General features: G+C 41.0%; 1 protein-coding gene across 1 annotated transcript; it reads right to left on the bottom strand.

Annotated features, from left to right (window-relative positions):
- Positions 1 to 31750: 31750 nt before the first annotated feature.
- Positions 31751 to 54336, bottom strand: TRIM42 (tripartite motif containing 42). The gene is made up of 5 exons (XM_008008914.3): positions 53830 to 54336; positions 49289 to 49986; positions 43894 to 44714; positions 41284 to 41508; positions 31751 to 32013 (listed from the first exon to the last, which is right to left on the bottom strand). The coding sequence occupies exons 1-5, from the start codon at positions 54168 to 54170 to the stop codon at positions 31927 to 31929; spliced, it is 2172 nt and encodes a 723-aa protein (XP_008007105.2). The 5' UTR covers positions 54171 to 54336; the 3' UTR covers positions 31751 to 31926.
- Between the last annotated feature and the right edge of the window lie 17753 nt (positions 54337 to 72089).

Raw genomic sequence — 72089 nt, forward strand, 5'->3', positions numbered from 1 at the left:
TCTTGGAATTCCCAGCCTCCAGAATCATGGGAAATTTTTATTGTTTATAAATTACCTGGTCTCAGGTATTTTGTTGTAGCAAGCAGAACAGACTAAGTCAATGAGCTAAGATGAAAATTTTCATCCATGGGATCCTACCTTTAAGGAGCTTTCAATTTAGGAGTGAGATAAGACCAACAGGAATCTTTGAATGCTAACTGTGTACAGTATTATTTCCTTCCACCGTTAGCTAGCAGTGGTGTGAAGCAGTGGGAAGTAAATGGGTTTATGCTCAGAGAGACCTGAGTCCAAGACCTATTGCTACCACTTATCAACTGATTGACCTTGAGAGTGTTGTTTGAACTCTTGAATTTCAGTGGCCACATCATAAAATGGAGCTTAAAATGCAGGCTACTGTGGACATAATGAAGTAAGGGCTGTAATAAAGTCACGGCTAGCTCAGTGCCTAGTACAGTAGTGTTAAATATCTCCTCTTTCTCCCCATAGATATACAAGGTATCAATGGTTCACAGTAACTGGGGACATAATTGTGAGTTAGTAAAAAATCTAAATTTGAGGCAGTTTTGGGGAAAATGTCTCCATCTTACAGATGGGGAAATAGACTCAGAGAAATTATATGATTTGCTTAGGGTCATACTACAAATCAGAGCCTGACTGTAGCTCTGGTCCTGCCAGTCAAGTGTTCCTTACTGTTAGTGAGATGTACTGTGATATGATCTAATACGCTTTTCCTGGATTGTCAGTGACTGCAACCCATGACTGGTTCCTTGGCAGTTGGTTTTCCTCCCTCTCATAGATGGGAAGGGACTGAACTGGGGATTAGGCACAGAGAGAGAAATGAAAAAAAGATTTTTTTCTAAATGGACCTGGCATGGACTTTATTGACATTATGTAAAGGGAGTCTGGATTTTTAGTGATGTTATCCACTGTGGCATAAGGGATGATGGTGTCTAGAAATAGCCCTAATGATGGTGAAAGGGCAAATGCTTCATTTTTCTTGACCATAGCTGAGTTCCTTTATGCAGACCAAAAAGAAGAAGAAAAAGGAGGAGGAGGAGAAGGAGAAGGAGAAGGAGGAAAATATAAAGAAAAACTCAAATCCTGTGGGATCTAAACTGGTGTGTGTAGTCTACATGTATGTACATACATGACTAAGGAGGTGAGTGTGTACATGCCTGTGCCTATGTGAGCGGGCATATGCACCATACCCTCCGTTAGCTCAGACTAGAAAGCCTCAGAAAGCAGAGCCCAACACAGGGTTTTTGTGCCAATTATTTGTTTTGGGAAGTGAATCCAGGGAACAGGAGTGGGGAACTGAGAGATGGGAAACAGAGGAGGTGGGACCGCCAATCCAAGGATGTGTCATTAAGCTGGTCACTGCCATGGGTGGCTGGGCTCAGCCCCTGTGGAACCCTCTGTGGCACTGTCCAGGATGTGCCTGGGAATGGCCCACTTGAGGATGGGAGAGGCGGTCGTTTTCTGGGGGCGTTCATAACTTTCGCACTTTTAGGCTTCCTCGTGATTCAGAGTGGCTGACCACATTGCCATGGGCATTTCATAGGCAAGGAGTAAAGAAGCCTGGGGACGGCAAGGAGAGGGAGAGTGGGAGAGCTCCAGCAGTCAGGGAGGCAGGGGGCAGCAAGGAGAGAGAGTGGGAGAGCTCCAGCAGGGATCTCTGGTTACTTTTGCTTATAGTTGGTGTCTTCAGTAAAGGATGTGGTAACAGGGCAGGCAAAAACGATGTGAGATGAGGCACAGGAGGTGTCTGATACATCCTCCTACCAGAAGTTTCCTCTTTTGTTGTTGAAACTCCAATCCTGTGGTATTATTAAAAGTATTTTCCACATGTTGAAGACCACAAGTAGAGACCTGATGGATTTTGTTTATGCTTAGGGAATTATTTAGAATTTTCCTAAACTGAGGGCAAATACAAGGAGTGACATTGGCCAGGGATCTATGATGCATCCTAGACTGTGCTAGAAGGAGGCATGAGGGGATGAATATAACATGAGTTGCTGTCCTTAAGAAAGTGTCATAACAGAGTAGGGGTGTTGCTGACTTGTGACAATCAAACGAAAGTTAAAATTTCAGCTCCTCATCTTATTAGCTGTGTGGACCTAGGATCACAACACCACTTCTCTGAGCCTCAGTTTCCTCATTGGTGAAATGAGAAAAATAATTACTTCTTTAGAGATATACTATAATAATTGAATGATACAATGAATGTAAACTGCTTAGCCCAGTCCCTGGCGCATTATATGTGTTTAAAATGGTGGTGATAAGAAGCAAGTGGGATGATATCAGCACATAGATGATTTCTGTGTATCCTTTTAAGGTCTATGTTAAAGGGAAGCAGAGTGAGGGGTGAATGAAGGCTTCCTGAAGAAGCTTACTTCAAGATAAATAGTTGAAATAATAATACAGTAAAAGATTAAATGAAATAGGCACTTTTGAGAAACGATTAGAACTAATAGCAAATTGAAAAGTCTGAATGCTTAGGAGTAAGCCTAACAAGAGAGGAACGTGATCCACATGGGAGAAAGTTTAAGATAACAGACATACCATGTTTCTAGATGGGAAGAGACAACATTTAAAAGATGATAATTCTCAAATTATTTTATAAATCCAGTAATATATATCCTTTTTTGGCATTAGATTCATTGCTACCTCATTTTTTTTTTTTTTGAGATAGAGTCTTACTCTGTTGCCCAGGCTGGAGTGCAGTGGCATGATCGCATCATCTCAGCTCACCACAACCTCCGCCTCCCAGGTTCAAATAATTCTCCTGCCTCAGCCTCCCGAGTAGCTGGGATTACAGGCACCTGCCACTGTGCCTGGCTAATTGCTACTTCATTATTGAGAAAGAAATTTGTCGGTATCTGCCACATCACACCATTTGACCTAGCAATTTCATTTCTAGGAATCTTTTCTTCAGCAATACTTTAATGAGCATAAACATGTCCAAGATTCATTGTAAGAGTCTGCATTAGTCGAATGTTGGAACCTGTCTGTTCTTTAAGGAACGATTGTATTGTATTACAGAATGAAATGTAATGTAATGGCAAGCAAGACTTTTGTCAGCCTATGTGTATTGACAGGGAGATTTTCTAAGGCATTGAGTCACAGAATAATAGGTAGAGTATGATTCCAATTATGTAGAAAATGTAGTGTGAGTGAATGTATGTGAATGAAGAAATAGGCCTGGATGGGCACCAATTTTCCTGGAAATTGAGCGAGATTAAATGGGGGCTTGATTTTGTTTTTCAAATGAAAGAAAATTGTGTTAGTTAATGTTTTAAAAAGGTGAAAAAGTAACAGATATATTAAACGACACTCCTAAATTCATGAAAATAGCATAGTCGTCAAGTAAAAACCTAAATGGGGTTATTCATTTCTATTTTTCTTGACTTATAGCTCAGTATTTAAAATATAGCTTTTACTCATGATCATTAAATATTGATTTTTCCATTTTTTAAAGTACTTTCAGGTTGATTTCCCTATTCATGTAAAAATCAGTGTTTGGGTGACTTACTAAAGTTTTATGTTCTTTTTTAATTCCTTGATCCTCCATAATTGTTTTTCCTTTTTCCATATATTTATTGAATACATACTTGATTTTTACATTTTACTTTATATCCTGCTGTGCTGTTTAGATGTGTTACATGACCTCTTAGTTCTACCTGTGACATCTGCGAGTCTTTTTCTTAGCTGATAGAGCCCACGCTCAAAATTTGGGGGTGTCAACTCCAGATGTTCCCCAACTGTTCTCACAGGGTCACCAGCTAGTCTCACAGACCCATGATGGTGGGAGTCAGGAGCCGCCTCCACACTTAGTCTTTTCCTGTCTTTTTGCCGTCTCCTCTAAGGTCCTGCTTAAGAACCTTGAGCCTTGTGTATCCCAGGGGAAGGTTAGAGTTGTCAGAGCTTGCTCCAAAAGACAAGCAAGCCTTTCTCCTCACGGCCTCGATGGCATTTCCTAACATCATTTGAAGGACCATCATGCTATTAGTTTCTCTTTGAGGAAGGGAGTGGATTGGAAGGAAAGCAAGCTGAGAGGATAAAAGCAAACCTCTTTCTTCTACAGCTTATGAGAATGCAAAATGAAAGATGAGCAGAAGTTTGCCGGATAAAACGTAGGAAGGAGTGGGCCCGGCAGAGGGGGCTGCTGGAGAGAAGAACAACCTGGGGAGGGTGTGAGGTATGAGCAGCTCCAAACGACAGAGAATGCCTGGCAGGGGCCACCTGGCCATAGTTTGTAAATACTGACTTCACAGGGTTTCTCTCCTTGCCTCAGTTTCTTCATTTATAAAATGGAAAGAATGCTAGCATACACCTCACACGATTATTGTGAGAATTAAATGAATGAACATTTCTAAAGTGCTTAAAACAGGGCCTGGTGAGTGGGATGGGCAATATAGTGTATGTATTATAATTGTGAACAAGCTGTGGCCTTTAATTTTTTTGACCATTTCTTTACATATGATTTATCTAATTTAAAAATTTTTTTCATATAATTTTTTTCTTCAGTTAGTGGAGAGAAAAGCTGTCAACTTTGTACGTTTAAAAAACACAGTGGTTAGATGTAGTCTCGCTCTGTCACCCAGGCTGGAGTGCAGTGGCGCGATCTCAGCTCACTGCAAGCTCCGCCTCCCGGATTCACGCCATTCTCCTGCCCCAGCCTCCTGGTAGCTGGGACTACAGGCGCCCGCCGCCATGCATGGCTAATTGTTTGTATTTTTGGTAGAGACAGGGTTTCACAGTGTTAGCTAGGGTGGTCTCGATCTTCTGACCTTGTGATCCGCCCACCTTGACCTCCCAAAGTGCTGGGATTACAGGCATGAGCCACCGCGCCCGGCCGGCAGTTATTTTACAATTGGGTTCATCTGAAAGTTGGCTGGCCTCCGAGCACATGCTCTTTTTGCTGTGTTTTCCTCATGGGAAAATCAATGGCAGTTGGCTGTCAGTGGGCCTTTGAGCGGCCCTGAAGAACTTGTTGAAAAAACTCTGTTTACTATAGAGGAAAGCTGTGCTTTGGGTCCAAAGTTCCCCACAGTGTGCATCCTCCTGCTTCTGTGGGCTCTGGGTGGGCCCCATGGGTGAGGACGGTGAAGTGTAGCCTGCCAGCAGGGGTGTGCTGGTAAGCTGGCTCTGCCGGATGGGAGTTTTGATTCTTAGCATTTGCTGATTACTGTAGTGTAAATCCTTCCACCATGAGGTCGCTGAGTGCAGAGTTGGGAAGAGATGAGTACAATCAGCTCTCATAAGTTGGCGTGAGCCAGCTCAGGAAGGACGTAGGCTGGATGGGAGAAACCTTATTCCCATAGCAAAGGAGCTGAGCAGGTGAGGCTTTGGGGGATGTTTTTCTGAGCAGGGAATGTCAGAGGAACCCAAAGGGAATTAACATTACCTGAGCATCTCCTGAGTACATTCTGAGCCAGGTGCTTTGCAGACATTATCTCATTTGATCTTTGTAATGACATTGTGAGTCAGCTAACTTCAGTTCCATTTTCATATGAGAAGAGAGGACCTCCGAGGAGTTAAGTAACTTGCCCAAGGTGACACAGTGGCAGACTGGGGATTGAAACCAATAGCAATGAAAGGATAGTGACTCCTGGGATTGAAAGTAGTAGAGATAACGCTAATAAAAAAGTTATAGGTAATTCTGTATGGGTGAATCCATTTTAACTTCACCCCAACTGCGCTGACATAAAATTCATGGATTTAAGGCCCGGGGGGAGCTTTTATTTAGCTCAAACAGATAAGGAAAGTGAGCTAGAACAGTTTAATTTTGACATAAAGTAAGGCTAATATGAGAATATGTGCTTGCTGCAATAGTTAGGAAGGTGCTCTGTGCTTGTGGAAGAAAGACACTGGGAAAGGGTGATTTCACCCTCCCAGACTCACGCCCTTCAGGGAAAGAAGCAAGGGCATCTGTCTGGGGAAAACAGTGATTCTTGGAACCAGGATGCAGATGAGCCCACAGGAAGATGTGCATCCTTTCTTCTCAATGGGGAAGGCCTCACGAGTTCTGGGGGCATGAAGCCCAAGGAGAGGGACACTGCTTGAGGATGCTGATGAATTAAAATCTTCAGGCAAACCCTTCAGCCAGGGGCACATGCTTTCTGGTCTCCATCAAGGAAGGCCACCTTCATAAACACAGTTCTCAGCATTGTGGGACCTACTGATTTGGCTGTCACTTCTGTGCAGAGGGGATGGGGGAAAGTTTCCGGCCCTCACCTCATATTTTAGCCTTTGTTTATTAGGGAGGAGTTGAGTGGGGACATTTCAAACACGGTGTCCACCCTGCTTTATTTTCCTCTGTGAATGATTAATTATCACCTGATTGGAGGAGGCCACATTTACTAAGGGCAGGGTTACTATGTCTTGGAGGACCTACAGGCATGCTTCTTGTCATGTCCTATGTCCACAGGCAGTGAGATTCCTCTCTGTGCAAGTTCACCTGGGCAGAGCCTGCTTCCTCAGCTTTGGGCCACTTCAGTCTTTTCTCCACCCCAGATATTTAAGTGGGTACGTGAACTTAGGGCTATTTGTTGGGACTCGATCATTTAAATGGTGAAGGCATAAAATAGGTGCTCAGTGGAGATGAATAGAGTTAGTGTTTTTCCTACCATACTGCCTTCTGGTGGTATTGCATATCCTCCTGTAGAATGTGCTCTTGTGCTGTTAATATAAGTTTCCCTCATGCATTCATTCTTTAATGCATTTATCAACAAATATTTATATGCCAAGACTCTGCTGAACCATTAAAGATCTCAGAGGCAGGGCCCCTCACTCTTCTCTTCCATCTCCCACAAGCCCTAACTCACAGCTGGTTACACAGGAGTATGCAGGAAAGAGTTATGGTACCTCCTGAGCTTCAGCTTCTGGAGTCCTATGGGGTTAATCCAGGCCCCTCAGGGTCCTCAGATGCCCAGTTAACAGGCTCTGAACCCGTGGTGTCAGATCACATGTACTTCAGCCCTCCACCACTTCAGGTGTTAGATTGGATTATGAATCTCTGGGATTTCAAAATATTCAGGCTTAATGACCTAGTTCTGACTCATGTCTATAAAATTCAGGGAACCTTAGCTAAGCCAGTTGAAATCCATGGAGAAATGGGGTCTCAGAGCTGCACAGGGGAGGAGAAAAGGACCCAGAACGCAGCTGCCTCTGCTCTGGCAGACCCAGAGGTCTGAGCTAATGCAGAAAGGAGGGAGCCAGGGAACCATACCTTAGTGATGGGTGAGCCACGCTGTCTCCATGGGCAGAGTAAGGAGCATTTACTGGATGGAGCAGGAAGTCATTTCTTTTCCAATGAAAGGGCAACCGTTCAAGTGGAAAGAAGAGAATTATTAGCATGTGAAGTCTTCAGCTTCTTGAGGCAGAACGGCAGGAAATGGTTGCCTGGGGAACCCCTGCAGCTCGGGCTCATCTGAGGTGGGTCAGAGAATTGAGTTCAAACTCTGGGCTGGCCATTTTGTGGCTTTATGACATTGAGCAGCCATGTAATCTCTCTGAATTCAGTTGTCTTTTCTCTAAAGTGGGGAGTAAGAACACCTCTTTGTGGGTTACTGTGAGGACTTTAGGGTGATATTTTTGAAGTACCCTGTACAAGATAGGCACTTGGTAAATGCTGATCTTCCTCTTTCCATCTGCAATGAACATCATTTCTGTGGTAGCTGGTCACCAAAGATGGGCTTCAGTGAGCCAGGCCTCCCAACATTCACATTCTGGAACCTGGGCTAGCTCTAACCAATAGAATGCAGTGCAAATGATACTGTGTAATTTCAAGGCTCTGTTGCTAGGAGCTGAAGCCTTGCAGCTTCTCCTGATCCTCTTGGAAGGCTGGCTCTTGGAATGCCACTTTCAGAAGCCAGCTGCCATCATCATATGAAGAGGACACGTATAGGCACTATGGTTGAGAGCCCCAGCTGAGTGCCTAGGCACATGCCAGCATCAACTGTCAGTCAGTCTGTGACTGTGATTATGAATGAGGGCACATCTCCACATCTCTGAGTCTCCATATCCAGTCCAGTCAAGCCTTCAGATGGCTCCAGCCACAGCCACTATCTGACTGTTGCCACATGAGAGACCCCAAGTGACCACCATTCAGTCAGCCCACAGAACCGAGGTGGTATATGTATGTTTCTGTTTTAAGCACTATGTTTTGAATTGGTTTGTTGAGCGGTAACAAGTGGAACCTTCAATAGCCAACAATTATTTTTGTGTGGAAATTCCACGATTACTGATTTGTTTCTATGGGTTAGACATTAACCTAGTTGGAATTCTCCTTTTAGAATGCAAGGTCCTTTTACCCTAGATTTTGCTGGGATTGGGTTTCAGTATTGCCTGAAGAAAGAAGACAGGTGGAGAAGACAGCTTGGGGATTCTGAAGCTGAGCTCTGTGATGGGTCCAGTACCTGGCCTGAGTGCCCCAGCTCAATTCTCAGGCTCACAGGAGGACACCACAGGTCCTGAGTTGCCTGTGGTGAACCCAGTGCTCTGAAGTTGTGTTCACTAATCTTACCCAGAACCCTGTGAAGCAGAGAGGATTACACCCATTTTATAGATGAGTAAATGGAGACTCAGAGATGTGGAGATGTGCCCTCATTCACAATCACAGAGCCAGTGAGAGCAGGGCCAGGCTATGTCCATTTCTGCCTGATTCTGAAGCTGGGGCTCTTTATGTTGAGACTTTTGGGGTATTTCTGGTAGTAGTTCTTTTCCCCATCCTGAGAGCCACGCTTTGGACCAGAGGCCTGCTACATGTTTAGATGGTGGGGGTGGGGCAGTTTTCCCCAGAGGGCCATAAGCAGTGTGTTGTCCATCCCCTCAGAGGCCTGTGGTTTCAGAGCAAGGTCAAGGGTCTTCCCTTTGCTAAACCTCCAATCTCTGAGTATGAGTTGCTATTCTCATTGAAGCCCTGATTTTTTGGGAGATAGGTCAGAAGCCCATGTGTAGCTGGGTCAGGTGACTGTTGGGTAGCCGCTGGGAGGGTCTGAGTACTTCTGTCTGACTGCTGTGCGGCTCCATCCACTCCCATCACACATAGCCTGTTGCTGTCTCCAGGATCCCATGCACGTTTCAGGCCTCTTCACCAACAGGGCAAATGAACTTGGAGAGATTAAAGTGGGAAAAGTCTGGGCATCTCTCCTCAAGACAGAAACTCACATTTTCCTGTTAGCAGCCTCTCAACATGCCAGCTTTATCTTAAAGAAACTAATAAGATGTGCTGTAGCCAAAACAGCTTTTTGACATAAACCTGCTATCAGATGGCCTGTCAGTCACTCTCTGACTACCTGCCTAGCTTTCTACACAGATGGCACCTGTCTTAAATTCAGGAACAACACCATTGTCCAAAGTCAGGTCTCAGGGCTGGGCTGGACTCAGGAAAGCCATAGGTCACTGTGGGAGAGGAAAGGGCCTGGTTCACCCAAGGGCAGAGTGGAGGACTGCCCATGCTGTGAGCTTTCAGGTGAGGAGGGGAATTGGAGAGCTGCTCTAGAACAACCCCTCGTGGGGCAGGCATGTCACCAGGCACTTGTCAAACACCACATCCTTTATTTCTCACGACATCTCTAGGATGAGCGTTATGACTCCTGTTTACAGATTAGAAAACCAAGGCTTAGAGATATTAGGTGACTAAGATTTTCTTCATTCATTCGCTCACTCACTCAATAACTCAATAACTATTTACTCTCTTAGTTTGGGTTCCCTCGAAGCAGAGTCTGATGCAAGTATTTGGGTGCATCCAATGTATTGAGGGGGTGTTTTCAGAAAATTCTAATAAGGAAGTGAAGGAAGCAGGATGGGCAGGGGAAGGAGATGAGCAAGGATGAGGTCTTGAGTGTAGTCTGGCCTTGCTGTGAATCACAGGGGCTCCAGAGCATAAATGGCACCACAGAGCTGCCCCACCTTGAGATAATGGGGCTGTGCTCTCATACCCCTGTATTAGTTGGCCAGTGGTTCCCTGAGGGTGGTGCTGTACCTCCCAGTGTCTCTGGGTGAAGCAACTCCTGTGAGTGAAAGATGATTCTCTGGAGAAGGCCACATGTGTAAACCTGTAGCACCAACTCTTACAGCAGGAGCTGGGGCCTGGGTGTAACCTGATACTATAAGCATGACCAGCCATCTTGATTTGCTCAGGACCAAGGGATTCCTGGGATGCGTGGGCACCAACAGTATCTACTACATTGACCAAAGGTCTTCATAAAAGTTTTCTCAAGAAAACTCTTCTTGGTCATGGAGATATAGAAGTTAGTGGTGGGAAGATATGGTCCCTGTTCTCAAGGGCCCACAGTCTAGTTGAGGAGACCCACAAAAATTACAATGGCTGCACTGTGTAGAAAGAGGCACTTGTGGCCCTAGGAATTCAGAGAAGGACCTTCACCAAGTGTGGCGGGGTGGAACATGGGGAGTGAGGCGAGCTTTTCCAGAGAAGGTAATGCCCAATAAGAATGCGAAAAAGAAGAGGACTTAGCTGGGTGAAGAAGTTGGGAGAGGAAGAGAAGGGAGACATTCGAATTATGGAAATTACAGATTTAAAAGATCAAAACTTAAACTACAGAAAAATGATGAGATGTACAAGGATGTACCTGACATGTGTTAGTTATCTAATGTTGAGGAACACTTTACCCTAATGCTTGGTGACTTAAAATAACAAACATTCTTTATCTCACAATTTCTGAGGGTTGGGATTTAAGGAGCAGCTTAGTGAGGTGATTCTGGCTCAAGGTCTCTCATGAGGTTGTAGACAAGGTGTTGGCTGAGGCATCTGAAGGCTTGGCTGCGGCTGGAGGATCCATTTCCAAGATGATTCACTCATGTAGCTATAGCCAAGGGGTCTCAGTTCCTCTATGACTATTGACAGGAGGCCTCAGTTCTTCCCCATGTATGCATTTCAATAGGGCTGCTTGAATGTCCTGTGACATGGCAGCTAGCTTCTCCCAGAGCAAGTGACCCCAGAGAGAGCAAGATGGAAGTCACAATGCCTTTAAGACCTACCCTCAAAAGTCATGCTCAGTCATTTCCACCACATTTTATTCATTAGAAGCAAGTCACTAGGTTCGGCCCACATGTAAGGGGAGGGAAGTCAGGCTTCATCTGCTGAAGAGTTGAAGAGTCGAGTGTCAAATACTTCATGGACATATGTTATGTTTACCAAACCTCAGACTTCACTGGATCCAAGGTCAAAAATGAGGCCCATCATTATCTCTCAATCTCTGTCTCTCTCTCGCTCACTCTTGCTTCTTTTTCTGCTTTAGCTCCTACAGATGGCAGATCTTTCCCCACTGGCAGCAAGAGAGGAGGATGGCATCTGGCAGACCCTGTTACATTATTCCAGCTCCCTGACCTAAAAGATAAAACCTACTCCTCCTCATTTAATAAAATCGGAAGGAAAATTCAACCAGAGAATAAAAAAAAATCACAAGGAAAGACTTTGGTTCACCTTATTTGGATCTTATGGCCAATTTTGTTTTCCAAGGGAAAGTGGCTCTCTGGTTGGCTGATCCTGGATCATATGCCCATTCTTATGCCTGGAAAGAATAAGAATTGTGATCATTCGTCCCTCAGGAGTCACATGCCAATGCTGAAGGAGGAAAAACTTTCCTCAGACCACTATTTCTATTGCATGTGATAGAGGCAGAAGACAACTCCTGTGAAGGTGACAGGCAAAGAATATGATGTTTCCTGGCTACATTGTGTGTGTGTGTGTGTGTGTGTGTGTGTGTGTTGGGGGTGGGTTAGAATGTTGGTTGATGATGAGGGAGCTGGAGAGAGAAGACAAGGCCAAGTATAAAGAGGGGCCAAGCGTGTGATCATGGAAGGTATCCCGTGCCACACAGAAGAACTAATACCCATCTTGAAGCAAATGGCATTAGAACAAGGGTATGCCATGATCATATCTATTTGCAGAAAGATTACCCTACAATAATTTAGAGGCTAAATTAGGGGAGATTGATTGAAGACAAGAATGCTGGTTCAGAAAACGTTTTGGTGATATCATTGAAAAAAGTCACTTTGGTAAGAATTTTAAATTTCATCACATGCGGTGAAATTTTAGTTACTCCTGTTGGGTGACTAGGAGAATATTATAGGCAGGACAACATTCTGGCCCTTTTTATTAAGCTGTATGTTAAAAATGCTTTAGTTGGGGCCGGGCATCGTGGCTCATGCCTGTAATCCCAGCACTTTGGGAGGCCAAGGGGGTGCAGATCATGAGGTGAGGAGTTCGAGACCAGCCTGGCCAACATAGTGAAACCCCGTCTTTACTAAAAATACAAAAATTAGCTGAGCATGGTGGCACACACCTGTAGTCCCAGATACTTAGGAGGCTGAGGCAGGAGAATCGCTTGAACCCAGGAGGCGGAGATTGTGGTGAGCTGAGATCGCGCCACTGCCCTCCAGCCTGGGCAACAGAGCGAGACACCACCTCAAAAAAAAAAAAAAAAAAAAAAAAAAAACCGCTTTAGCTGTTCCTGTTAAGCCTTTTTCCTGTGTTTCTCATTTACTCAATAAATATTTGTGAGGCACTTAGGCAGGGCAATGGCTAAGCCAAAGGAATGAATTTCTGATAATAAAATATCAAGGCTTCTTGGCAGGTTGGTAGGGGAGATATTTTTGAGCAGCAGGGATAACTACCTCCTGGTTCTATGCACAAAACTTTCTCATTCTGTGATAGTTAAATATAAAATACCTCTGCTTTTCACGTATTCTTAAATTTCATCCTCACAGCACTTACTGGGTATGCAGTCTAATGAGCTGTCTGAGTGCAACCATCAATCCTCCCATGGAGTTCAACACCAGTCATGGGCTTGCAGAGATGGGCCAAGTAACACCACTACCACCAGCAACAGCAATGGCAATTTAAAAAGTTCTAGGCACTGCTCTAAGTGTTCTATGCATATTATCTTATTTGATTTTCCTAACACCTCCAAAAAGTAAGTACTATTACTATTCTCATTTCACAGCTGAGAAAACTGAGGCTTAAAATAAGTTGTTGAAAGTCACGTGCTAGAATGTAGTGGTTTTGAATCCAGGCAGTGTGATTCCTACTGAACTGCTCTATGGACTCTCCTGTGCTGACTCTTGGTAACATGCCACAATGTAAGGCAGAACATGAACCTTGGGCGGAGACTCTTTAATGAGGGTCACATGGGCCATCTCCATGTGTTCTCTGGAGCTGGCAGATGGATGCTATTGTAAAACTCCCCCCCTGGGAACATTTTGTTCTCAGTGAATCTCCAGGCAGGGTCAGGATTTCAAACGCTGTCACTCCCCTGGGAAATATCTTACAAGAAACAGCTAAGAAAAGCTTGGCAAAAAATTACAGCATATTACAGCAGGAAAATACAGTATCACTGCATGCATTTTCTTTCTGAAACTTTATACAGGTGCTTCTTTTGCATTCAGAAAGGGCTCTGAAAACACCCTTGAGGAAAACTCTGAAAATGTCCAATCCAAGCATTGTTGTTTGGAATGCAATTCTCCAATATTTCCAGTTCTCCTCTTTCTGGTTATTAGCAAGTGGCATGCACCTGCTTCTTTGAGGTCAGATGTGGCCATGTGACTTGTGTTGGCCAGTGGAATGTGAGTGAAGGTGAGGTGTCACACTGCTGGGTGAGCATACAACTCTCTGTGCTCCCTCTCTTTGCTGGGGTCCCCAGCAAGTCATGCTGTGTGAGCTTGGCTCTTAAGGCTGCAGAGTCCCAGCCGACCTGTGATAGACACTGAGTAAGGGAGTGTTACACTTTTCTTATCTTAACCCATTGATTTTGGGGTTGTTAGTTACTTGATTGTTATCTAGTATGTTTGTTTAACCAAAAGAGCCCTATGTTCCCCTGTTGAAGGAATTACCCTGAGTCCCTGATTGGAGTTGATTTAAAGGATGGATAATGCTTTGGAGACCACTGTATCTGGATTTTGACCCACTGGTTACCTCAAAGTCACAATAACCAAAGTAGATAAAAAATCGAAATATTGAAATGAAGATCATAATGGCACTTGATTGATGTATGATTTGACTTTTCAGAGTTTCTGCATCTACCATAATTTTTGCCTCCAGTAATAACAAAAACAATATGTGACAGATTCTATTTTCCAAAGATGGCTTAATATCTGCCATCTAATACATGCTCTTCTGCAGTGTGACCTTGGCACTCCTCCATCAAGAGGTGGAGTTGAGTTCTTCATCCTTGAACCTGGGTGGGGATGGTGACTACTTTGGCCTATAGAATAAATACAGCAGAAGTTACACTGTACCAGCTCTAGGAGTTGCCCCTCATTGACTGGGAGCTTCTGATTCCTGCCTACCATTGGGAGGCAGCCTCCATATAAGAAGTCTGACTGCACTGAGATTTCCATGTTGAGAGAAAGCAAGAGTTGTGTTTAGAGCCTGGGATGAGACACACTGTGCAGAGGGAGAAGAAGAGAAGAGAAGATAAGGGAGGTAGAGGTACAGAGATAGCGATAGAGAGATATCGAGGGAGAGATTGAGAGAGGGAGAAGAGAGAGACGGAAATTGATCAAGAAATGCCATTGTGCTAGATATGAGAGTAAAGACACACCATAGAATGGAATCGTCCAGCTCCAGCGACCCCAGCTGATACCACATAGAGCTAAGATTAAACAACCAGCTGAGTCCTTCCTCAAATTCTTGAACCACATAATCATGAACAAAGTAAAGGATTATTTAGCACTATGTTTTGTGATAGTATGTTATGTAGTACTAGACAACAAAAATATAAAAAACAGCAAAACCTGGGAGGTAGAAAGTCATGGCTTATTTTCTTATTTTAAAGATAAGGAGGCTGGGTACAGTGGCTCATGCCTGTAATCCCAGCACTTTGGGAGGCCAAGGTGGGCGGATCACGAGGTCAAGATATCGAGACCGTCCTGGCCAACATGGTGAAACCCCATCTCTACTAAAAATGCAAAAATTAGCCTGGAGTGGTGGTGCACACCTGTAGTCCCAGCTACTCGGGAGGCTGAGGTAGGAGAATCACTTGAACCCGGGAGGCGGAGGTTGCAGTGAGCCGAGATTGCGCCATTGCACGCCGGCCTGGCAACAGAGCAACACCCCGTCTCAGGAAAAAAAAAAAAAAAAAAAGGAAGAAAGAAAGAAAAAAGATAAGGAAACTGATGCTCAAAGACATTAAATCACTTGTTTGAGGTCATAGTGCTCCTTGGTGGAATAGGAAGGACTGGAACACAGATTATCAACCTAACTGAGGGTCTTTCCACAACAAAAACTATCCTGGTACATAGGATGCTTGGGGTATAACTCACAGATGATCTATATGAGAAAGAAAATGAAGCCCAGAGAGGTTGAGGGCCTTGTTAAAGCCACACAGTGAGTCTGGGCCACTGGCCAGAGAAGAATTCCATCTTCTGACTCCTGGGTCTAGTTCTCTGGCCTCCAGGGTTTTGATTTCTCCATTATCTGAAAGAGGAAGAGCCAAATTGCTTGAACAATTACAATGTGTTTTTGTTGCCTCTGTTTCTTGGTAATACCTTGTAAAATCAAATGATAATTCTCAGGAGGATATTCAATAGAAAGCTATAAAAATATCTCATTGCCACAGGCTGAACATTTGAAGGAAAATTTGCTGAGGAATGAGCCCCATTGTTGGTGCCAAGAGACTCAAGGAAAGGAGAAGCCAAGGGGTCTGCCTCCACCACAGGAGCCCCTGCTGAACCCAGAGCCCTGGCTCAGACCTACCCCTGGCCATTCAATTTCTGCAAATAGAAATCAAAATACAAGTATCTCTATTGGTTTTATATATAAAAATTTTATATATATGTACATCTATAAAAATATATCAGTGTATATACATATATACACATATAATTTATATAATGGTGTAATAATTTTGTTGACCAGTTTAAATTTCCATCATTGTCTTCCAATATGTACTGTTAGATCTTTCTTTCCCCTTAATGTTACCTCCAGAAGATTCATAGCTTTCTGGTCACTTCTCGATTATAACAGTCCCATTTTCAGGTATTAAAAGGTCTAGTCAAATGTAAGTCAAAACTTTAATCTCACATCTGACTTCTCTTCTCCTCCCAGTTTAGATGACCCAAACTTTGGGCCTTTCGGTGAGAAAGAAGGTCTGTGACTTTTTGCTCTTTCTTCCTGTCCCCCCACCACCCTGCTACTGGCTCCTGTACCCTCTGCTTTTTCCCCCAAAGGAATACCTGTGTCCTCTTGCTGCCCTGGCAGATACTACTTTTGAGCCAGATTCCATTAGGATAACTCGAACCCACTAACTTCTGTGGTGTTCACTTGACACATGGGAATCCCATACATCCTTGCCCCACCAAATAGTAGCAGTGCAGCCTGCCCAACTTTGTCTCATCTCCTCTTGTACCAACATCATAGGTATCTTCTGCCAGCCTCTGTCCTTATAGTTTTCCAGGCAGGAATCAAACACAGTCTCTAGGCTCATTATATCACAAACTCTCAAAGGACATTATTAAGGTATATGAAGAACTCTCACCATTGTATGGGCTAGCTATTTCTGTAATATTATTTAAGAAACCACTCCCAACTTCAGTGATGTGTAACTAGAAACATTTATTCTCACAATCATGGGCTGCAGTTCAATTGATGCAAGTTGGCCTCGCCTGGGCAGTTTGGCTTCAAGTGGTGGTTCTTCCTGGTCTTGGGCCCTCGCTGCTGGTTGGGCTCAGGTTTGCTCCACGTATGTTCCTTCCTGCCAAAGCTAAAGGGGAAGCAGTTACCCAGAGGAAGCTATGCCCAGGAGACGATAGAAGTGCAGAACAAACCAAACCACATGTGTGCACTTCAAACCTCTGCTTACGTCAGGTCTGCTAGTTTTTCACTGGCCAGAGCAAGTCCCATGACCGAGTTCAAAATCCAGGGGTCAGGAGGTAGGTATGCTCTGCTCACAGTAGGGCGAAAACAAGTCACATGTCATGCCCAACATCAGTGGGGTGGGAAAGAATGTGGAGGCGGCTGATTGAAGGGAATATTAACTTTACAGAAATCTAGTTTACCACAATCACTGAGATGGGATCCCATTTCTGCAACTCAACTTCCAAACATTACCAATTTCTTCAAGCAATTCTCTTCTTCCTGTCTTAAGGGGGCCACCCCTTTCTCTCCATCATAAAGGAAGGGAGGAGACTGATTCTTTAATCCTACTTTACAGTCAATGAACTCTGTTTGAATGACTCATCTTTTCATTTATAACCAGAATGAAGAAGTGGTCACTGGGCTGGTTTTGCTGTCTTTTAGCAAGTCCTGCACGGATATGTCTAGGGATTCTCTTTAGAATGGATATATATATGTCACCTTTTGATCTCAGCTTTGGAGCTTCAGCCAATCAAAGGAAAAAGTCCCAATCAAAGGAAAAGTCTCTTTCCATAGTGAAGCAGCTACATTATCTGGGGTATATACCCTGGGGTTTGTCATCATGGGCCAGGGAAATTTAGGACATGGACACACACAAGGAGTTTAGGAGCAGAGGTTTAGTAGGCAGAGGAGAAGAGAAAGAGAAATAGCTCTCTCTATGGAGAAGGGGGTCTCCACGTGGAAAAGGCTGGTGGATGGCAGATGTGCTGGATTTTATAGTCAGGTTTGAGGAGGTGGTGTCTGATTTACATAGGGCTCACAGACTGGTTCGATCAGGTATGATGTTTCCATAGCTCAGAAGGCTGGTCACCCCACACTAATCTTATTATGCAGATGGGCTTCCCGGCTGATCTGTGGCCTCTTGTCTGCTCCTTATTGCACATGTGGCTGACAAAGAGAAGGGAAGATGGAGTCATCATCTTGAACATGATTGGCACAACTGCCAGTATCTATGTCTGCAGCTCGATTTTACAGGCTGCTTTTCATTTGAAAGGGAACAACTTGTTTGTAACAACTTGCTTTCATGACAACTAATCTGGTCCCATGCAAGTGATAATTTGGGCTGCTTTTCATTAAAAGGAGAACCTTACCGAGGACTTCCGTATCCTCACTATCTACCTAAATAATTTCTTCTTAACTCCTGTATCAATCGGGTATGCTATAATTCTTCTTATATAATCTGCTTCATTTTCCGCCCTTAATATCAATCAGTAGACATCTTTTCATGCCAAGACATAAACACTTCTCTCACACTTCTCTCATTCCTTTCTGCTTTTTCTTTTTTTTCCCAGACAAGGTCTCACTCTGTCACCCAGGTTGGAGTACAGTGGTGCAATTTTGACTCACTGCAACCTCTGCCTCCTGGCCTCAAGCGATCCTCCAACCTCATCCTCCTAAGTAGCTGGGACTGCAGGCGCATGCCACCACACCCGGCTAATTTTTGTATTTTTTTGTACAGACCGGGTTTTGCCATGCTGCCTAGGCTGGTCTTGAACTCCTGGACTCAAGCTATCTACCCACCTTGGCCTCCCTAAATGCTGAGATTACAGGAGTGAGCCACTGTTCCTGGCCTCAATCCTTTAAATGTATGAAGATGTCATTATTTAAATAACAAAGCTCTTAAATAGGAGAGATCTAGGCTGTTTTTATTTTATTTTTGTTACTTTGAACAACTTTGCAATAAGCATTCCTGATATGTATCTTTATACACTTTACTTCCATGGAATTTATTACTAAAAGTGGGATTGCTGAATTAGCAATAAACTCTAATAAATAAAGATCGTACCAATTTTTACTGTACCATTTTTGTGGAGAAATTCAAACCCAACATATTTTTATATAACATTTCTTTAAAACCACTATTGCAGGAGGCATTATTACTCTCTTTAATTTTTGTAGACTGGCAATTCTGATGTAAAAATGGAAGGCCTCAGTGGTAAATCTGATTTAGAGTTGAGAAGATAAAGGCCAAAAAAAAAAGAAAACCCATAAAAAACCGCAGTTGCCTTCTTTCCTCTTTTGTCATGCATACACTGACTGACAGTGAAGGATTGAAAGGGTGTCTTTTTTTTTAAAACTTTTATTTTAGGTTTGGGGTACATGTGAAGGTTAGTTACATAAGTAAACATGTGTCTTAAAGCCAAAGGAGAGATGAGACATCGGAATCCATGGGATTCAGATTCTTTGCAGCAGCAGCAGCAGCAGTTGGCACCTACCTCCTTGAGCCCAACTAACATGCAGACTATAGGGGAAGCAAAAATGACTAAGCAGTAAACAGCCTCTTTTTTTTTTTTTTGAGACAGAGTCTCACTCTGTTGCCCAGGCTGAAGGTCAGCGGCATGATCTTGGCTCACTGCAACCTCTGCCTCCCAGATTCAAGAGATTCTCCTGCTTCAGCTTCTGAGTAGCTAGGACTACAGGCATGTGCCACTATGCCCAGCTAATTTTTGTATTTTTAGTAGAGGCAGGGTTTTGCCACGTTGACCAGGCTAGTTTCAAACTCCTGACCTTAAGCAATCTGCCCACTTTGGCCTTCCAAAATTGTATCCACAGTTCATGGATTTATCATGCACACCATGGAACATATGCTCTTATATTTAATAGTAAAAAAAGGTTATATCCTGGCATCAATTTTGCTGTGTTTGTTATTTAAGAACTTTAAAATATTTTCAACTTGTTTATTTTCTGATTATCAAATAGATATGTTATCTTGAAAGTAGAAGAAAAATATAAAGATGCAGAAAAAGATTTGCTTATAATCCTGCTACCTAGAAACATATAGAACATGTTGGTGTTTGGTTCTGAAGTCATACAAATATTATTTCTGGGTCTGCAATAATGAAGTACCATCCCCGGTGGAAATTTCCTAAATTGCAGGTAATGAAGGTGATCAGTCATTTGCAAAGAAAGAAATGGAAAAAAGGAAGTGGCAAGCTTGTTCATCTTTATTTCAAGGCAAATGCCCCTAGAAGTTTATGTGGGGAGAAGGGAGAGTCTGGAAGGAGCACAGGCTTGGAACCAGAGGAGGAATGCATAGAAGTGAAGGGGAGTGCTTCAAAAAATGATTCGTTTATTCAGTTCTCTTGTTATAAGGTATCTCTGCTTATTACTATTGTTAAATTTCTTGCTGTACAGGATTTCCGCTTGTTACTATTGTTAAATTTCTTGATGTTTTGACAGTACATTTAAAACAGTTTAAGCCTAACATTTTGATTGAGTAATGGTTTGGGAGAAAACTAAACCATAGATTCCCCAAATCTGAAAATTAGACAAAACTGTTTTTGTTAAATTTAACTGTCTTAGCCCATTTTTTTGTGGCTACAACAGAATACCTGAATCTGAGTAATTTATAAAGAAAAGAGATTTACTTGACTGATGATCCTGGAGGCTGGAAAGTTCAAGATGGGCAGTTGCATTTGGTGAGGGTCTTGTGCTGTGTCACAACATGGCAGGGAGCAGAAGAAGTGGGCATATGCAAAAAAGACCAAACACGAGGAGCAGCCTAGCTTTGTAACAACTCGCTTTCATGGCAGCTAATCTGCTCCCATGAGAGCAAGAACTTATTCCCACCAGATAGGATTAATCTATTCATGAGGAATCTGCCCCTCTAACCCACACACCGCCCTCTTCCTGGTCCCTAGTCCAGTGTAGGCATTGGTGATGGAGGGTTGCCTAGGCAATAACCCAAACACCTCCCAATAGGAGCCACCTCCCTACGTTGTTACACTGGCAATTAAATTTCAACCTGAGTTTTGGTGAGGACAAACCACATCCAAACCGTAGCATTAACTTTAGTTTCTGTGATTTTAAGATAGCATGATTTTGGAAAAAGAAACAAAGAAATAAACTCCACCAAAACCTTTCTGTTGGTGTATGAGAATCTAGGTATGGAGAGCTGGCAAAGTGGCTATAAGCAGAGACTGCAACCCAGGGACTCTGAAAATGGGGTTTATTTGCAGAAGCTAAACAAAGGAGCCCTTGGATGCGGTATGATTCTCTTCTGTTTAAACCATGCTCTTAAATGTTTCCACTTTAATTATATTAGTTGTTCCTGGTGGCATATTGCTCAGGCATTGCCTAGGCAACCCTCCATCACCAATGCCTACACTGGATTAGTGGCCAGGGAGAGGGCAGTTGGACCACAGCAGGGATTTCTGATGCTGTCAAGTTTGAGGGTCTCCTTAAATGTCAAAATATTCCTGGTACCTCCAAAGGCTGATGCATGTGCTTTTAGCAGCCCTTTGTATTTTGTATTTGTTCATTGCCCCAGCAGCTTCCTGCATTTGAAAGATACAAGCTGATGTGTGGGATAAGTGCTGCTCTTTTCTTAGTCTGCACACAGTGCTTCGTGTGCATTGGTGATTCCTAGAGCTCATGGGTGGCTCTGTGCCCCAAATGTTGGGCCTCCCTGGTCCAGGAGATCCCTCTAAGCTGTTCATAGTGGAAGTGATGGCAGCCTTCCCAAGGCTGCCCTGGGACAAAGTGCAAAGAGGTCACTTCACTCTGATCTCGGTGCAAAATAACAAACTCAGAGATAGTCAAGTTTTCTCAAATGCAGGGCCTTTGAACCTGGCATCTCTGGAATCCTGTGGAGGCACAACACTGAGATTAGGGGCTTCTTGACTTCACTGAAATCCTTTGCAAAATCTGCTTTTCATGGGGGTCTGCCATTTTCCCAGAGTCTCGGAGTCCAGTATCCCTGGAAATTGTTCAGAACGCCTCTGCCTTGAAAGATGCAGACCACCTCAAGGCTTGTCTAGCTGGAATGATGGCAGTCACATGGCTTGTCACTGGAATTGTAGCAATGACTCTCAATATTGGGCACCTGCAACAACAGGCCAGGCACCGTGCTTGAGACTATGGGGATATATTCTCATTCCAAAGCCCTGTAGTCTTCACGACCATCCTTCCCAAGGGGTGTTACTATCCCCTTTTACAGAATAAAGCCCTGAGATCAAGAGAGTGTAAACACCTTGACAGGATCCTACAGAAAATGGCAGAAACAGGCATATAGACCCAGTCTGGGTACCTTGATGTTGGGGCTCTCCGAGCACCACCCCAGAAAGGCAAAAATTGTTCAAATAAGTCATTTACTCTGGAAATTGCTGCAGATGGGTTAGGGACTTCACTTCCCCATCTGCTGTTCCTGAGAGCTGAGAAGGAAGACTTTGTTTCTGTAGCTGGGAACCAACCCTTTGAGAAAATCTGCTGCTCACGGGAGAGGTCTCAGGTGGAGTTTCCTCCACCCCAGTAGGAAGATTCTCATCTTTAAACTCACAGAGCCAATGGGCTTGTTTCAAGAATTCATCTCTTCCATTTCTGTAAACCATAACTGTTCACATTTACTTGCAGAAGACCTGTGACTTTCTTTTAAACTGGGAAACAAACACTTTAGTTAGGGACAGTGAATGCCTGACTTTTGGACAATCGTGGTCATTACTGTTTTATTTCTTTTTCTTTTTCTTTTTTTTTTTTGGTGGGGAAAAGCCACCACTGAGGTGAGACCACAATGCAGGGGAAGGGGAAGGATCTGTCTGAGAAAGCCAGAAGTTGTGCAACAAGACCACAGCCTGCAGGGCAAGGCAGGATCATGGTGGGAGAATGACAGCTGTAGTTTCCTCCTGATGGTGGGTGGGGGTTGTGTCTCCCTCATCTCAGTGGCTCCAGCATTAGCAGAGTGCCTGGCGTTTAGTAAGCACTTGCTAAAGTGCTGCTGAGGAAGGCACAGTTTTCCAGCTGAGAAGTCCCAATCTGATAATAGTAAAGGGTGAAGGGAAAGCATTTTGTATATGGCAGAACCCCTACTCTAGCCAGCTTCAGTCATGAAGGAGGATTTGAGAGGCCAGGGTAGATACCGATACAGAACCAGGAACATAGCCAGGTCCCTTCTACCTCTCACCTGTTTCTCCTGCCTTTTCAGCATCATTCTTTAAGACCAGTTCTCTGTGAGACAGGGAATAATGTGGAAGCAGGATGGAACCCTCATCCATCACAGCCTCCAGAGCAAGAGCTGGGATCCATCTCAACCTCTCTGTGCCACTTACAACCTGTGTGACCTTGGGAAAGTTACTTAACATCTCTGTGCCTCAGTTTACAAGTCAGTAAAATGGAGATGATGATAATAGTGTTTTTAATAATAATAGTGTTGTTGTGAGAACTAAATGAGCCAATATATGTAAAATACTTGGTATAGTTACTAGAATATAATTACAAGTGTTTGCTATTACTTTTATACTTATTATTATTATTATTAATTTTCAACTCAACCACCTGTATATGCTTCTCATTAGCCACAGGATAAACTCGCATTCTGTTTTTTCAATGGCCTCTACAATCTGGCCACAGATCCCTCTTGTCATTCATCCATCTAACATACTAGTCCAGCCCCTCTACCTTTCTTCAGGGTGTTCCCCTACCTGGCATACCTACATCTCTTTCTCTGCTGCTCTAATTCCCTTACATTTTCATGATGTCTGGGATGTTCCACACCTTCCACAAAACTTGGCCTGGACACTGAGGCCACCATGGGGTGAGACTGGACTTTTTTCCTGCTGTTTCATGTGTGTAAGCCCATGGAACTTTATTTGCTCCTCATGCCTGGGGTCAGGCCGATGTAGCATTCAGTCAGTTTGTATTGAGTGAATTTGCTGTCTGCTTTGGTGCTCAGAGAGAAACTTCCCATGTCTGGCTTTAAGATGAAAGACTTTTTTCTTTAAATGGTTTTCTTGGAAGAAAAAAAATCAAAGAAATAATCCCTGAAACAGCCACTGTTTTATATAGAAAGCATTATTTCTGAAATAAATGATTTTTTCCTGAAAGAAAATTTAGAAATTAGATAGCTCCTGGTGGAATTGAAGGAATGGAAATGAAGTCATGCACAAATTCACAGCATCTGAAGAACTAGTTTTTGAACCCTATTTTGCTAACTTCTACAACTTGGTATAAACAATTTAGGCTTCTGGGCCCTGTTCACGTTTGCAATAACATGTGCCCCGTGGGCTTTTCTCCAAATTGCATGTTTTCCTAGATTTAGTCAATTATCTGCCTTGGAATGTATTAGCTTTTCTGGGAACTTCTACACAACCTGATTTTTCTGGTCATTTTCTGGCAGAGAGGCTCCTTGATTTCAAATGAAAATGGCCTCACAGATCATTTGAAAACCAGGGTAACAGGAAAGTGCCTCACTCCAGTCTCTTCATTATGCCAGCCCTTCCTTCCTCCTCATCCTCTCTCTTGCTACAGATATTAAAGTGTTGTCTTAGAACCACACCTCCTCCATCTTCTAGTCCTTTAAGTCTCAAGGTTGGTCTGCATTGTTTCATAAGTTCTCACTGACCTCAGAATGGATGCTGTGGTTCAGAAGCAGTGACTGCAGACGTGTGTGTGTTTGTGTGTATATGAGTGTGTGTCTGTGTATGTTCGTGCATGCATGCATATGTGCTTGTGTGAGCCTGAACATATGTGTTCACCACTGGGGAAGAGGGATTGTGTGCTGGTAATACTTTTCCCAGGAAGACATGGCTATGGACAGCAGTGGGGAGACTCAGAGGCAGCAGTGCTCCCACCACCTTGGGACTCAGGTTATCTTTTTGTTCCCTGTGTATATTCCCTGCCTTGTCACTGAAGCTCTTCGTGCTTTTTTCCTAATGCTCCCATATTAAATTCAGGCACTTATTATATTATTAATTAGACATACATTGAGTGGAATCTGGGATTTACTTATTTGTTTTAGAGTTGGGCAATGTGGAAATGATATCTACAGTTTAAATGACATCAACGTTTCCCCACAAGCCATGTTTCTCATTACCTTTCTGTCTTAATCCCTTTTGTGCTGCTTTAACAGAATGCCGCAGACTAAGTAATTTATAATGAACAGAAATTTATTGATTCACATTTCTAGAGGCTAGGAAGTCCAAGATTCAGGGGCTGGCGTCTGCTGAGGGCTTTCTTGCTACATCATAACATGACGGAAGACATCACATGGCAGAAGGGCAAAGAGAGGGTGAGAGAGTGAAAGAGAGAGAGCGAGCAAGGGGTAGGGGGCGGGGGACACCTAAACTTGTCCTTTTGTAAGGAACCCATTCCCATAATAACAACATCAGTTCACTCATGAGGGCAGAGTCCTCGTGGCATAATCACCTCCAAAAGATCCCACTTCTCAATACTGTTGCACTGAGGATTAAGTTTCCAACATATGCTGTTTGGGGGACACATTCAAACCATGGCATTCTCAAAACAAGAAAAGGGAGACGTGGCACATAGTAAACTCTGAGAGTTTAATATTGGAAATAAACGAGCATTTTCTGGGTGCTCATTTTCCCTTTCATTGCTTCCTCTCTGCTCTTTTGCATGATATCCTCTCTTCATTGCAGTCTTTCTTCTGGCTCTCACCTCATCCAATTTCTGCCCAGTCTTTAAAACCTAACTCTGGCCCTACAGCTAAAAACCATCTTCCAACAATTCAGGTCACCAGCTAGTGTTTCCCAATGCTTGTTGGGTTGGGAAAGGGCTGTTAACCAGAATTGCCCAGAGACTTTTGGAAAATACAGATGTCCTGTGCCCTACCCTGTAGAATTTGATCATGGGGTCTGGTGTGGGACCCGGGAATCCACATTTTTAAAAGCTCTGCAGGTGATTCTGATGCTCATCTGGGTTTGAGACACATTGCTCCAGAGGCAAAACCACATATGCAACTGCCTAATTGCTTTCTAGTTGTCCTTGGGGTTTTCTTGTGGTTAGAAAGTGATGTAGTTTGGATGTTGGTCCCCTCTAAATCGCATGTTGAAATGTAATCTCCAGTATTGGAGATGAGGCCTGGTGGGAGGTGTTTAGATCATGGGAACAGATTCCTCACGAATAGCTTGGTGCCTGCCACCCCCAACACCCACCCCTCCCCCCACCCCATCCCCAGTCCGCCACCATGGTAATTAGTTCACGTGAGATCTGGTTATTTAAAAAAGCCTGGAACCTCTGTCTTTCTTGCTCCTTCTCTTGCCATGTGACATGCTGGTTCCTCTTTACTTTCTGCCGTGATTGGAAGATTCCTGAAATCCTCACTAGTGCAGACACCAGCACTATGCTTCATGTACAACCTGCTGAACCATGAGCCAAATAAACTTCTTTTTTTAATCAATTACCCAGCTTCACATACTTCTTTATAGCAATGCAAAATAGACTAATATAGAACATTAGTACTGAGAAGTGGGGCATTGCTACAAAGATAACTGAGGATGTGAAAGTGGCTTTGGATCTGGGTAATGTACAGAGGTTGGAAGAGTTTAGAGGGCTCAGAAGAAGGCAAGAGGACAAGGGAAAGTTTGGAATTTCTTAGAGACTCGTTAAGTTGTTGTGACTAAAATGCTGATAGAAATATGCACAGTGAAGGCCAGTCTGATGAGGTTTCAGATGGAAATGAAGAATTTGTTGGGAAGTAAAGCAAAGGCCACTCTTGTTATGCGTTAGCAAAGAACTTGGTTGCATTGTGTCCATGCCCTAGGGATTTGTTGGAAGTTGGAATGTAAGAATGATGACCTAGGATACGTCATGGAAGAAATTTCTAAGCATTCAAGAGTTGGAGTTGACATGGCTGCCTCTGACAACCTATGATCAGATATGGGGGCAAAGGAATGGCTTAAAAATGAAACTTATAATAAAAACGAAGCTGAGTATAACAGTTTGGAAAATTTGCAGCCTGGACATGTAATAGAGAAGAAAATAGTGTTTTCAGGAGGGGAATACAAGCAGGCTGTGGAGTAACCACTTGCTAGCTCAATTAGCATGAATAAAAGGGAGCCAAGTGCTAATATCCAAGATAATGGAAAAAAGGCCTCAAAGGCATTTCAGAAATCTTCCAGGCCTCCCCTCCCATCAAAGGCCCAGGGGCGTAGGAGGAAAAAATGGTTGCAGGGGCCAGGCACAGGGCGCTGCTGGCCTACTCAGACTCAGGACACTGCTCCCCACATTCTGGCTGCTCCAGCTCCAGCTGTGGCTCAAAAGGCCCTAGGTACAGTTCATACTGCTGCTTTGGAAGGTGCAGGCTGTAAGCCTTGGGGGCTTCCACATGGTGCTAACCCTGCAGGCATGCAGAATGCAAGAGTGAAGGAAACTTGGCAGTTTCTACCTGGATTTCAGAGGTTGTATTGAAAACAAGGATGTGGCAGAAACCAGCCACAGGGGTGGAGCCCTCACAGAGAGACTCTACTAGGTCAGTGCAAAGGAGAAATGTGGGGTTGGAGTCCTCACACAGAATCGTTACTGGGGCGTTGCTTAGTGGAGCTGTGTAAATAGGGCCAACACCCCTGACACCTGAGAATGGTAGAGCCTCTGGCAGCTTGCACCCTCAGCTGGAAAAAAATCACAGGCACTCAACTATAACTTATGAGAGCAGCCAGGGGTTTTGCAACCTGCAAAGCCACAAGGGCAGGGATGCCCCAGGCCTTGGAGACCCACTCCTTGCACCACTGTGCCCTGGATGTGAAACATGGTGTCAAAGGGGATTATTTTGAAGCTTCAAGGTATATTGTCTGCCTTGCTGGGTTTTGGACTTGTATAGAGCCTGTGGCCCCTTTCTTTTGGCTTATTTCTCTTTTTTGGAACAGGAATATTTACCAAATGCCTATACCACTATTATATCTTGGAAGTAAATAAACTTATTTTTGATTTTACAGTCTCATTGGTAGAAGGAGCTTACCTAGAGTCTCAAATGAGACTGGACTTTTGAATTAATGCTGGAATGAGTTAAGACTTCAAGGGACTATTATGAAGGGATGGTTGTATTTTGCAATGTGAGAAGGAAATGAGATTTGCAGCAGGGGGAGGGGGCAAAAGGCAGAATGATATATAGTTTGGATGTTTGTCCCCTCCAAATCTCATGTTGAAATGTAATCACCACTGTTGAAAGTGGGGCCTGGTGGAAGATGTTTGAGTTATGGGGGTGGATCCTACATTAATGGCTTGGCGCCCCCACTGCAGTTCATGTGAGTTCCAGCTGTTTAAAAGAGCCTGGCACCTTTGCCTCTCTCTGTCTCTCTCTTGCTCCCTCTCTTGCTGTGGCCTTCTGCCATGACTGGAAAATTCCTGAGGCCCTCTCCTGTGCAGATGCCAGCACTCTACTTCATGTTCAACCTACAGAACTGTAAGCCAAATAGACTTCTTTTCTTTATAAATTATCCAGCCTCAGGTACTTCTTTACAGCAAGGCAAACTGGACTAATATGGAAAGCCACCTGAAGACAAGAACTAGTTTTATGCCTTTTTGGTTTACCCTGCAGACCCTAGCTGAGGTCAGGACACTCAATGTCATGAGAACTCTAGAAAATCAGAGTACATCCACTGATATTTTCTGAGTTTGTATCCCCATCCCAGGCTTATCCTTTGGGCTCTAGCCTTGCATAATTGTGCTAATTATGAAGCTGTTTCCTCTTAACCCTGAAACTTTTTTTTGGACTTAGTCTGCAATGCTGGAGCTGGGGCTCTTGCAGATGACATTTTTTCTTTGGCCAACTAGCTCCACTAGGCTCTGCAATGAGGGGACACAAGAAGAATACAGGAAGACTGCAAGCCTGGAACGGGGGAGAAGGAAAGAGCTTCTTTCTGTTTGTTCACTATTCTGGACACCATCACTGCAATTGTCTCTCCTGGGCATTGGCAGTATGGCAGTTGCTGTCAGTTTCCAACTTTTTCCCACACTCCTAGAACCAGCCTCATGAAAGCCTCTCAGATACACTTGCAACAGCCAGGCAGTGACCCCTCCTCAGAGATGTGGATCCCATCTAAGAGGCCGTTTCTTTCATTCCACCAGCCCAAGGGGTGATAGCAGCTCCCTGCAGCTGCCATCTCTGTGTTATCCCAGTGTCCCTTTTCTATTCAAAGTCCTATAATACCTGTTTAACCAAGTCCCCATCTTCAGTTCTCTCTGTTTAAAATAACTGGTGTGGTCTCTGTTTTCCTGACTCAGTTGAACTGTTACAATATCCAGCTGCTGCTATTTGATTCTGCTTGACTGTTCCAGCTCACACTTCACTCACCCAAGGCAGAACTCTGATATTTTCCAGAAACTTGTCATCCTATCCTGTCTGGATCTACCATCACCCAGTGCTTAATCCAGAATCACAGGCCTCATCCTTCATAAGCATTGCTCTCTCCCACTCACTCACATGTACCCCATTGGTCAGAGAGGGCTGCTGACTCCTTCTGGAGCCCACCTCCCAGCCCAGGTGACTGTTGATTTATTAACAGTCTTCCTGCCTTTTCCTTTGGCCCTCCACAACTCATTTTCACATGGAACTGAAAGTAATGCTACTAAGCTGGAAATACAAGTGTGATGTTATTTTGCTTCACATCCTTCACCAGCTTCCTGAGACACTTACTCTCTGTGATGGCCCACAAGTTCTGCCAGGGCCATTTACCTGCTTTTCTCCCCTCCTTGTTCCCTGAACTCCAGCCTCTAGCTGTATTCGTTACCTGAACATGCCAAGCCTTTTCCTGCCCCAGGGCTGTGGTACCTACTGCCCCTCTGTCCAGAAATGCTTTTCTCCTCTGCTCGTACATGGCTGGCTCCTGCTCATTCTTGAGGAAGCAGCTTGTAATTCATCTCTTTGAGAAGACTTTCACTGGCATCCTCTTTAGAGTTGGTACCTCTTAGCTCCATGCCTCTTTCCTTGCTAGTACTTCTCATTTCCAGTCATCTACATGCTTATATCTTCATTTATTTTATCTTACTCATTAGACTATAACATCTATGGCGTGTGGACTGTTTCTCTCTAATTCACCACTGTGTCCCCACAGTCCCCTGGTCTCATTACAGATGTGCTAACAGAAAGAATGAATCTAGAATGATTATCAAAAAAAAGGGGGGGCAAGAAAAACTTCTACAAATTTAGCTAGCAACTGTTCTAACAGGCTGCAAGATGTTCTCAAGTAGACACTGCCACTAATTATCTCTAATTAGGGCCATAGACACTTCTCTAAAGAAAGGCTGTTAGGGATGTTAAAATGTGTAGCTGTATACAGAGAGAATATGCTCAACTAGTGAAATTTTTAATAAACATATACTTACAAATCTCTTGATTATATTTGAGACACATACACACACACACACACACACACACACACACACACGTATATATGTTTGCACCTCAGACATGGGCCTGGGAGGAGGGAAGCAATGTAAACCATAACCTCAGGGACCAAACAATGTGCAGTTTCTGTGCCATTAAGAAATCCACATTGCATTTGGTAGAATGGGTCAGCTACTGGTTAAGTGGGCTTCTTAAAGACTCTAGCTAGCTGTCTCGGTCACTGAACGCAAGTTTCGGTGTTTTCTAGAGACACAAGATCAGGGTGCTGTGGTTTATTTATTCTAGCCTAGTTCTTGTTGGCACCATGAGTAGGTGTGATCACTGCAATGTAATATTCATAGAGTTCTATTTTTTTTTAGTTTAATTTCATTTTAGTTCGTTAGTAGTAAAATCCCTGCTGGCGTGTCATTTAATTCGTTCTCTGTGCTAATAATGATTTTGAAGCCTTTTATAGAAATGATTATATGGTAATATCAAATCTGATGGTGGATTCCAGCCATCATTTACAGTAATAGGATCATAATGAAGCTCCCTGGGGTATGCCTTGTGGTAATACTGCTGGGGGGTAGAGCAGGAATCTGCTTGGCTTCATTTTCTCACATTATCAGAAGATCCTCACTATGGATCTCTTTGTGGAATAGCCCTTTTCTGGTAGTGATGAAAAATAAAGGGTTGCAGAGCTGAAGTCTTACTGGTGAAGCTAGATGGGCTGACCACATTTGCCCGTTGCACAGCTCCTGAAAAGGATGGCGTTAGAGGAAATGGAGACCAGTTACTGCCTGGTCCTTTTCATGGGCAGTCCCAGTTCTGTGTGTAAACCTTCATGTGCAAACTGGCACCTGGGGATGTTCAGAGGAGAGTCATTCTATGTGTTAGCCTTTCAGCTGTGGTGTGTCCCTCCTGGTACTAACATGTAATGTGTGCCTCACTGTCCCAAGCACTGAGGATAGAAGATGAATGAGACACCATCTCTGCTCTAAGACTCAGGACAAATAAGGGCTCCTAAGTATCATAGGGCTGGAATGGGTGTCTCTATGGGGAATAGGGGTGAGACAGGAGGGCCCTGTGCTTAGTGGGGACCCAGGGGAGAAAGGTGTCATCCTCATTTGGAGGATCACTGGGGAAAGTGGTTGAGCTGAGTCTTCAAAGACAGGTGGTGCTTTCTGGGAAGAAATGGCGTGGGGTTCAGTAGAGGGTCATTTCTGGCAGATAGAGCCTTGTATGACAAGAAATTCTAGGGACTTCATATTGTCTGAAAGGCCAAGTTCAGTTCAGTGAGGTTGGAGCTGATACATGATTTTGTCATTCTTCCATGCCTTGTTTCAAATGACCATAGCGGATCCTCTAACTGGGCATTCTACCGTTCTTCCTTTGCTATGTCCAGAAGGAGAAGAGGGAGGGCTCTCATTCCTTATGACTTAGAGTAGACCTCAGACCATGGGCTGAAAGTTGTGAAAAGGCAAATTCAAGTTCAATAATTAGGAAAAACATTTTAATGTTGGCTACTTAAAATAGACTACCTGGTGAGGTAATGAATTCTGCGGCAATCAACGACTTGCCCAAACACTCAAAGCTAGTTAGGCCTGTATTAGAATGCACACCTAGGGGGTCCTGACTGCAAAATACAGTGCTCTTTTTACCATCCAGAAGCTGGGTGGTGCTCCTACAAAACACCACAGAATTCTGAGCCTAGGACTAGACCTGAGCAGATGGAAACATACAGACTTACTGACTGTCTTGCTTATTACTGCCATCATAACGAATAGCTGTCACTGAACACACAGCAAGCCATGTCAGGTATTTCCTTTTATTAGCTCTTACAAGATTACTGTTGGAAAGCTGAGAGGTCACGGAAACATTTTTCTACAACCTCCTTGAAGAATGTGGTGAGAAAAATATACATACATATGTGTGTGTATATATGTCTACTTTGTGATGAGTCTGAGGTTGCTTCCTGCTCTGAAGGGCCTCAGAAGTGCTTCTGGAGGGCAGACTGGATATTCTTCAGCAGGCCCCACTTAGCTCGGTTCCTCCCATGTCCATCTGGTGTTACCACCTGCAATCAGAAGCAAAGAGTCATGGCACCCAATAGACAACAGCTCCCAGTAGCCTGGGCCCTTCTGCATGCCAGACACTACACACATCATTTCATTAACTCCTCACGACAACCACATGAGGCCAATGCTGTTGGCACCACTTTATAGACGAAGAAGCTGAGGCTCAGAAGGACCAGGCAGCTTTCCCAAAGCCCCACAGCTACAGTGTGCTGGGATTGTGATTCCATAGGTCAGATCCTACTTCCTTTTAGGGTAGCTCATGTGACTGAGTGCTGATGACAGTGAGGGGGCTGGACCGCAGGTGAGCTTCACCATAGAGGATCCCCTGTATCCTTCCTCAGTCATTAGAACTTGGTTCTGTCACAGCTCTTATCAGTTGTTAAGTTTCAGCTAATGTGTCTGATTTTCTTACCAGACCATGAGCACCTTGATTGGGGTGTGGGGGAAATGACAGTATTTCATCTCTGTGGTCCCGACACTAGTTATGGAAAAGAGAAGATTCTTAGAGAAGTAGATGAACAGTGAATAGAACTATAATTTGTAAATCTGCGAATTGTTTTCCTTTGATGCTAGCAGAAACACTTCATACTATCTTTAATCACAGTGAATGGTCAGTGCTACCTGAAAAGGAAAGACTGTACTGGGCACGAGGGGTAAGAAGAACCCTCCTAGAAATCTCACCAAGTTAGCTTAGATGTTGCCCGCCATGTCTTACCTTGAAGATACTGGGTTTCTTCACTAGTCTGGTCTGGCAGCATTCCCATTCCTTCCCCCCAAACATTTGTGGAGTGAGGTCGAGACCCAGGGATGAGACAGTCCACTGGCTCAATGGGTTCTACTGAGGTGAATGAGGACTTGAGATAGAATGGGGGTGAGGTTTGGATAGTGAAGAGGAATGTTTATACAGGGCACAAGCCTCTATGTACAAAACTTTTAACCTTCTATATTTGTATATAAAGGGAAAGGGTAAAAACAAAGAAGCCAGACCCTTATTAGCATTATGTTGTCTACTTTTACAAAATTTTTGGTTTTAGAGAAAACAGGGCTGCATGCAAGGCAAAGGTCCTATTATATACATGATATTAGATTATCCATTGCTGAGTGGAAATGGAAATAATGCATAGAGATAATCCTGATAAAAGTAGTATAAATAATGTCTAAGATACACACAGAGATATCAGAGGGCACGAGGAAGATGGAACGGTGTTATGAGGGGCTAGGAATTAACTCATAAATAGGAGATTGAGGTTTTGCTTTAAAGTATAGTCAGAATCTTCAAAGATAAAGACTATATGTGATATGTGAATGGAGCAGTGAGGATTGAGGTGTATCTATGAACAAGGGAATAAGGTAGAAAGGAGGACAGAAGAAACAGAAAAACAAAACTTGGAATATTAAAGAAATTGAAATGATAGTTGACATCTCTTCCCTGCCCCAAATGTCCCAGGCTCATATTGCTTTTCAGATGAATTCTACCAAACTCTTAAGAAAGAGTTATTCTAGAAAATAGAAGAGCAAAAGTTTCCCAGTTCTTTTTATGAAGCTTGTGAAATATTGATTCCAGAACCAGATAAAAACAATATAAGCAAAAATTGAGTCTAATTCCCTTATAATTATAGATGCAATAATCCAAAATAAAATATGAGCTAACTGAAGTCAACTGTATTAAAAAGTAATACATCATGAACACACAGGATTTATTCCATGAATGGAAGTGGAATTTAGTATCAGAAAAATCAATCAATGTAATTCACTTCATGAATAATGGCCTGAAGGAGAAAAATCATGTAATTACCTCAAATAATGCAAAAAACTTAATAAGTACTTATTTCTCAGAAACCTAGAAGTAGAAGTAATTTTCCTTAACTTATTAAGGATGATATACCATACAAACTAAATAACAATAACTCAATGGAGAAACGTTAATATCAGGAATAAGACAAGGATATCTACTAACACTGCCACAATTTTATGTATGACTCAAGGTTCTGGCCAAAGTCATAAGGAAAGAAAAAGAAATAGAGTTGCAAGAATTGTAAGTAAACAGATAAAACCATCATTCTTTATAGCAGATAGGATCATATGCCTGGAAAAAAAGTAGAAATAGCAGATTGGGTCTCAGAATAGTAAGAGAGTTTTTGAGACTGCTGGAATCAAGATGACCCTACAAACAGAAATAGTCTTTATTCTAAACTGGTAATCTATTAGAAAATATAATAAAATAACATTCATAATATCAACAGTCTGTAAACTATTTGGCTTATTTACTTATGGTATACAACATGATGTTTTGACATATGTATACAAAGTAAAATAATTACTATAGGCAAGCAAATTAGCATGCCCATCATCTCACATAGTTACCTTTTTGTGTGTGTGTGAAAAGAGCACCTAAAATCTTAACAAATTTTCTATCAATACAATATTATTAATTGTAGTCCTCATGCTGCATGTTAGATCTCTAAACAATCTAGTTTAACCGGGCCAGGCGCGGTGGCTCAAGCCTGTAATCCCAGCACTTTGGGAGGCCGAGACGGGCGGATCACGAAGTCAGGAGATCGAGACCATCCTGGCTAACACGGTGAAACCCCGTCTCCACTAAAAAAAAAAAAAAAAAATACAATCTAGTTTAACCAGGAATACATGTACCTATGTAGGAAAACTTAAACGCCCCAGTAAAGAACATAGACTATGGTTTGAGTAAATGTTCAAACATATTATAAAAATACCATTTGTTTCCAAATTAATTTAGAAACACAATGCCTTCTGAATAAATTCTATCTGAATATTTTCTAAGAATTCAAGTTACTCCAAAATGTATATGAAGAAATATATTTCTATGACTAGCTAAATAATTTCTAAAAAAGGAAGAAGGGTAATGTACATACTTACCTTAGCAGTTCATATAGACATGGCAGAAAGCTGAGGTTCAAAAATAATAAAGGAAGTATGGTATTGATATAAGAGCAGGCATATAGACCCGTGGCATGTAATAGAGTGCTCAGAGACATATCCCTAAATATATCGAAACTGAATATAAAAGTGGCATTGCCATTGTATAAGTATGAAGAATAGACATTGCATGGTAGATGGTATTGGGAAAACTGGTTCAGTACTTGGTGAAAAAGAACATCCCTACCTAGGACTACGTAGGCAGAGTACATACATACATTTGATACATACAAAGGCAGAGTCTGAACGGATTAAATAGCTAAATTTGAAAGGTGAAACTGTAAATTTAATAAAAGAATATATAGAAGGTTATCTTTGTGATCTAATCCTAAGAAAGGACTTTTTAAATAAAACTTCAAAAGGTTAAGCCATAAGGAAAAAATAATTGATGATTTTGATTATATCAAAATTAAATATTTCTGCTATTTTATGAAGTATACTATGAACAAAGCTGATAGGCAAATGTCAGAAGAGAAGATAATAGCAATGTCTAAAACCACTACCTAGAATATATAAGGACATCCTATAAATCGCTTAGAAAAAGAAAAATGCAATAGAAAATTGGGCAAAGGATATCAACAGGTCCTTTACAGAAAAGAAAATCCTGAAAACTAACAAAAATATAAAATGAAATTTAAAATAATAAGGATATATCATTTTATACCTATTGGGCTAGCAAAATAATAGAAAGTTGGATCTTGCTAAATGTAGGTGGGGCCTAGGGTATAGTAGCTCTAATCTACTCCTTATGGAAGTGTACATGGATGTGGTCAAATTAAGTATCCACATGTCAATGGCCTAGAAATTTCACTCATAATATGTATCTAATATGGGGTGAATTGCACCTGACCCCAAATTTATATGTTGAAGCCTTAACCCCCAGTACTTAGAGTGTGACTGTATTTGGAGATAGGGCCTTTAAAGAGGTGATTTAATTAAAATGAGGCCATTAAAGTGGACCCTAATCCAACCTAACTGTTGTCTTTATAAGAAAAGGAAATTTAAACACAGAGAGATATCACAATGCATGTGCACAGAGGAAGGACTATGTGAGAACACAGTGAGAAGGTGACCATCTGTGAACCAAGGAGAGAGGTCTCAGGAGAAACCAACCCTGCCAACATTTTGATCTTGGACTTCCAGCCTCGAGAACTGTGCAAAAACTGATTTTTGTTTAAGCCACCCAGTCTGTGGCATTTTCTTATGGAAGCCTTAGCAAATGATCAATAACTCAGAGAACACTTACACCCCTATCGTGTCCATAAGGTGTCATATATAAGGCTGTTTACTACAGCATTATTGGAGGTCACCTGGGTGTCCATCCTGCCTGAAATAGAGAGGTAACATGCGGTGAACAAATGCACATTCGGAAAGATCACGTGTTATAAGGAATAAAAGACAAAATGCCCATAACAACATGGATGGAACATAAAAACACAACATTTAAGAAGAACAGGTAAGAGACAAAGTAAGATATGTAACACAATGCTAATTGTGTAAATTAATGACACATTGAAAACAACAATGCAAATCATGGAAGAACACATAAAACAGAATGAATGTCACAAAAGGGAATATATAAATAAGAATAGGTCTTTGTATAGATCAGTGCTAATGATGGACCATAACTGAGGTGTATAATTAATTCAGACCTCTGTATATGAGGTTAAAAAGAAATCAGCTCCAGCATGATCCTAAATTATACTTGTTCCAGGATTGAAGCCTATCTGCAGGGCAAGTAAAGGAAGGACCAACAGGGTTCTACTTACATGAAAGGTCAGGAGCTCTTTGGAAAAGAATAAATTCTAAGGAGATAAAGAATGCAAACCATCTTGGTTTCATTTTAGGGCACAGAGCCACTATGAGTGTGTGGGTGGCTGTGCGGGTAGGCTTGGGGTAGTTATTCTGAGTGTGAAATATTGGTGGTCATTCAGATTGAATGACCTCCAACCCTAATCTTTGAAGGTGTGTAGCTCAGCCTGAGAGTCTGCAGCAGGAAGAGGAAAAATCAGGAAGGGAATTGCATGATGGACAGGCAGTCCTGCTGTGTGGCTGGGGTTTCAGCAGGAGCACAGGCTTAGTAGGAAGACAGCAGCACTGCAGAGATTCAGGGCAGCTGGCAGGACTACTTCCTGAGCTACATCAGACACCAAGGACATCCACTTTACACACTGTGGTAGACAGAATAATGGACCCCAGAGATGTCCATGTCCCAATCCCAGAATCTTTGAATATGTTATGTTACACACAGAGCAAAGAGGAATTAAGGTTGCTAGTCAACTGGTCTTTTTAACTTTTTTACTTGGAGTCTCACTCTGTCACCCAGGCTGGAGTGCAGTGGTATGATCTTGGCCCACTGCAACCTCTGCCTCCCAGACTTAAGCGAGTCTTGTGCCTCAATCTCCCGAGTAGCTGGGATGACAGGCACACACCACCACACCCGGCTGACTTTTTTTTATTTTTAGTAGAGACAGGATTTTGTCATGTTGCCCAGTCTGGTCTCAAACTCCTGGCTTCAAGAGATTCTCCTCCCTCGGCCTCCCAAAATGCTAGGATTACAAGTGTGAGCCACTGCACCTGGCCCAGCTGGTCTTCAGGTAGGGAGACTAGCCTGAATTATCAAGTGGGCTCAATGCAATCACAAGGGACCTTCAAGGTAGAAGATGGAAGTGGAAGAGAACCAGAGAGATGCTAGTGTGAGGACTCCCAGCCCAATATTGCTGGCTTTGAAGATTCAGGAAGGGGCATGAGCCAAGGAATGCGGGTGGCTTCTAGAAACTGGAAAAAGCAAGGAAATGTATTCTCTCTCAAGTCCTCCAGAAGGAACACAATACGGCGGACACACATTTTACCCAGTGAAATGCATTTGGACTTCTTCAGAATTGTAAGGAAATAAATAATTTGTATTATTTAAACTACTAATTTGTTACAACAACAATAGGAAACTAATACACAGATGAGCAGTTAGATTTGTTGTGGGAAGCTTTCATGGAAGTCAGCTGAGATATAAAGTCAGAGGGTGACAGTGAGTCAAACTAAGGAGACTGTTTTCAGAAATGGGAATGATGGTCAACAGATATATTGAGGACCAGAGGAAGAGCAGGAGAAGAAACTGAGGTCAACACGTACATGACTTACCTAAAAACACATTTCTCTACCCTTCAAAAATACTAGTTAGGCTCTTTGATGTTAGAAGCTTTCAGTTAGGGACAATGGGCACAGAAGGGTGTGTAAGACCAACACCTATCCTCATGGACTTGCAGCTAGTGGAGTTGGGACTTGAATCCAGGCACACAAGACCAAATACAATGCTCTTTTCAATGCATAATGTTGACTTTCAAAAAATAAAAGTTCAGCCCTCCCTGCTGCTGGCTTTGACATCATTCTCCCAGAGTAAAGTACTATGTCCCCAGGGCTGAGCCTACCCTCTTCCAGACTTAGTTCCATCTGATTGTGGTATGGGGGAAGAAAGCGCTGTGGGCTTGGATGTGCACCAAGGTGTCCACTCACCTCGTCCTTCCATGAGGCCTGACACTTTGCTTCCTTCCATGAGGCCACTTTGCTTCTTACAGCCTCATTGTTCTTATCTGTAAAATGGAAGCAATCACTCCCTCCTTTCCCAGTGGTTGGGATGATTAGTGATAGTGAATATACCCCATCTGACATAAAGATGACTTTCAAAAGGGAGCTTTCAAAATGATTAAAGTTAATTTTCTTGCTGCATGTATTATACACCAAATACATCTCTTAAAAACCAAGTCCTAGATTATGCAAATAAAACATAAAAGGTGTTATTTCACTTTTTAAAACAAAAATACATGTGATAGAAATATTACATTTTGAAAAAGAAATGATTCTGCTGCCTCATTACAACATTTTAAGTGAAACCTTTCAGGAATACCTGCATAGAACTGATGCCAAGGAAAAAATTTTGATTTTATAGGAAAGAAATGAAGTCATTACTTTTATGAAACTTTATAAATGTCATTCAAACACACATCTTATTTTCATTTGGTATTGAAGGCTTTACTTATGCAAATCATGACAAATGTTAAAGAAACCAGTCTTTCCTCTGGAATGCTAATATAATCACAAAGAAGGGAGGAAGAATTGCTTCTGAAGGAAAAATCTATATTGCAGCTCCTCAAGTCAGATAAAAATGAAGCTTTCAGAAAACCTCATTAATTAGGGCTCTGCTCATTTAGATATTGTGTAAAAAAGAAAGGGACTGGAATGCATTTCCTTCTGTTACAGGGAGGGCAAATTAATCACATAAACACAATTTCAAGGGGAATGCTATTTCTTGACTGATTGTATAAAACACTTAACAGCTTTCAGGCATCTTATGGTACTTTGTAATTATTAATTTTATTTATCAATTTATTTCTTCACTCTTTAATTTAGACATTCTTTATATGTTCATTTATTTGGTCACATTTTCACTCATATACTCATTCAATAACCATTAAGAACCTGCTATATGCAAAGTGCTGTGGTAAGCACTGTGGGAGAAAGAACCATGAATTAGATGTGAATTTTGTTCTCAAGGAGTCCATAGTTTCAGAGGGCGACAGAAACCTCTACCTAAGAAAAGCCAAGAGGGACTGAGGTGGTGACTGATGACATACTTTGGTATCTCTGCCTGTTCCTTCCCTGGCATCTGAAAATTATATATATATGTATTTAGCAACAGCACTGAGTGCCCTTCATGGGCAAGACAATTTTGAGGAATTCCTAAAAACTGAGAAGGCAGATGGGATTAGAAGGAAGGAAAAATCCATAGTCAAGAAGACATGTGGATGTGGGGCAGCCATGGGCATTCCCATTCCATGCTCTGAAGAGAAGGGTATCAAGAATGAGAAGGACTTTGGGGCAACTGAGCAGCAGTGTAATTGGCTGGAGGCTGGCAGGAGGAGTGACTAGCAGACTTCCCCATCCCACGCCCTTCCTGTGCCAGGTTTATCCTGTCTCTTTCTCTCTCTCTCTCTCTCTGTGTGTGTGTGTGTGTCCATGGGTGCTGGACTCTATAAGGCAGAGCATGCCCCCCCGGGGGCTGTCAACCAGGATGAGTAGTCCCACCCTAGGAGATTTGCTATTGGTATGCTGACCACCCTTACTCCTGCTTTGCCTTTATTACTAGAGGTAGCAACCAGCTGGATTCTTTTCCTCGAACATTTGACTAAGGAAACAAAGACAGTATGGTTGGTCAGAGGCTGTTGGGCACTGGAGCTTTAAGGTCACACAGAGGTTGGGCCATGACAATTCAAAACCATATACAAGCTGAATTTTAGGGAGCAGAAACTAAGGGCTAGCCAAAAATGGTGCAGATCCAGAGAGAAGCAAAGAGAATGAGAGAGTGAGAGAGAGAAGAAAGCAGGGAGAGACGAAGAGAAGAGAGAGAGAGGGAGAGAAACTGACAACTCTCTAGTTCCCTTGGGTATCAGATCAGATGCATATCCTAGGAGTGGTCTCTATCTTTGTCATAAATTTATCTTTTCAAAAGCTGAAATGAATGGATTTTCTTTTTTTTTTTTTTTTTTTTGCTTCTAAAGAATTCCTGATTAAGACATAATCGACCCTGATTCCAAAGAACATCCTTATGGTTATATGGTAAGAGAGCAGCTCTGGGCAGTCTTGGTATTTTTATTCTCTTTCTCCTTTTAATATCAGTAAAATTATACTCATGAATGTATATTCCCTGGAGATATAAAGAAGAATCAGTCTTGGATCACAAAGAAGATAGGAATAATTTTGTCTTTTCTTTTTTGGAACCCACACTGACCTGCTTAGTGGCAGTTTCTCAACTTTCAGATGAACAATTGTTTTTAGTATAAATAGGTCCTAAATATTGCACTGGACATATTTTATAAAAATTATTGTGTACCAGAAATTCAAATTTAAGTGGGCATCCTATATTTTTATTTGTTAAATCTGGCACCCCATCCTTGCCTGAGAATAGCACCTCATTTTTATCTTTCCCATACCACAATCATTTCATATCCTTCTCACACAACACTTATTTTTTTATGGACCCTGAGCACCTTGAGGGCAGGGGTTATGTTTATTTTCCTCTGAATCTCTACATCTCTACACAATGCCTAGAACAAATGTTTTTGAATCAAATAGAACAATTCTCAGGCTTCATCTGCGAAGTCTGGTTGAGGCCAGCAGCCCTCTCTTTGGCCTCAAGTTAACAAATGTTCTGTGCTTAGAGGAAGAGTCCCATGGTGAGTTCTAAAATCTCATGATCATCTTAACAGGGTCTCACCCAGAACCTATCATAGAAAAAAAATTCTGAGAAATAATGTACACAGTACCTTGCAGATATCACTCCATTGCCCAGGACCATTATCATTGATGGCTCTAACTTTAAACACGTATTCTGTGTTGGGGGTCAGGTTGTGCAGCTCCAGATTCTGCTGCATTATGTCCCGAATTTGTCCGCAGAGCTCCATTTGTACGTTGTTAGGAGGGGAAGTAATGACTTCATAGAATTCCATCTCAAAAGAGTCCACGTCTTCTGTTGGACATGTCCAGTAAACCTATGGAAGAAATGAACATACTGGTGTGGTACTAGTATACATCATTCAGTTTTCTTTCCATTAAAGATTTGTGAGGTTGACTGTCTGTGGGGTGAGTTTAAGCTGATCCCATCCCCTGTAGCTGCCGAAGACTTTTAATTAGGCCATGCACAAGTCTTGAAAGGCTGTGTGATGAGGCCTGGCATGATGCTTGTAATGAGTTTCACAAACAGAAGGTTTGTGACTGTTACTGTCAGCCAACGTGGAGGTGACAATTGTCCTCCTGCTTGAAAAATACTGAAAAATAGAGGGGAAGAAAATAAACATCACCCATAATCTCACAATTCAGTTAATTCATTATTATTTCTTTGCAATTTCAGAACACACACACACACAAACATATATATATATAACTTGGATTATGTTGCTTTGATTTCTATTTTCTTTTGCTTATGTTGTATGTTTTCCTAAATCATTAAAAATTCAGTAAACTACCATCTTTAAAATTTCTCCCAAAATAATTTAATCCTTCTATGGTTGAACATTTAGGTTGTTTCTAATTTTATACTCTAATAAATAAATGCTGTAATAAATACTGTTGGGCATAAATATTTGTCTGAATTTTTAAGAATTTTCTTGGAAGAGATTCCTAGAACTAAAATTGAGTTTAAAAAATCTCTAGGATATTAACAGTACATATTGAAAAGTTACAACTTTAAGTTTTAGAATATTTTCCATGCTAAAATCCCAAAGATTTGAGAGTGATGTTAACATAGACTTAATCTTCTGCATTGCTAAGCACTATGATTCCTGTATGAAGTCCATTCCATTATCCTAAAATATGAATCAATGATATTTTAAAATCAAATATCACTGTCTGGAAATAGGTTTAGGTGTCCTCTTTTGACAGCAAATGACTTGACTGAGTTGTTTTGCATAGGTCCCTTTTTTGAGCTCATCAGAGGTGACTAATAGGTGGCATGGGGTGACTGTTTTCCATGCTCAGGTATAGAGCAGATACTACCAATCCTCTGGCTCCATAGCAAGAGCCTGCCAACTTCTCAAGAGGTCTGAGTTGGTCAGGAGATGAGACCCTGTGCTATCCCTGAGGTAATAAGCATACACTATAGGCCTTGCTGATCTAGTATCATTTGGAAATGTAGTTCAGCCGCTCAGTTATGGACATTGCTTATGTGAAGGGCAGAAACACTTCATTATGTCAATAGCCCATGGAATGTTCTATCTTGCAAAGTATGGGTTGTTCTTTGTGTCAGTTATAGACAACAAAACATAGATTATGATGTGTCAGGAGAATGGAAAAGTAGAGCTTGGTCTGTGTCTGGCCTTCATTTTTTAGATCCTTAATAATAAAGTGTGGGCTGCGGACAGCAGTATTGGCAGCACCTGGAAGTTTGTGAGAACCTGAATCTCAGGCCCCATTGAAACCTATTAAAATAGAATCTGCATTTTAACAAGATCCCCAGGTGCACATCGATGTTTGAGAACTGCTAGTTTAGAACTCAAGGATCTAAAAGTCTTTGGGAGTGTTCTCAGATTATGAGAGACAAAAGATGAACTCTGCCACATGGGAGCAGGACATGGGCTGACTCTAGAAAAAAATCCAAGAGGAGGAAAGAGGCACTCAAATAGAGTATTTCATTGCATGTTAATTTTTTTCCTCCATAAACCTTAATAAAGTGTTCTACAAACAATTCAATGTGGGTTCAACTAGATTTGAAAGGTATGTTAAAGAAAAGGTCATTTGTTCATGTTCATATTAGGTCAAGAGGGTCAAAGGGAAGTCATGTCCCTTGAAGCCAGGCAATGGCGCTTATATAGATCTGTGAGAGACCCCACTCTTCACTCTCTGCCTTCAAGGCGGGTTGAATCTCAGAAGAGTTGAAATTTCATCGGGGATGATCCTCCCAATTTTTCCAAATCATAGAGAGTCTGGATATATGCTTTAGGAAAGGTAGCAATTTAGAGGAAACAGCTGGTAGGTAATGGAGCCTGCATTTGTAACTCCAATTTCTGTGCTGTCTCTATTACAGGCTTTCCTTTGGGAAACATTACACGGCCAAGTAATGTCTTCAAATTACTTTGGTTCCCAAATTGGGTTCTCTTTCAGTTGAGAAGTTGCCTTTGCAGTGGAGGTAGGGCTTTCAGATATATTTACGACTATAAGTTAAATATATTGACTGTTTGGTTTAAGCTAATCTTGGGTTACTTAAGATTCCCGGAACTTATCCCTTTTGAATGGGATGACCACAAAGAGTCTAGAGGAGCAGATTTGAGTGACCAGATCCTAGAGGTTAAAGAGATAAGTGCAACTTTTCCTGACTACTCACTTCTACTCTGTACCCCAAACCCTCCCACCTTCCCCACTGGGCCCAGAACTTTTCTTACCTTGGCAGCTCTTGGGTACACCAGAGTCTGGTAGATAACAATTGGGCCCGGGGTCTTCACAGAGCCATCGTTGAATGAGTACCAGTTGTGGAAGCTGCTGCTGTTCTGTACAGACTGGCTGTCTGCTCCAGCACACCAGTAGGTGTAGAGGCCATCTGTGGGTTTGGCGGGGGTGGCTGACTGGGCTCTCCCACAGGCCTCCAGACCCACCTTGGCCTTCTCCTCAGTGTTGCTGAAGGATAAGACGGAGGAGCTTCGCTGGTATATCTGCTGATTGCCGAGGCTGTGGGTGCTGAAAGTGACCTTCCTGGCAATCATTGTTTCTGAATGCACGGGGTAGGGGGAGGGCAGTGAGTCCCCTGAGGAGCATACCTTCTTGGGCCCTGTGGGGAAGAGCTCATGGATGGCACTGGAAAGCTCAACAAAGTCCAAGGGCATGCAGTTTATTGAGTGTAGCCGGAGCTGTGGGTCAGGCCTGTAGGTGGTCTGGATGCCATCCTCAATCTGGTCCACCAGGATCTTGGCCGACTGTAGGAATGCCACCTGGCCAGTCTCCTTCAGGGCTTCCTTGGAGTAGGCAATCAGACCATCCATCTCGTTCACTTTCATGGTTGTAACATACACATATTTTTCAATTTCCTTCTGCCTGGACACTTCTAGATTCTCTATCTGCTCCATGATGATCTTCTCTTTCTCCTGAAGAATGCTGTGCAACTTGAGAAAGCCATTTCTGATCTCTTTTCGCTTTGCCTCCTTGTCAGCTTTAAAGCTGTTTTTTAAGATGTTGAATTCCATTAGGTCATTATCAATTTCATATCGGACTGCAAAAATGCCAAGTTAGTTACTTTTAAAATTTTCATCTCCCCAGGTGTCAAAGCCAGTAGCAAGCTAGAACAAATTACCCTGGGCTCCAAGGAGGTGAATGAAGAGGGAGGGAAGGCACTTGTAGTTGGGCTGAAACAGGCTAGAATAGGTTTATGAAATGAATCTGGCCTCCTTAGTACACCTTCCCCTTCTTCTCCCTCTGATCCTTCCCTGGGATATTTCTATCTTGTAACAGTAATCCCTATGGCCTTGGGTCTGAGACTGGAAGTTCAAGCCCACCCTTGATATTGGTTTTTACCAGATTTCAATTGTCTGCAAGTTGGACTTGAGAAGAGGTGAAGTCACAAAGTGACTGGTGCCTGCTTTTCCCTGTCAGAAACCTAAGCTTTTGCAATGGTAAGAGGAAGAACTAAGTTTCTGCTGACTACTTCTAAAGGTTGTCTTGCATCATTCGCTAAGCCTCCAGCCCTATACAACAGTGGGAAATCAGCAAAGCTTCCCTTCACTGAGGTGGCTCTCTTACATGCCCTTTCCCCCCTTTGTTTCTCTTGTGGTTCAGCTATGTCACTTCTCTTTGCCTTTCCCCCACTGCTTCCAAAAAAGAGTCTGCTGTCACACTTCAAGGAAAACCAATTTATCTTGTGCCCATCATATGGTATTTGGATTTTAAGTTCACTCAGTCATTCAACAAACATTTACTGGAGTCCTGTTACATGCCATGTATCTTTTAGGCACTAAGGATATGGATGTGATTATGAGAGGGCATCTGTGCTCAAGTTATGAATAAATCCAAAGATACTATAATTGAAGGATGCTATAGCAGGGCGAGCATGTGGCACATCTCTGTCTGTGAAATGAGCTTTATGTGAAAGGTGAAATGAATACCTTTGTTAGCTTTAGAGGATTTGAGGCATTAAGGAGCAATTTGAAGAATATCAGCCTTCTGTGGCCGTTAGAAGAATGTCAATCTTCTACAGATAAGATGCTTCTCATGAAGGTAAACTCTTCAGTGAATTGATGGGCAATAATCCTCACCAAATTTTACTCAGGAGTGGGGATGGCTAGCTATTTTTGCACTTGGTTCATAACACTATCCTGGGTTCACAGGAAGCTGGACTTCTGTGAGTGGTGGTCATTGTAACAAGGGTGTGCACTTGAGTATGGGAAACCCTAGAGTTCTGTCAGATCATGTGAACAGGGACCACATTACCACTATGACTATGGTGTGTAGAGGTGAGCAAATGTATTTGTTGAGTAAAAGCCATTCTTTCCTGTCTTCTAACATCTCATTGGTGAATGCCAGCAGTGTCACTCTCTAGCTAACTCCCTGAAGCCCCACTGTTTTCTTGCCATCTCCTTTCTCACAGTGGCTCAGAAAAGATGAGGTGATGCAGGTGAGACTGAAAGGGAAACTACTAGGGTGCGATTTCAGTGCTGAGAAGTGCTTCTTGCCCTCCCCAATGCACTGTGACTATGGCAGCCAGAATTCTACTTTGTGCATTATTTTCTTTGACTATTCAATATTTACCTACTGTTAAAGATACTTGGATAGGAAATTTCTTGCTGTATTAGGGATTAATTAGGCTTATGTAGGGCAAAGTCCTGAGAAGCAGGATAAAAATTTCTTAGATGAGGGGAAAAAGGCATCTCCAGGAGGAGAAAAAAGACAGAGGAAGCCAGAAATGTCCCATCCCAAACTTCTACAAATCTGAAAGCTCTGCAAGAGCTGATTTTAAACGAAGTCAAATCAAGCTCTCTTTTTAGGTAATACACTTAAAAACTAGTTGCTATTTATTAAACACTTTTTATGGACCAGATCCATATGTTATTATATATCACATATATCTTCTTACAAGGAAGATATTGTTTCCACTTATAGATGAAAAAGCTTGAGGCCCAGGGAAGTGAAGTGACTGCACAGTGTTACACATCAGGTAAATGGGAGAAACTAGGCTGTGTCCCTAATTCTATTTGCCTAGCTCCAAACTAAGTTCTTAATTGCTTCAGCTGTGGCTCTCAGCCCTCTGTGAGTACCAGATTAACCTGAGAGAGTGTTAAAAAAACCTCTTCCCTTGGACTCACCTGCTAAGATTCTGAATCAACGGGCCTGTATTGGGGCTCAGGAAGCCAGGCGAGGCAGTGTGCAGTGAGGTTTAGAATCTAACCCAGAGAATCTCCTGGGATCATGTTAAAGATGCAGATTCTGGTACACTAGGCCTGGGGTGGGTCCTGAGATTCTGCATTGCTAACAAGCTCTCAGGTGATGCCAGTGCTACTGGTCCTCGAACCACACTTTGAGTGGCAGGGACCTAAACTTTTGAGCTCCCTTTATTCCAGTGGTTCTCAACCTTGCCTGCACCATAGAATCACATGAGGAGTTTTTTAAAAGTCCGTCTTGCTGAGCCTGCACCTCTGTGTGGATGGGACAGGGGCATCAGTTTTTAGTAAAGCTTCTAAAATGGTTCTTCTCTCTAGGTCCCCAAGTTTCTCAGTGTGTATTCCCAGATCACTTGCTTTTGAATAACCCGGAGATCTGTTTAGAATGCCAATTTATGGTACCTCCCAGAAAAGTGAATCAAGTGCTCACGAACAAGTTTGAACCCTGGTTAAAAAAATGTTGTGTGTCTGTTCCTTTCTTCGTCAAGGATGAAAGGTTAAATTATTTACTTAATAGCTAATATCTAATTTACCTATTATCCCTTTTTCCCTTTCCAACTGCTGGGTTCCTTGGAATTTGGACAGGCATTTTCCCCCCATCTTGAATTGAGCTTTGTTGTCTGACTTTTAGGTGCCCTGGACTCAGAAAACTATCGTAAGTTTCACATGTATTAAGGACAAGATTCCCTACAGAGGGATGGAAGGCACAGTAGGCTCTAGAGAGCAGCACCTTTGCCATGCTTGGCCAAAGAATTCAGACAAGCCCTGGCCTAGGGAAGCAGTGAGTCCCACCTTCAGAAAACCCTTTTGGAACCAACAGTTCTACCATTTTCTTGATAATATGTGGCTCCTGCAGGGTTCCTTTAATATGAAGTCTTCCCTGATGGTGGTTCCAGAATTAAATAAATGTCAATTGACAAGCAATGTTTCCAGGTATGTGGCAATTTAAAAAAATCGAGGTATTCCTGAAGCTGCTGAGAGGTCAGGGGTGATGTGGTCATTAGCAAAGCCTGTTTTGGACCCACCTTTATATCCAATGGGACCTTTCTGTGCAGCTCAAGGAAAAGCTGCCTCCCTCCCAATGTATAGGCTTATCTGAATGTTGGAGACTAACAGATCTGACAATGGGAAAGGCCTGGCTTGATCTGGTGCACTTTGGTAACTGACTGCAGGCCACTCCTTAATGAAACAGACCATGGATGGTGGCGGTGGTTCCCCCTTCCTCCCCTTCAATCTCTTCATCTTCAGATTCTGGTCACTGCTTAGCACAGAGTAGATTGTCAAATAAATGTTGTGGAATTAATGGTGGACACTGGAGTCAAATAGACTGCATCTGCCACTTATTAGCTGCCTGTCCTAATTATTTTTTTGAACCACAGTTGGCTTATCCATGGAGGACATTTTAATGCCTGTACTGTAGCACTATTGAGATTAGACAAAATGTGCTTCACAGGCCTGAGTAAAGTTGGCCTTTATACAAGGAACTATTCCCGAGGGTAAAGGGCACTAAAGGAATCTTTTGGATTCTAATGTCTGACCAGGTGGAGACATACCCAGAAATTATGGGGTTCTTTGTTGAATCCTGTGAAATATGATTATACATGGTTTTGTCACTGAAACAAGAAATTATGGGCTCTTTGCTGAATCCTGTGAAATATTATTACGCTTGGTTCCATCACTGAAACCATCACTGAAATATTATTTCACTTAAAGCAATATTATATGTAACAATATAAAACAACCAAATCACCACGAGCAAGAATGCAGAGGAAAAACAAGCTGTTGACTAGAATACCATTGGCTAGTTATGAGTTGTCTCTGTTGTTATATGTTTGCTGCCAGTTTATTTACTTTGGCATCTGCAAGTTTTGGAAAAAATTCATGGAGGGAAATTTAACATTGAGATGATTCTCAGCACTGACTTAATTCTTTCCCCCCGCACATTTAGGAAAACCAAAGCGATCCAACAGTGACAGAACACCTTAGAACGTCACAGAACGTCAGTATACTATAGGATCAAAGTCTTCATTTTCCAAAGGAGAAAATGAGACCTAAGGACATGCAGATTATAATCAAGATTATAGAATCTTTATGCACTTGTCATATGACTTTTTGCATTCTTTACATAGAGTAACTCACTTAATCCTCACGGCAATCCAGTGAGGGGGTCACTACTATTCCGCTATTTCATAGGTGAGAAAAGCAAGGCAGGGAGAAGTTAAGTGACTGGTAGTGGTTACCAGGAGCGGACACCGGGATAGTGACTTGCAGGATAGCACAGTGTTTCCTGGTGCCTTGATTGCTCCACTAGGTGGAATCTGTTAAGGCACTCACTTAACAGATTGCCCCACGCCATCTTCCCCATGTGTTCCTGAACTAGAAGTTAGGCTGAAGGAGTGGAGAAGGGGAGGACCTGCTTTGAACTTGGCGATGGCGCTGAAGAGTGAGGCGGCCCTCTCGGAGCAGGCGTCGATGAGGCTGATGGTGTCGTGGCCATTGTGGAAAGAGAACTTGCAGAAGGTGCAGAGCAATTCGTGGTCATTGCGGCAGTACTCGATGATGCGGCTGGATGGGTGGTGGATGCAGATCTTCTCGTCCTGTTCCTCGGCGCTGGTGTCCACAAAGACGTGGTCTTGCATGGCCACATCTGAGTGGAAGGCCTTGAGGCAGTCGTTGCACAGGTTGAGGCGGCAGGTGATGCAGCGCTTGTACGCTATGCGCCTGTTGCGGCAGACCTGGCAGAGTATGGGCCCGGAGGAGCGGTCAAAGCGCCACTTGAGGTAGCCGTGCTGCTGCATGTAGCGCTTGGTGAGGCGCCCGCGCAGGTAGTTCTCCGGCAGCTGCATCTTGTTGCTGTAGGGCATGCAGTGCGAGCGGTCGCACACTGGACAGATGAGGATGAAGAAATTCTCGGTGACCTCGGCGTGCTTCTGCAGCTGCCGCAGGCACTTCTCACACAGGCTGTGGTTGCAGGGCAGCATGAATGAGTGCAGGCGCAGCCGGCTGCACATGGGGCAATTGAGGTGGTTCACCAGGTGGCTCTTGGCTGGTACTGATTTCACTTCATCCAACTGGGTATCGCTGCTCCCAATGCGCAGGGCAGTCTTGGAGCTGAAAGGAGAAGCAAAGGCAGGGTTTCAGGAGGAAGGCTCAAGAGCTTGCTCTGCCTCTCTACCTCTGAAAGAACTCTTGGTTCCTGAGGGGGAGTCTAGGGTGGTGGTGAGGAGCCTGAGCTGAGTGCCAAGGTGCCTGCGTTCTCAACCTGTCTCCACCATTTTTCAGCGGGGTGACCTCAGGTAAGCCAGTTAACCTCTCGGCCTGTTTCCTTGTTATAAAATTAGTACCCATGTCAGAGTTTCTTGAGAAGATTAAAATTGAGTTTAGCGCTTGTACGGACTAAGAGCAGTCCATGGTACACAGCTAGTGTGCTGCAACTGTTTGCTGTTATTAAGCAAGGGAAAAGCCGCAGAGACTGGTCAGGCGTTGTCAGCTAGGCCTTGGTGTTCCGTTGGACATCGGTAATATCAAAGAACACAGTATCAGACAAGGCCACTCTGTGACTTTGGATCAAAGCAGAAACAAGGCCACTTTATAATGTTTGGACTCAGACAAGAACGTTGTCTAAATCACAAAAATGACCCAACATCCCCCTATCCTGGTTGATTTTTTTTTTTTTTTAAACCAAAAAACCGGTGTTTTTTGTTTTTCTTTTTTTTTCAGCAGCTTTCGGGTCACTCTGTTCTTCCCACCTTCTAGATAAGATTTATTAAAATATTCAATAGATTTACTCCCATGTCCTCACCTAACATGAGCTCAAATCCTGTAATAACTTTTCAAGGTACTTTACACTTTCCCATGCTTTATATTCTCACTTGTTGCAATGAGTCAATAAATACAATCTTGTCCAACTACAGGTGTGTTCTTAGGGCTTTTTTTTTTTTCCTGGAGGACATTGACATTATTTATTGTACATAGATGGAACACAGAGCAAGTCTGTACCTGAGCCAAGCCTAGAACCTGTGTGGTCTGCCAACCAGACCAATAGGTAATGGTAATGGATCTGGGCTTTAGAGGCAGAGCGTGTGTGATAAAAATGCACCACTTTACAGTTGTACCTTCTGAGATGTTTTTTTAAACCTCTCTCATGTTCAGTTTTCTTAACTATAAATCAAAGCTCACAGTACTACTTGCTTTGTGAGGTTTTTATAAAGTCTAAATGAGATAATCCATGTAAGTGCTTAACTGCTGGTACATAGTAAGCATTCAGTAAATGTGGCCACTATAATTACATCCCTTTGCTACTAGCCAGCTAATGTCTGCAGTAGAGAGAAATCACAGTAAAGGAAAATAGTGGCCAAGTCTGTGAAAAGTATGTGCTTCTACTGTTTCATTTGTGTGTGTTAAAGCTCTCCATTTGTCTAATGCCTGAGGCTGATTTCATATATTTAATCGTAAGAACTATGGAGTAAAAGCATACTTGTAAAATTCAAGTGCCTAAGAACTTACAATCAGCAAATGCAATGTATAAAAATAAATGAATTAGCTGTGGGAATGGAGGTGTAAATAGGCACACAATTTGCCGCTATTGCTATCTCCTCTGTTTGCATAATAGTATTTGGATACTAATCTTGACATTGTGGCTGTGTTTCTTTCTACTTTTGTCTTCTTGCATTCCTTATGTGTCCCTGTCTTCCCCACTCCCTATGTCTGAGTCCAGACAGTCACAGGTGCTTCCCAAGTATATTGGAATGGAGTGGCCCTGTGGTGACAGAGAATGCTTCCTGTGTGGATTAAGGCACCTGGAAAATTTGTCCCTTAGGGATCTGGGAACTCCAGACATGCTGGCCTCGATGTTCTCAGCTCTATTTCCTCTCTGCTTTCCCAGATTCCTGCATGGGTCCTTAAGGGATCACCAGGAGGTACAGGTCAATTGTCCATGTAGTGCCCAGATGGACTTTAGTTTGCTAAAAAAGTAAGGACTGGAGGTATAATATAAAGAGAGACTGTTATGAGGCCTTCACAGCAGGTATCTCTACTAGGAAGCTCATGAGCTAGCATTTTCACAAAAAAGAAAGAAGAAGGGGGGAGGGAGGTGTTGGAGGACGAGAAAGAGGTCTCAGGGCTAAGAGACAGGTATTAATGGCCTAGGTAGCTGTGTTAGAGGTGAAAAAGGAAGTGAGAAAAAGACTAAGATGGAGAGGGATGAATGAGACCAGAGTGAGGCAGGACAAGCAAGGTGCTGAACAGAAAGTGGTGATGAGAAACAGGGGAGGCAGAGGGTCAGAAGCCAGGAGAGAGGCTAGATTGAAGAAAAGCACCTCCTAACACTTGTGGTAGCATCCCTGCCCATCCTCCAAAAGCCTTAGGCTCAGATGGGGCATTCAGTGGCCATGGTTCCATTTCAAAACAGTCATCAAGCCCAGCGCTTTTATCTTCTTGCTGAGATATCCTGTCTCTGCTCCTCTGCACAGCCCCCTCTCTCCCAAAATCAGGCCTGTTCTTGCACCTGGATTCTTGCTGCATCACCTGTCAAATCTGGCTTCCCTCCTAGCCCCCTGCAGGCCATTCTACACATTAGTATCACCTGAAGGCGGGGGTTGATTCTAATTAATTCAGATGCTCAGGTGGTACCCCAGACCAATAAAATCAATGTTTTTGGGGGTGGGGATTAGGTATCAGTAATTTTAAAAGATCCCCAGGTGACTTCAATGCACAATAACGTTGGGGAGCTACTGAGCCTAAGGCATTTTCCTAAAGCACCAATTTTATCCCTTTCCTGTTGAAGTGGGCTCAGAGGTTCAGCTGCTGCTGCACAGAAAATGAGGTAGTTAAGAGAGGAGTGTGGACACTATTTTCCATGCTTTAGGATTTCTAGACTTGCATCGAGAATCCCTGGATTTCCTATTTATGCAAACACTATGAGAGGGTCATGGGTGGAGAGTTATGTTTGTTAAGCATCTACTAAATGTTTAATTGCAAGATGGATAATATCTTTCCCCTGAATTCACCGAACCTTTGCTTACAGAATTGCTTTTCCAGGCTTGAAAGCCTTCAAACTGCCTTCTATTTTTCTGCCTCTTCTAATCCTGTCATCTTATGGTGATGTCATCTTTCCCCTTCTAAGAAGTGTGCTCTTACTACTTCAGACTCCCCTCATCTGTGACATAAAAAGACTGGTTTGGTAGAGCAGGTGAGGATAATGTAGGACCTAATATGGAGGGTTAATACTCCAAATGCGTAATTGAGACCCTGAGTACTATGACTTCTGGATGGGAAAAACAAGGTAGTAGGAGCTCATGGATGTATGGGGTATTTATATGATCCTCAGGGTCAAAAGTGCCCTGTACAAATTCTTACCTTTCCATTAAATGTTGCAGGTATTAAGAGTTCATAGGAAGAGAAAGAGCAGTTTATATTTTTATATCACATACAGATTACAAAGCACGTACATTAATCCTTATATCTACAATATCATGGGAAGGGGGTATTTTGCAATACAGCATTTTAAAGTTAAGATCCCAAATTTTAGGTTTCAATCCTGACTGCATCTTTCCAGCTGTGTGATCCTGGGGCAACTTTACTTCTCAAAGGCTCAGTTTCCTCATGGAAACAGTGGACTTAGGGTGAGGGGTTAGCTGGGGTCATGCATGAAGTTCCTGGCAAGTTGCTTAAGCACTATTAGCTATTACTATTTTGTACAGATGAGAGAGTTGGGGTTCAGAGGAGTGAAGTGCTCATTTTCATAGTTAATGGCGCTTAGATTTGGAACTCATGGTCTACATACATAGTGACCATTTAGGATACAGTTAATTGCTACAAAATTCTTAGCTCCTTCTTTTAGATAAAGAAATGAACTCAGAGGCGCACTGGCCTGCCCTGTGGACTTCACAGCTGGCAAGTGGTCCCTAGTTTTCATGAGCCAATGTGGCCCCACATCCAGTGTCTGACACTTACGAGATATGGACGCTCCTGAGGTGGCCCTTGTGGAAAGTGACGATGGTATTGCGGCAGCAGCGACTCTCATAGTAGTAGCACCTAACATTGCTGCTGGCTGTGCAGCAGCACTTACAGTTGGGATCATTGGCCCAAGAGCAGCAACACCAATGGCAGTTGGGGCTCTCAGAACAGGTGCAGTGGCAGAACTGGCAGTTCTGCTCATCTTTGTAAGGGCAGGGGAAGCAGGTGCAGTTCCGCTCTGAGGTGAAGATGAACTTGCAGCACAGACAGGAGCATAACTGAGGACAACATCTCTGCCATGTACAACATGGACAGCAAACGCACATAGCAGTTTCCATAGCGCCTACATGATTACCGCTGGCCTCCTAGGGCTCTTGATGCCTCCTCTACCAGAATACTGCTATCAGTTCTCCAGTGGAGGAGTCCTTCCTCCCCTTCGTGAGGCCGTCAGCTTGAGAGTTGCAAGAAGTTGGCTGTTATGAGGCCTTCACAGCTGGTGTCCCTACCAGGAAGCTCGTAGGCAGGCATTTACATATATCAGTCTGAGGGTATTTGCTTATGTCACAATCCCTGTGTCTCTACCATGCTGGGTGGGTAGGAGGATGCGGCCTTGTGGGTGGTAGCAGGTATGTTGGTGGACACTCCATGCTTCCATGGAACCAGCTGTAGAGGAGTGGTGATGCAATGAGCATCCTGGAAGTTTAGTTGTCATTTGTCACCTTTTGGATAATGGAGTAGATTTCTGAAGTTATTTCTCCTTGTTTGGTGTTCTGCCTGCGATTTGGGCAAGTGGACTTCAGATTATGTCTTCATAGACTGACAGACTTGGGTATGGTTAATTAGAAAAGTAGATTCACATGTTTTTCCACGTTAGCGGAATTGATAGAATTCTATTTGAACGAAGGACTGTTTACAAATAATACCAATGCCATGTTTAAAGAGGTATCACCATTCAGAGAGAGAGTTAAAGAAAAAATATATACAGGTTCACTTAGGAACTTCTTTCAGTAGTACTTGATTTTATCAATGCATAGTCACTGCTCATTTTCATGAAGCTTTATACGTAAGTCACTCTAAATATTTCTTTGCTTTTTTGTAGCTTCATGGTGTTTGGGTGAGGTTCAGGCTTTCTGTCTTTTCCCATCCTACTCCCACTCCAAAAAGAGGCTGGAACTCTACATGAAATCTTTAACTGTTCTGCTAGTATACGCTCAGTATCCCTAGAAAAAAGACCCTATATTTTAGGGAAGAATTTCGCTTTCCCATTTATGCAACTTGCAAAGATTAAAAGAACAGAAATTTCATGGTCATGGTACATTAGAGTATGAATACTGTCTTATTTTTATAAAAAGAAGCAGAAGTGAGAGCTGAGTTTGGCTGCAGGAATTTACTGCATAATTTATTATCTGTCCCTATGGTTATCACCTTTATAATAGGAGAGAAAATCACTGAGTGCCAACTATGCCAGCCACACATCGATATTAGATTTCTACAAGTGAAAATCCTCGATCATAGGGTATGTGCTTTATCTGTCTTTTTTTTATGCAAAATGCTCAGTTTCTTACTCAAATGTGCCAGTTAATACCAGCAAGGAATATAAGACATTCAAAAAAGTGAAACACCTTTACCCCACATTTGCCAAAACTCAGTTTTATCAATATCTCTCTCCGTTCTCCAGGCACACAGGTTAGAGTTTCATTCCCAGATTTATGATACATTTTCACAATTGCCTTCTGTAAGGTCTTATTAAAAACTTATTAATATGTAATTCACTCACCATTAAATTCACCATTTTAGAGTAAACACATAGTTTTCAGTATATTCATAAAATTGTGCAACTCTCACCATTATCTAATTCCAAAATCTTTTCATCACCCCCGTAAAACACTCATCAGAAGTCTCTCCCTGTTTCTCCTTTCCCCCAGCCCTTAGCAAATACTCTACTTTTCTGTATTTATGGATTTGTCTATTCTGGAAATTTCATATAAATGCTATCATATAACGTGGCTTTTGTGTCTGGCTTTAATTTAGCATAATGTTTTCAAGGTTTATACGTGTTATAGCATGTATCAGTATTTAGTTTTTTATGGCTGAATAATTTCGTGTGGATATACTACATTGTATTCATTGTCGGTTAATGGACATTTAGATTGTTTTCACTGTTTAGCTGTTAAATGTTTGAATGTTTCTGTGAGCATTTCTGTGTACATTTTTGTAGAAATATATGTTTCCAGTTCTTTTGGGTAGGTTCCTAGGTGTGGAATCATATGGTAACCCTATGTTTAACTTTTTGAGGAAATGCCAAGCTGTTTTCAAAGTGACTGCACAATTTTACATTCCCACCAGCAATGTATGAGAATTACCATTTCTCCACATCTTTCCCCAAACTTCTTGTCTTTTTTTTTTTCTTCTGATTATAGCTATTATAGTAGTTATAAAGTGGGATCTCATTGTGATTTACATTTGGATTTCCCTGATGGCTAGTGATGTTGAGAATCTTTTCATGTCCTTATAGGCCATTTGTATGCCTTCTTTAGAGAAATGTCTCTTTAAATCTTTTGCCCATTCTAAAATGGAGTTAATATCCTTTTATTGTTGAGTTGTCAGAGCTCTTTGTATTAGCTAGATACTAGACCCTAACCAGGTATGATTTGCATCTATTTTCTCCATTCTGTGGTTGTCTTTACATTTTTAAATGGTGTCCTTTGAAGCACAAAAGATTTTAATTTCGATGAAGTCAAATTTATCTCTATATTTTTTTGTAGCTTGCCCATTTGGTGTCATTTAAGAAACCACTGCCTAATCCAAGGCTGTGAAGATTTACACCTATGTAATCCTATAATAGCTTTATAGTTTGAGGTCTTACACTGAGGTATTTGAATTATTTTGAATTGCTTTTGTATTTGGTGGGAGTTAGGGGCCCAGTTTCATTCTGTTGCATGTGAATATCCAATTGCCATAGAAACATTTGTTGAAAAGACTATTGTTTCCCATTGAGTAGTCTTAAAACCCTTGTTGAAAATCAACTCACCATACATATATGATTTATTACTGGACTCTGAATTCTATTCCTTTGATCTATATGTCTATCCTTGTGCTAGTCACACCGTCTTGATTATTGCAGCTCTGTAGTATGTTTTGAAATTGGAAAGTTTCTCTTTTGTTTCTCTTTTAACATTACTTTATATTTTCATATAAATTTTAGGATCAGCACTACTATTTTTTGTGCAAAAGTCCACTAGAATTTTGATAGCTATTGCATTAAGTCTGTGGATAAATTTGGGGAGAATTGCCATATTAAGTTTCCTGATCCATGAACATAGAATATTTTATTATTTATTTAGGTCATCTTTAATTTCTTTTAACAATATTTTGTAGTTTCCATTGTACAGGTCTTGCTCTTATATGGTTAAATTTATTCCTAAGTATTCTTTTGATGCTACTGTAAATAAAATTGATTTTCTTTATATTTGGATTGTTCATTGTTAGTGTAGAAATACAACTGATTTTTAATAGGGCCATTTATATTGACTTCTATGTGTATCTTGCAACCTTGCTGAAATTACTATTAGCTCTATTTTTAAAATCTATTTTAAAGGGTTTATATATATAACTTTGTGTTATCTGTGCATAAAGATATTTTCAGTTTTTCCTTTCTAATTTAGATGGCCCTTTTTTATTTTCCTTGCCTGATTTCCCTGATTAGATCTTCAAGTAAAATGTTGAACAGAATTGGCAAGAGTGGACATCCTTGTGTTGTTCCTAATCTTAAGGAAAAATTTTAGTTTTTCAACACTAACTGTGGCATTTGCTGTCGGTTATTTATAGATGTCCTTTTTATCAGATTCAGGTATATTATTTGATTTTAATATGTTGAGTCAATTTAATAATCAAATTAATTATTTGATTTTCATATGTTGGGTCAATTTTCTGTTCCTGACATAAATCCCATTTCATAATGATGTAATTTTATATTTTGTTGGATTTGGATTGCTAGTATTCTGTTGAGAAATTTTTTAAGAGACTAATACAATATGATTTATTATTCTAAAGTAAATATACGGTTTATAAATATACAGGAACCTCTGATTCCCATCAAGCTCCTGGTAGGAACAAAATGGCACTCAAATTAATTTGTAGAAAAATTGGTTTCTCTTTTTTTTAACAAAATTTTACTTTAAGTTCTGGGATACATGTGCTGAATGTGCAGGTTTGTTACATAGGTATACATGTGCCATGGTGGTTTGCTGCACCTGTCAACCCATCATCTAGGTTTTAAGCCCTGTATGCATTAGGTGTTTGTCCTAATGCTCTCCTTCCCCTTTCCCCTCACCCCACTATAGGCTCTGGTGTGTGATGTTCTCTTCCCTGTGTTCAACTCCCACTTATGAGTGAGAACATGCGGTATTTGGTTTTCTGTTCCTGTGTTAGTTTACTGAGGATGGTGGCTTCCAGGTTCATCCATGTCCCTGCAAAGCACATGAACTCCTTCTTTTTAATGGCTGCATAGCATTTCATGTTGTATATGTGCCACATTTTCTTTATGCAGTCTGTCATTGATGGGCATTTGGGTTGGCTCCAAGTCTTTGCTATTGTAAATAGTGCTGCAATAAACATATGTGTGCATGTGATTTTATAGAAGAATGATTTATAATCCTTTGGGTATATATCTAATAATGGGATTGCTGGGTCAAATGCTATTTCTGATTCTAGATCCTTGAGGAATTGCCACACTGTCTTCCACAATGGTTGAAGTAACTTACACTCCTACCAACAGTGTAAAAGCACTCCTATTTCTCTATATCCTCACCAGGATCTGTTGTTTCCAGACTTTTTAAGGATCACCATTCTAACTGGTATGAGATGGTATCTCATTATGGTCTTGATTTACATTTCTCTAATGACCAGTGATAATGACCTTTTTTTCATATGTTTGTTGGCCACATAAAAGTCTCCTTTTGGGAAGTGTCTGTTCATATCCTTTGCCCCCTTTTTGATGGGGTTGTTTTCTTCTTGTAAATTTATTTAAGTTCCTTGTAGATTCTGGATATTAGACCTTTGTCAGATGGATAGATTGCAAAAAATTTCTCCCATTCTGTAGATTGCCTTTTCACTCTGATGATAGTTTCTTTTGCTGAGCAGAAACTCTTTAGTTTAATTAGATCCCATTTGTCAATTTTGGCTTCTCTTGCAATTGCTTTTGGTGGTTTAGTCATGAGTCTTTGCCTATGCCTATGTCCTGAATGGTACTACCTAGGTTTTCTTCTAGGGTTTTTATGGTTTTAGGTTTTATGTTTAAGTCTTTAGTCCATCTCATGTTAATTTTTGCGTAAGGTGTACGGAAGGGGTCCAGTTTCTGTTTTCTACATATGGCAAGCCAATTTTCCCAGCATCATTTGTTAAATACGGAATCTTTCCCCCGTTGCTTGTTTTTGTCAGATTTGTTGAAGATCAGGTGGTTGTAGATGTGTGGTGTTATTTCTGAGGTCTCTGTTCTGTTCCTTTGGTCTATATATCTGTTTTACTACCAGTACCATGCTGTTTTGGTTTCTGTAGCCTTGTAGTATAGTTTGAAGTCAGGTAGTGTGATGCCTCCAGATTTGTTATTTTTGCTTAGGATTGTCTTTGCTATATGGGCTCTTGTTTTGGTTCCACATGAAATTTAAAGTAGTTCATTTTTTTCTAGTTGTGTGAAGAAAGTCAATGGTAGCTTGATGGGGATAGCATTGAATCTATAAATTACTTTGGGGATATGGCCATTTTCACAATATTCTTCTTATCCATGAGCATGGAATGTTTTTTCATTTGTTTTTGTCCTCTCTTATTTCCTTGAGCAGTGGTTTGTAGTTCTCTTGAAGAGGTCCTTCACGTCCCTTGTAAGTTGTATTCCTAGGTGTTTTATTTTCTTTGTAGCAATAGTGATTGGGAGATAACTCATGAGTTAACTCTCTGCTTTTGTATTATTGGTATATAGGAATGCTTGTGATTTTTGCCCATTGATTTTGTATCCTGAGACTTTGCTGAAGTTATCAGCTTAAGGAATTTTTTGGACTGAGTCTGTTGAGAAATTTTATATTTATATTCATAAAGGTTATTGGTCTGCAGTTTTATTTTCTTGTGATGTCTTTGGTATCAAGATAATGCTGACCTCATAAATGAGTTATCAAATGTTTCTCTTCCTTTTACTTTTTTGAAGGGTTTATGAAGGATTGGTGTTAATTTTTCTTTAAATATTTGGATTTAAGTTACTGTTTGGTATCCTTTATTATCAGCCTGAAGAATTCCCTTTAGTATTTTTTTATGGTTGATCTGCTTACAGTAAATTCAGGTTTTGCTTATTTTGGAATGTCTTAATTTTTCCTTCATTTTTGAAGAAAAGTTTTGATGGACATGAAATTCTTGGTTGACAGTTGTTTTTTTTTTTTCCAGCACTCTGCATATGTCATTTCATTGCCCCCTGGCTTCCATTATTTCTTTTTATTTATTTTTTGTCTTTAATTTTTGTGGGTACATAATAGATGTATATATTCATGGGGTACATGAGATATTTTGATAGAGGCTTACAGTGCATAGTAATAATAGGATAACTGGAGTATCCATCACCTCAAGCATTTATCCTTTCTTTGTGTTACAAGCAAGGAATCCAATCATACTTTTAAAATTATTTTTAAATGTACAATAAATTATGGACTGTGGTCACTGTATTATGCTATCAAAGAGTAGATATTATTCATTCTACCTATCTATATTTTTGTGTCCATTAATCATCCGCATTTCTCCCCACTCCACTACCCCTCCCAGACCCTGGCAACCATCTTTCTACTCTCTCTCTCCATGAGTCAATTATTTTTAATTTTTAGCTCCTTTGAATAAGTGAAAAAATGAGAAATTTGTCTTTCTGTGCTTGGCAAATTTCACTTAACATATTGGCCTCCAGTACCATCCATATTGTTGCAAAAGATGGGATCTCATTATTTTTATGGCTGAATAGTACTCCATTTTGTATATGTACCTCATTTTCTATATCCCTTCATCTGTTGATGGACACTTAGTTTGCTTCTAAATCTTAGCTATTGTGAATAGTGCTGCAACAAACATGAGAGTGAGATATCTCTTAAATATACTGATTTCCTTCCTTTGGGGTATATACCTAGCAGTGGGATTGCTGGATTATATGGTAGCTCTATTTTTAGTTTTTTGAGGAATCTCTCAACTGTTCTTCATAGTGGTTGTATTAATTTACATTTCTGCCAACAATGTATAAGGGTTCCCTTTTCTCAACATCCTCGTCAGCATTTGTTATTGTCTGTCTCTTGAATAAAAGCATTTTTACCTGAGGTGAGATGATATATCATTGTGCTTTTCATTTGCATTTCTCTTATGATCAGCGATGTTGAGCACCTTTCCATATACTGTTTGCCATTTGTATGTCATTTGAGAAATGTCTATTCAGATCTTTTGCCCATTTTATTTATTTTTTTATATGTTGTTAATTTTATTTAATTTTCATAGGTTATTGGGGAACAGGTGGTGTTTGGTTACATGAGTATGTTCTTTAGTGGTAATTTGTGAGATTTTGGTTCACCCATCACCCAAAAAGAATACACTGCATGCAATTTGTAATCTTTTATCCCTCGTCCCCTTCCCACCTTTTTCCTCTGAGTCCCCAAAGTCCATTGTGTCATATTTATGCCTTTGCATCCTCATAGTTTAGCTCCCATTTATCAGTGAGAACATACAATGTTTGGTTTTCCATTTCTGAGTCACTTCACTTAGAATAATATTCTCCAATCTCATCCAGGTTGCTGTGAATGCCATTAATTCATTCCTTTTATGACTGAGTGGTGTTTCATCATACACACACACACACACACACACACACACACACCCCATAGTTTCTTTATCCACTCATTGATTGATGGGCGTTTTGGTTGGTTTCACATTTTTGGAATTATGAATTGTGCTGCTGTAAACATGCATATGCAAGTATCTTTTTTGTATAATGACTTATTTTCCTCTGAGTAGATACCCAGTAGTGGGATTGCTAGATCAAATGGTAGTTCTACTTTTAGTTCTTTAAGGAATCTCCACACTGTTTTCCATAGTGATTGTACTAGTTTACATTCCCACCAGCAATGTAGAAGTGTCTCCTGTTGACTGCATCCAAGCCAACATCTATTATTTTTTTATTATGGCCATTCTTGCAAGACTAAGGTGGTATCGCACTGTGGTTTTGATTTGCATTTCCCTGATCATTAGTGATATTGAGCGTTTTATCATATGTTTGTTTGTCGTTTGTAAATCTTCTTTTGAGAATTGTCTATTCATGTCCTTAGCCCACTTTTTGATGATATTGTTTTTTTTCTTGCTGATTTGAGTTCATTGTAGATTCTGGATATTAGTCCTTTGTTGGATGTATAGATTGTGAAGATTTTCTGCCCATCTGTGAGTTGTCTGTTACTCTGCTGATGGTTCCTTTTGCCATGCAAAAGTTCTTTCGTTTAATTAAGTCCCAGCTATTTATGTTTGTTTTTATTGTGTTTGCTTTTGGGATCTTGGTCATGAAATCCTTGCCTAAGCCAATGTCTAGAAGGGTTTTTCTGATGTTATCTTCTAAAATTTTTATAGTTTTATGTCTTAGATTTAAGTCTGTGATCCATCTTGAGTTGATTTTTGCAAAAGGTGAGAGATGATACAGTTTCATTCTTCTACATGTGGCTTGCCAATGATCCCAGCACCATTTGTAGAATAAGGTGTTATTTCCCCACTTTGTTTTTGTTTGCTTTGTCAAATATCAGTTGGCTGTAAGTGTTTGACTTTGTTTCTGCAGTCTCCATTCTGTTCCATTGGTCTATGTGCCCATTTTTATACCAGTACCATTCTGTTTTGGTGACTTTGGCCTTATAGTATAGTTTGAAGTTGGGTAATGTGATGCCTCCAGATTTGTTCTTTTTGCTTAGTCTTGCTTTGATGATGCAGGCTCTTTTTTGGTTCTACATGAATTTTGGGATTTTTTTTCTAGTTCTGTGAAGAATGATGGTGGTATTTTGGTGGGAATTGTGTTGAATTTGTGGATTGCTTTTGGCAGTATAGTCATTTTCACAATATTGATTCTACCCATCCATGAGAATGGAATGTGGTTACATTTGTTTGTGTCATCTATGATTTCTTTCAGCACTGTTTTGTAGTTTTCCTTGTAGAGGTCTTTCACCCCCTAGTTTATATATATTCCTAAGTATTTTGTTTTATTTTTTGCAACCATTATAAAAGGCGTTGAGTTCTCAATTTCATTCTCCACCTGATCGCCATTTGTGTATAGGAGAGCTACTAATTTGTGCATGCTAATTTTGTAGCCAAAAACTTCGCTGAATTTTTTTTTTAAATCAGCTCTAGGAGCTTTTTGGAGGAGTCTTTGGGGTTTCTAGGTATACAATCATATCATCAGCAAACAGTGACAGTTTGACTTCCTCTTTATCAATTTGGATGCCCTTTCTCTTGTCTGATGGCTCTGGCTAGGCCTTCCAATACTATGTTGAATAGAAGTGGTGAGAGTGGGCATCCTTGTCCTATTCCAGTTCCCAGAGGGAATGCTTTCAACTTTTTCCCATTCGGTATTATGTTAGCTGTGGGTTTGTCATAGATGGCTTTTATTACATGAGATATGTCCCTTATAGGCCGATTTTGCTGAGTTTTAATCATAAAAGGGTGGTGGATTTTGTTGAATGCTTTTTCTGCACTTACTGTGATGTTCATGTGTTTTTGTTTTTAATTCTGCTTATGTAGTATATTACATTTATTAGCTTGCATATGTTAAACCATCTCTGTATCCCTGGTATGGAACCCATTTGATCATGGTGGATTATCTTTTTGATATGTTGTTGGATGCCATTTGCTAGTATTTTGTTAAGGATCTTTGCATCTATGTTCATCAGGGATATTGGCCTATAGTTTTCTTTTTTTTGGTTAAGTCCTTTCCTGATTTTGGTATTGGCATAATACTGGCTTCATAGAATGATTTAGGGAGGATTCCCTCTTTATCTTATGGAATAGTGTCAATAGGATTTGTGCCAATTCTCCTTTGAATGTCTGATAGAATTCAGCTGTGCGTCTGTCTGGTTCTGGGCTTTTTTTGTTGGTACTTTTAAAATTACCATTTCAATCTCCCTGATTGTTATTGTTCTGTTCAGAGTATCTAATTCTTCCTGATTTAAGCTAAGAGGGTTGTATCTTTCCAGGAATTTATCCATCTCCTTTAGGTTTTCTAGTTTATGTCTGTAAAGGTGTTCATAGTAACCTTGAATGATTTTTTGTACTTCAGTAGTGTCAGTTGTAATATCTCCTGTTTCATTTCTTATTGAGCTTATTTGGAGTTTCTCTCTTCTTTTCTTGGTTAATCTTGCTAATGGCCCATCAATTTTATTTATCTTTTCCAAGCACCAGCTTTTTGTTTTATTTATCTTTTGTAATTTTTTTGTTTCAATTTCATTTAGTTCTGCTCTGATCTGTGTTATTTCCTTTCTTCTGCTGGGTTTGGGTTTGATTTGTTCTTGTTTCTCTAGTTCCTTGAGGTGTAACCTTAGATTGTCTATTTGTGCTCTTTCAGACTTTTTGAGTCTCTTGAAGGCGTTTAGAGCTACGAACTTTCCTCTTAGCACTGCCTTTGCTGTATCCCAGAGGTTTTGATAGGTTGTGTTACTATTGTCATTCAGTCAGATAGAAGAATTTTTAAATTTCCATCTTGATTTTATTTTTGATCCAATGATCATTCAGGAGCAGTTTATTTAATTTCAATGTATTTGCATGGTTTTGAAGGTTCCTTTTGGAGTTGATTTGCAGTTTTCTTCCACTGTGATCTGAGAGAGTGCTAGATATAATTTTAATTTTCTTAAATTTATTGAGGCTCATTTTGTGGCCTATCATATGGTCTATCTTGGAGAAAGTTCCATGTACTGATGAATAGAATGTATATTCTGTGGTTTTTGGTTAGAATGTTGTGTAAATATCTGTTAAGTCCATTTGTTCTAGGGTATAGTTTAAGTCCATTGTTTCTTTTCTGACTTTCTGTCTTGATGACCTGTCTAGTGCTGTCAGTGGAGTATTGAAGTCCCCCACTATTATTGTGTTGCTGTCTATCTCATTTCTTAGGTCTAGTAGTAATGGTTTTATAAATTTTGGAGCTCCAGTGTTAGGTGCATATATATTTAGGATTGTGATATTTTCCTGTTGAACAAGGCCTTTTACCATTACATAATGTCCCTCTTTGTCTTTAACTGCTGTTGCTTTAAAGTTTGTTTTGTCTGATATAAGAATAACTACTCCTGTTCATTTTTTATGTCCATTTGCATGGAATATCTTTTTCCACCCCTTTACCTTAAGTTCATGTGAGTCCTTTTGTGTTAGGTGAGTCTCTTGAAGGCAATAGATATTTGGTTGGTGAATTCTTATCCATTCTGCAATTCTGTATTTTTTAAGTGGAGCATTTAGGCCATTTACATTCAATGTTAGTATTGAGATGTAAGGTACTGTTCCATTCCTTGGAATACATTTATTGTATTTTTTAATGGTTTCTGTGAGATTTATGCTTTGAATAGGTTCTATTTTGATGTGTTTCCAGGATTTGTTTCAAGATTTAGAGCTCCTTTTAGCAGTTCTTGTAGTGCTGGCTTGGTAGTGGTGAATTCTTTCAGCATTTGTCTGAAAAAGACTATATCTTTTCTTCATTAATGAAGCTTAGTGTTGCTGGATACAAAATTCTTGGCTGATAGTTGCTTAAGAAGGCTGATGAAAGTGTCCCATTCCTTTCTGGTTTGTAGGATTTCTGCTGAGAAATCTGCTTTTAATCTGATAGGTTTTCCAAAGCTGTGTGCTTTTGCCTCACAGCTCTTAAGATTCTTTCCTTTGTCTTAACTTTAGATAACCCAGTGACAATGTGCCCAGGCAATGATCTTTTTGTGATGAATTTTCCAGGTGTTCTTTGAGCTTCTTGTAGTTGGATGTCTAGATCTCTAGCAAGGCCTGAGAAGTTTTTCTTCATTATTTCTCCAAATATGCTTTCCAAACTTTTAGATTTCTCTTCTTCCTCAGGAAGAACACTGATTATTCTTAGGTTTGGTCATTTAACATAACGTTAGATTTCTTGGAGGTTTTGTTGGTATTTTCTTATTTTTTTTCCTTTGTCTTTGTTGGACTGGGTTAATTTGAAAACTTTGTTTTTGAGTTCTGAAGTTCTTTCTTCTGCTTGTTTGATTCTATTGCTGAGGCTTTCCAGAGCATTTTGCATTCAATAAGTGCATCCATTTTTTTCCTGAAGTTTTGATTTTTTTTTTTTTTTTTTGAGACGGAGTCTCGCTCTGTTGCCCAGGCTGGAGTGCAGTGGCTGGATCTCAGCTCACTGTAAGCTCCGCCTCCCGGGTTTACACCATTCTCCTGCCTCAGCCTCCCGAGTAACTGGGATTACAGGCGCCCGCCAACTCACCCGGCTAGGTTTTTGTATTTTTTTTAGTAGAGACGGGTTTTCACCATGTTCGCCAGGATGGTCTCAATCTCCTGACCTCGTGATCCACCCGTCTCAGCCTCCCAAAGTGCTGGGATTACAGGCTTGAGCCACCGCGCCCAGCCTGATTGTTTTTTATCTATGTTATTTATTTCATTGAAGATTTCTACCTTCATTTCTTGTATCATTTTTTTCTACTTCCTTAAATTGGGCTTTGTCTTTCTCTGGTGCCTCCTTGATTAGCTTAATAATTGCCCTTCCCAATTCTTTTTCAGGTAAATCAGGGATTTTTTTTTCTTGGTTTGGATCCATTGCCAATGAGCTAGTGTGATTTTTTTTGGGAGGTGTTAATGAACCTTGTTTTGTCACATTACCAGAGTTGGTTTTCTGGTTCCTTCTTATTTGGGTGGGCTCTGTCAGAGGGAATGTTTAGGGTTCAAGGCTGTTGTTCAAATTCTTTTGTCCCACACGGTGTTCCCTTGATGTAGTACTCTGCCCATTTTCCTAGGGATGTGGCTTCCTGAGAGCCAAGCTGTAGTGATTGTTATCGCTCTTCTAAATCTAGCCACCCAGCAGGTTTAACAGGCTCCAGGTTGGTACTAGGGGTTGTCTGCACAGAGTCCTGTGATGTGGACCATCTGTGGGTCTCTCAGCCATGGATACCAGCATAGCGTTTGGTGTGTCTCCTGGGTCCTGCAGGATCAATCTGCTTCCTTCAGTGGATATGTGGGTTCTCTCAGCTTTCCTGATTTACTCGTGCAGTAGTTCTGGAGTAAGAGTTCACAATATGAGACTCCACATGCTGCTCTGTTCATCTGAGTGGAGCTACAATTTAGTTTTGCTTCCCATCTGCCATGATCCACTTTTGCCCATTTTAAAATTGCAGTATTAGATGTTTTCCTACAGATGTTGTATGAGCTCCTTATATATTCTGGTTATTAATCCCTTATAAGATAAATAATTTGCAAATATTTTCTCTTATTCTATGGGTTATCTCTTCACTTTCTAAATTGTTTCCTTTGGTGTGCAGAAGCTTTATAACTTGATGTGATCCCATTTGTTCATTGTTTCCCTTGGTTTCCTGTGCTTTTGGGGTATTCCTTAAGAAATTTTTGCCCAGAACAGTGTCCTGGAGAACTTCCCCAATGTTGTCTTGTAGGAGTTTCATAGTTTGATGTCGTAGATTTAAGTCTCTAATTGATTTTCATTTGATTTTTGTATATGGTGAGAGATAGCGGTCTAGTTTCATTTTTCTGCATAAAGACATTCAGGTTTCCTGCACCATTTATTGAAAAGACTGCCTTTTCTCCAGTGTACATTCTTGGCACCTTTTTTGAAAGTGAGTTCACTGTAAGTATGTGGATTATTTTCTGTTTCATTTGTCTATGTGTCTGTTTTATGTCAGTACCATGCTGGTTTGGTTACTATAGCTCTGTGTTACAATTTCAAATCAGGCAATGTGATTTTTCTAGTTCTGTTCATTTTGCTCAGGACAGTTTCGGCTATTCTGGGTTTTTTTTTGTTTTATATAAATTTTTGGATGATTCTTTTTCTATTTCTGTGAAAAATGTTATTGGTATCTGGATAAGGGTTACATTAGATCTGTACATTGCTTTGGGGAGTATGGACATTTTAACAATATATTGACTCAGTTCATTAGTATGGAATACCTTTCCATTTTTTGTCTCCTCTTCACTTTCTTCAATAAACGTTTTGTAGTTTTCATTATCGAGATCTTCTACTTCTTTGGTTAAGTTACTTTCTAGGTATTTAATTTCATTTATAGCTATTGTAAATGGAATTACTTTCTTGATTTCTTTTTCAGATTGTTCGCTGTTGGCATATAGAAATGTTGCAGATTTTTATGTATTGATTTTGTATCCTAAAATTTTACTAAATTTGTATATAAAATCTAACAGTTTTCTTGTGGAGTCTTTAGGTTTTTTCAAATATAAGATTATACAATCTACAAACAAGGATAATTTTACTTCTTCCTTTTCAATTTGGATGCTCTTTTTTTCTTTCTCTTGTCTGATTGCTCCAGCTAAGACTTTTAGTCTGTGTTGAATAACAGAGGTGAAGGTGGGCATCGTTGTCTTGCTCTAGATCTTAGAAGAAAGTCTTTCGGTTTTTCCTCATTCAGTATGATACTAGTTACAGGTCTGTTGTATATGACTTTTATTGTGTTGAGGTATATTCCTTCTATACCCAGTTTTTAAAAGGATTTTTATCATGACAAGTGGATGTTGAATTTTATCAAGTGCTCATATGGTCTTCGTGCTTCATTCTGTTGATGTGATGTATCACATTGATTGACTTGTCTATGTTGAACTGTCCTTGCATCTCTGGGATAAATTCTAGTTGGTCATGTTGAATTAAATTTTAATGTATTGTTTTTTGGTTTGCTGGTATTTTGTTGAAGATGTTTGCATCAAAGTTCATTAGGGATATTGGCCTGTAGTTTTCTCTTTTTGGTGTGTCTTATTTTGGTTTTGGTATCAGGATAATACTGGTTTTGTAGAATGAGTTTGGAAGTATTCTCTCCTCTATTTTTTCAGAATCGTATGAGTAGAATTGGTATTAGTTGTTTTTTAAACTTTAGCAAAATTCAACAGTGAAGCCATCAATTCCTGAGCTTTTCTTTGCTGGGGAACATTTTATTATGGCTTTGATCTCATTACTTGTTATTGGTCTGTTCACGTTTTGAATTCCTTCCTGGTTCAATCTTGGTAGGTTGTATGTGTCTAGGACTTTATCCATTTATTCTAGGTTTTCCAATATATTGCACTATAATAATTGTAATATATTATGAGCATTAGAGGCTGCTTATAGTAATCTCTAATGAGCCTTTGAATTTTTGCAGTATTGGTTGTAATGTCTCCTTTTTCATCTCTGATTTTATTTGATTGAGTCTTTTTATATTAGTCTGGATAACGGTTTGTCAATTTTGTTTATCTTTTTAAAAAAACAATTTTTTGTTTCTTTGATCTGTTGTATTTTCTAAAGATTCCAATTTCATTTATTTTTGCTCTGATATTTATTTCTTTTTTTCCTACTAATTTTAAGTAAGGTTTGCTTACTTTTTTAGTCTTTGTTATGATTTATAGTTGTTTATTGGAGTTTTTTCTACTTTTTTGATACAGGCACTTATTGCTATAAACTGTTCTCTTAGTACTGCTTTCACTGTATCTCATAGGTTTTGCTATGTTGTGCTTCCATTTTCATTTGTTTCAAGAAAATTTTTAAATTTTATTTTCAATTTCTTCATTAACCACTGGTCATCCAGGAGCATATTGTTTAATATGCAGTATATAGCTTCCAAAATTCCTTGTTATTGATTTTTAGTTTCATTCCATTGTGGTTAAAGAAGGTATTTGATACCAAAACAGCATGGTACTGGTACCAAAACAGAGATATAGACCAATGGAACAGAACAGAGGCCTCAGAAATAATACCACACATCTACAGCCATCTCATCTTTGACAAACCTGAGAGAAACAAGTAATGGGGAAAGGATTCCCTATTTAATAAATGGTGCTGGGAAAATTGGCTAGCCATAAGTAGAAAGCTGAAACTGGATCTTTTCCTTACTCCTTATACGAAAATTAATTCAAGATGGACTAGAGACTTAAATGTTAGACCTAATACCATAAAAACCCTAGAAGAAAACCTAGGTAGTACCATTCAGGACATAGGCGTGGGCAAAGACTTCATGTCTAAAACACCAAAAGCAATGGCAGCAAAAGCCAAAATTGACAAATGGGATCTCATTAAACTAAAGAGCTTCTGCACAGCAAAAGAAACTACCATCAGAGTGAACAGGCAACCTACGGAATGGGAGAAAATTTTTGCAATCTACTCATCTGACAAAGGGCTAATATCCAGAACCTACAAAGAACTCAAACAAATTTACAAGAAAAAAACAAACAACCCCATCAAAAAGTGGGCAAAGGATATGAACAGATATTTCTCAAAAGAAGACATTCATACAGCCAACAGACACATGAAAAAATGCTCATCATCACTGGCCATCAGAGAAATGCAAATCAAAACCACAATGAGATACCATCTCACACCAGTTAGAATGGCGATCATTAAAAAGTCAGGAAACAACAGCTGCTGGAGAGGATGTGGAGAAATAGGAACACTTTTACACTGTTGGTGGGATTGTAAACTAGTTCAACCATTATGGAAAACAGTATGGCGATTCCTCAAGGATCTAGAACTAGATGTACCATATGACCCAGCCATCCCATTACTGGGTATATACCCAAAGGAGTATAAATCATGCTGCTATAAAGACACATGCACACGTATGTTTACTGCGGCACTATTCACAATAGCAAAGACTTGGAATCAACCCAAATGTCCATCAATGACAGACTGGATTAAGAAAATGTGGCACATATACACCATGGAATACTATGCAGCCATAAAAAAGGATGAGTTTGTGTCCTTTGTAGGGACATGGATGCAGCTGGAAACCATCATTCTCAGCAAACTATCGCAAGAACAGAAAACCAAACACTGCATGTTCTCACTCATAGGTGGGAACTGAACAATGAGATCACTTGGACACGGGAAGGGGAACATCATACACTGGGGCCTATCATGGGGAGGGGGGAGGGATTGCATTGGGAGTTATACCTGATGTAAATGACGAGTTGACAGGTGCTGACGAGTTGATGGGTGCAGCACAACAACATGGCACAAGTATACATATGTAACAAACCTGCACGTTATGCACATGTACCCTAGAACTTAAAGTATGATAATAATAATAAATAAATAAAGAAGGTATTTGATATAATTTCTTTTTGTTTTTTTTTGAATTTTTAAAGATATGTTTTGTGGCTTAACATATGGTCTATCCTTGAGAATGACTCATGTTCTGAGGAAAAGTATGTGTATTCTGTGGTAATGGTTGAAACGTTCTGTAACTATCTATTAGGTCTCTTTGGTCTATAATGCAAATTAAGTCTGATGTTTCTTTGTTGATTTTCTGTCTTGATGATCTGTCCAATGCTGAAAGTGGGGTGTTGAAATCTCCAGCTACTATTGTACTGGGGTCTCTCTCTCTCTTTAGCTCAAATAATGCTTGCTTTATATGTCTGGGTGCTTTAGTGTTAGATTCATATATAGTTATAATTGTTATGTCATCTTGCTAAATTGACCTCTTTATCATTATAACCTTCTTTGTCACTTTTTACAATTTTTGTCCTGAAATCTATTTTCTCTGATATAAGTATAGCTATTTCTATTCTGTTTTGGTTTCAATTGGCATGAAATATCTTTTTCCATCCCTTGATATTTTACTCTATGTGTGTCTTTATGGGTAAAATGTGTTTCTTGTAGGCAACAGATTGTTAGGTCTTGCTTTTAAAAGAATCCATTCAGGCACTTTGTCTTTTGATTGGAGAGTTTAGTCCATTTACCTTCAGTGCTCTTATTGGTAAGTAGGAACTTACTTCTACCACTTTGTTATTTGTTTTCTGGATGTTTTGTGGTCTTTTCTTCCTTCTTTCCTTTCTTCCTGTCTTCTTTTTAGTGAAGGTGATTTTCTCTGATGGCCTGTTTTAATTTCTTGCTTTTCATTTTCCGTGTATCTGTTGTATGTCTTTTGACTATAAGTTACTATGATGCTTCCAAATAATACCTTGTAACCCAATTGTTTCCCGTCAACTTTTAAGTTCAGGGATACATTTGCAGTATGTGCATGTTTGTTACATAGGTAAACATGTACCGTGGTGGTCTGCTACACAGA

The sequence above is a fragment of the Chlorocebus sabaeus genome, chromosome 15 (assembly GCF_047675955.1).
Source record: "Chlorocebus sabaeus isolate Y175 chromosome 15, mChlSab1.0.hap1, whole genome shotgun sequence".
Lineage (NCBI taxonomy): Eukaryota > Metazoa > Chordata > Mammalia > Primates > Cercopithecidae > Chlorocebus > Chlorocebus sabaeus.

Coding starts and splice junctions, on each gene's coding strand:
- TRIM42 (XM_008008914.3), bottom strand. CDS start 54,170: ATGGAAACTGCTATGTGCGTTTGCTGTCCATGTTGTACATGGCAGAGA. Junction 49,987..53,829: donor CTCAGGAGCGTCCATATCTC/GTAAGTGTCAGA, acceptor TTCTCCTTTCAG/CTCCAAGACTGCCCTGCGCA. Junction 32,014..41,283: donor AATGGAGTGATATCTGCAAG/GTACTGTGTACA, acceptor TTCTGATTGCAG/GTGGTAACACCAGATGGACA.